This window comes from Quercus lobata, chromosome 5 (genome assembly GCF_001633185.2).
Source record: "Quercus lobata isolate SW786 chromosome 5, ValleyOak3.0 Primary Assembly, whole genome shotgun sequence".
Lineage (NCBI taxonomy): Eukaryota > Viridiplantae > Streptophyta > Magnoliopsida > Fagales > Fagaceae > Quercus > Quercus lobata.
Genome location: NC_044908.1, coordinates 67,307,989 through 67,380,077, shown reverse-complemented (window position 1 = coordinate 67,380,077; position 72,089 = coordinate 67,307,989). Strand labels below are relative to the sequence as shown.

At 35.1% G+C, this 72,089-nt stretch overlaps 3 protein-coding genes, 1 long non-coding RNA gene and 1 pseudogene across 6 annotated transcripts; 1 reads left to right on the top strand and 4 right to left on the bottom strand.

Annotated features, from left to right (window-relative positions):
* Positions 1 to 6,368: 6,368 nt before the first annotated feature.
* LOC115990986 lies at positions 6,369 to 28,937 on the bottom strand (annotated as a pseudogene).
* A 10,273-nt stretch (positions 28,938 to 39,210) lies between these two features.
* On the bottom strand, positions 39,211 to 40,879 carry LOC115990985. The gene is made up of 3 exons (XM_031114745.1): positions 40,412 to 40,879; positions 40,195 to 40,284; positions 39,211 to 39,801 (listed from the first exon to the last, which is right to left on the bottom strand). The coding sequence occupies exons 1-3, from the start codon at positions 40,877 to 40,879 to the stop codon at positions 39,211 to 39,213; spliced, it is 1,149 nt and encodes a 382-aa protein (XP_030970605.1).
* A 2,142-nt stretch (positions 40,880 to 43,021) lies between these two features.
* On the top strand, positions 43,022 to 46,128 carry LOC115992403 (WEB family protein At1g12150-like). Its single transcript, XM_031116594.1, has 3 exons — positions 43,022 to 43,103; positions 43,833 to 44,031; positions 44,331 to 46,128. The coding sequence occupies exons 2-3, from the start codon at positions 43,852 to 43,854 to the stop codon at positions 45,885 to 45,887; spliced, it is 1,737 nt and encodes a 578-aa protein (XP_030972454.1). The 5' UTR covers positions 43,022 to 43,103; positions 43,833 to 43,851; the 3' UTR covers positions 45,888 to 46,128.
* Positions 46,129 to 46,554: 426 nt separating this feature from the next.
* On the bottom strand, positions 46,555 to 54,751 carry LOC115991727 (phosphatidylinositol/phosphatidylcholine transfer protein SFH2-like). Of its 2 annotated transcripts, XM_031115598.1 has the most exons (11): positions 54,565 to 54,751; positions 54,401 to 54,429; positions 51,627 to 51,710; positions 51,454 to 51,507; positions 50,227 to 50,304; positions 49,996 to 50,049; positions 49,813 to 49,872; positions 49,552 to 49,647; positions 48,519 to 48,620; positions 48,232 to 48,312; positions 46,555 to 47,275 (listed from the first exon to the last, which is right to left on the bottom strand). In XM_031115598.1, exons 1-11 carry the CDS (start codon positions 54,617 to 54,619, stop codon positions 46,958 to 46,960), a joined length of 1,011 nt encoding a protein of 336 aa, XP_030971458.1. In that variant the 5' UTR covers positions 54,620 to 54,751; the 3' UTR covers positions 46,555 to 46,957. The 2 variants fall into 2 exon arrangements, with proteins under 2 accessions (XP_030971458.1, XP_030971459.1); XM_031115599.1 differs by lacking the exons at positions 54,401 to 54,429; positions 54,565 to 54,751 and adding an exon at positions 52,809 to 53,091 and having other exon boundaries at positions 46,583 to 47,275.
* Positions 54,752 to 56,094: 1,343 nt separating this feature from the next.
* On the bottom strand, positions 56,095 to 59,965 carry LOC115992810. Of its 2 annotated transcripts, XR_004092675.1 has the most exons (4): positions 59,695 to 59,965; positions 58,509 to 58,584; positions 57,749 to 57,770; positions 56,095 to 56,344 (listed from the first exon to the last, which is right to left on the bottom strand). It is a non-coding gene; the product is annotated as an uncharacterized LOC115992810 (long non-coding RNA). The 2 variants fall into 2 exon arrangements; XR_004092674.1 differs by having other exon boundaries at positions 57,749 to 58,584.
* Positions 59,966 to 72,089: the final 12,124 nt, after the last annotated feature.

Genomic DNA, 72,089 nt, shown 5'->3' with positions numbered 1-72,089 from the left:
CACATTGAATTAAGAAATATAGGTTGGGTTCAATTTACACTTGACGTAACTTTAAAAAATGTTACACCATTCAATAACTTATTATTGAATGCATATTTTATAAATCCAACCGTTGGATTACATGTTCCATATGTTCTTAACAAGCATACCAATTTTCATGCCAATTGGATGTAATTTATCATTTGATCTATAAATTCATATTTTATGCATTATTTTAAACTACTAAAACTTAAATCTAGACAATTGATTGATGACATGGCAATTAATCTTTGATCACCTCGAAATTTTATAAGCATGAAAAATATATGAAGATAATGTAATCTAATGATAGATTTGTTAAAATTTACATTGAATTAAGAAATATAGGGTTGCGTTCAATTTACACTTGATGTAACTTTAAAAAATGTTACACCACTCAATAACTTATTATTGAATGCATATTTTGAAAATCCAACCGTTAGATTACTTGTTGTTAATATGCATGCTAATCGGATGTGATTTACCATTTAATCTTTAAACTTATCTTTTATGTGTTATTTTAAACTACAAAAACTTGAATTTAGACAATTGATAGATGACATGTCTGTTAATCTTTAATCACCTTAAAATTTTGTAAGCATAAAAATATATGAAGATAATGTAAGCATGAAAAATACTAATATTTTAGTTCCCTCCAAAATATTAGTATTTGTGACAGTTATAACACATAATTGCAACAGCTTTTCTTGTTGGTTACAAATATTTTACATTTTACTAAGTATTTGCGAGGACTTTATTTTGCCATCACAAATAAGCTTTTTTTAGAGGGCTTTTTGGGTCCATAGAAAATTCTCACCCATTTACCCATTATTAGGTGCAAACAGTTTGGATATTACCCATTTACCCATTATTACTCATTTAACTAATTAAATCTAACCCAAACCTAACTCAACTAAATTATTATGGGTAAACCCCAACCCACCCAATTATCCAATAATAAAAAGTATCAAATTGCCCCTAAAACTTGCAAATAACCAAAGTACTCCTAAAATCTTCTAAAATTGCTGAAATGCACCCTAAATCTAAAAAATGACCGAAATACCTCTAAAATCATAAAATTACCAAAATACCTCTAAAACTTAAAACGTTACCAAAATATTCCGGGAAACGAAAAAAAAAATACCAAAATAGCCCCTAAACCTAAAAAATAATTGAAATACCCCTGAAACCTTTAAAATGACCAAAATACCCCCTGAAACTTAAAAATGACAAAAATACATCCTAGACCTAAGATATTACCGAAATACTCCCCAAAACCTAAAAATTACCAAAATACGCATGAAACCTAAAAATTACCAAAATACCCTCGAAATATGAAAATTACCAAAAAACCCCCTAAACCTAAAAAATAACCGAAAATACCCTCGAAATTATAAAAATGAATTTGGAATTTCATCACCTCCGGTTAGTCTTTGGTTAAATAATAGGTGACAAAAATTTATTTCGTCACCAAAAACACCTACATCCTAATATTGGGTGACGAATTTAGAATTTCGTCACCTCTGGTAAGTCTTTGGTGACACGAATATTTTGTCACCCTAGGTTTGCCTTTTTTTCATGACCTATAGTGACGAAATAAATATTTCGTCACCAATTGGTACATCTTTGGTGACGAAATATTGATTGTCACCAATTGGAAAATTTTTATAATATTTTGTGACAAATTCTTCTTTTCCTCACTAAATGTTATCATTTGGTGACGAAATTGTTTATCCTTACTAGATTTCGTCACCATAGCCCACTTTTGTTGTAATATTTAACCGGCCCCTCAGTGCCTACACAACAAGATTCAATGAGATATCAAGGTAAAAGAATATTTCCAATAGTTCTTAGGCAATCACAACTCAAAATAAAAGATGTTCTTGAAAAGATTGTTTGAAAAAGTTTTTTTAATTAGGATTTGAAAATAGTTTTTGCCCTAATGAGTAATAGAGAGAGGATTTGAAAAGTCAAAAACGTGCTTAGTGCTTGATGTGCAAAAAAAAAATAGAGTTAGAAAAGAGTTTTGGAGAAGGTTAGGTGAAAAATCAACTCTCTCTTGCTAGGGTTTTAATTTCGAGGCATAAGGATGTATTGATATGTTAAAACTAGGTTTTTAGGCTTATTTTTAGGGTTTTGGATGTTTCAAAGGGTTTAGGGGCTGGGCTCCATCAAAGAAGGAGGATTCAAGCCCTAAAACATGAAGTTTTGAGGTTCTGGAATAGGCCCCGCGTATGTAGGTTTGTGTATGTGTATGCAAGTTTGTGCATGTGTACGCACAGCTCCGATATCCCGATTTCAAATAGTCATAACTCACTTAATTTAAGTCCAAATTAGGCAAAATTTGTATTCAAATTGAAGACCAAGATGTCTACTTTCCAATAAAACAAACCTCACTCAAAACTTCTTTGTGGATCAAACGTTATGGTCAAAAAAATAAGCAAAAGTAATTTTTCAGCTATGTTTTCAAAGCGATTTGAGCACTTTTAAGTTGATTACTTCCAAACTATCAAAATAACTTCAATTACCTTTTGCAGACATGTCAAGCTCATCATTAGGATTAGGGACTAAAGTTTATTAACCGGGTACAAAATGAGGTGTCAACACTCGGCTTGTTTATTAAACAAGCCTAAAACTAAGGCTCAAACTTGGCTTATTTATAAACAAACAAACATGATCAAGATTTTCATCGAGCTAAACTTGATTTGTTCATGAACGGCTTGGTTCATTTACAGCCCTATGATCCAAAGAGAAAATAGAAACAAAAGTAACGTACCCAATAACCGAAGTCAACGAAAGAATAAGAAAAAAAATAATTGCTGGTGAAAGAAACAAAAAACTTACCAACAACTTTGTTGAGTTTGGAGATAGACTTGGATCGATGAGGAGAGAGAGAGAGAGAGAGAGAGAGAGAGAGAGAGAGAGTGTTTGTTTTAATTTTTTTTAATATTTTTTTTGAAAATTTAATTTATAAGTGGATAAAAGAAGTTTGAAAACTAACTAAAAAATGGTTATATTTTGTAGGTAATGTTTTAGTGGGAGTAAAGATGTATTTTTACCAAGCTTTTCTCCTACTTTAACCAACGCTGTAGGGGTATTTTGGAACCAAAAAATGTCCAATCCAAACAAGGGGAAGTCCCTTAATATATATATATATATATATATATATATATATATTAGACTCACCACACGCACTTTACATGTGCAATAATTTTCTTTTTTATTTATTTGTTTTTTTGGTTTTGTGTTATAATGTTTAAAATTGATATATAAATAAATGTGCATATTTTGTTTAATAAAGAAAGAGATAAGTTAAAATGGAATAATGTTTAAAAATGAGATAGAGATAGTGTCCTAAGTTTTAGGCTGAGAAGATAAAGGAAAAAACTTAAAACTTAGGAAAGGGAAATTACTCTTTTAACCAGTTTGTGTTTTTTAATTTAAAATTATTTAACTAAATGATAGAGGTATTTTAGAGGGTTTAAAAATTTGTGTGAGGGTATTTTAGTACGTAAAAAGTTGAAAACCAAACCAGGAATGCTGTTATTAATAGAACTAGACTCATCACGCATGCTTTGCGCGTGCAATAATGCTCTTTTTATTTTTTATTTTTTTTATTTAGTATTATAATGCTTAATAGTAATATATAAATAACCGTGTGTATCTTTTTTTTTTTAAGAAGGAGGTAAGATAACGTGAAATAATGTTTAAAAATGAGATAAAGAACCATAAGAAGTTAAAACCTAATGAGACATTTGATTTTATTAATTGGGATAAGAATTGTGATAAGTAAAAAAAAATTGAGATTTAAAAAAAGAAAAAAAAAGGATGATATACGTTAATGTGGATGGATGGGAATTTGTGATAACTATATAGAATTTGGATAGTAAAATTTTTGGAATGTTTTAAAGAATTAAAAAAAAAAAAAAAGCTTAGAAATTTCAGGATAAGAATGAGTAGTTTTTACGTGTAGTGGGTTTTTTTTTTTTTTTCTTCTTCTTCTTTTTAAGAAGAAGTAATATTGTATTTAAAAAAATATATAATTGAAGTATTTGAATTCAAATGGATAACAAATACAAATAGGAATCAAAAATTTGAATACAAATGGGTGGTGAGAATAACATTTTTTTCCCCTTTTGTACGTGAGATAGTATTACTAGTTTAACCTCTTTTTTTTTTTTTTTTTTTTTTTTTTTTGTAGGAAAAAAAATTAAACTAAAGGATATGTTATTTCAGAATTTGTATGAGAATATTTTAGTACGCCAAATATTGAAGTCAAATAGGAGAATCCTCTTATTAATAGTATGCGTGTGTGTGTGTGTATATATATATATATATATTATACGTTTATACCTAATTAGTAATGGACCACATATATTCATAGTATACATAAATGACTTACAAATTTAAATTATTTTTAGTAACACAAAAAAAAGGCTCATAAAAGTAATATAATTCAAAATCTCTTATTCTAATTTATATATAGGGTTAGATATATAATTAGTTTTTTTTATTGTTAGGACATATATAATTCACTTGTTAGGAACATATGTCACTATTTTATATAATTGGCTAATCCTTTGACAATACGCACTTTACTTGTATTTGGGTAGATCTAGGATGTATTTAATACTTCAAGAAACTATGTTTTAAGATCAAGTGTTGAAGCCATGCAAGTTTGTACAAAATTCAAGTTTGAAAAGTGTCTATCATTAAAGCTCGACAACTAGCCATCTATCGAGCTTGAAGAGCTGTTCCAGCCCCGTGGCTCGACAGCAGCTCGACAGATAGGCATCTGTCGAGGTTTATGAAAAACAGAATTTTAGTTCTGTTTTGACTCTAATTCGTGATTATGTATTTGGGCTTTCTTTTCTCATAACCCTAAACATATAAAAGGATTATTTTAAGGGCCGTCAAAGTGAACACAAGTTGCACAAGTGTTGAGCAAAGTTTGTTCAAGCAAATTGTGACCAGAGACAGAATTTTCCCTAGTTCATCATTTTTGTGAAGAAGTTTTTGTGTTTATGCACTGTAGGGTTTTGTGATCAAGCATCTTCTAGATCTTCATCATGTGATGAACTGAAGAACTTTGCAGCTAACAACCTTCTCTAATTGGTGATTGAAGTCGTGTACTGGGATCCGCACGATTGATTAGTCACGTACTGGGAGTCATGCATTACAAGGAATGATTATCACTACAGAATAAGTCCAATTGGGTATTGGGGTAAGGGTTCAACTGTAGGTTGGTATAAGGTACTGGGATTCCTTTACTTGTAATCACTTGTTTTGATAATAGTGCATTCTCGAGAGTGGTGACCTTAAATTCACCCAGTGGGGTTTTGCCTCGTTGGTTTTCCCCATTCATAAATAAATCACCTGTGTTAAATTTATTTTCAGCTGCATTTAACTTAATTGGAGATTTGTTTGTGCTACCACGCTTATTGCATGTAATTGAATCTAATTAATTCACTTGGCTAATTAATTGGTTAATTCATCATAAGAGGTCAATACATTCTTGGCCTATCATTTATGATTTATTTATATTGGATTTCTTGTTCTCTACACTAAATTAACTCATATGACACAAAATTTAAAAACTTTAGGACACATGGCACAAAATTGATATTGTGATTGAGTTGAAATATGACAGGGAATGTTAATAGGACTGTTATGTCTGAAGAAGAGTGTGAAATCACAAAGAGCCATGTGTTGAATAAGAAGAATGGAGAGTATAGGAAGATGTTGGTGTAGCAATTTATTCTTGCACCATTAAAAGGTGTTGAGCACGGTGGTGCATATATTGATGGATTTCTTGGGTGATAGAATACCAATGTGGGCTTTGACTATTGATGTGGTCGTTTTCATGCGCGTGATTATTGAGATGATAGGGATTTTGATCATAATGAAATTTGCAAATACTTTTTACTAGATTCATGTTGCAATGATTTAGTTCTTTGAATTCTTTTAATCAATTCAAATTTAGCTGCTCTAATCAGCAATTGAAATTGATTTAGGAGACTTTATATGCCTCTTAGTTTGGGAATGCATATGCTTGTGTTAATGACAACTTTTTTGCATTTAGAGGAATTGTTTTATAATTCTAACAATTTGTAAAAAATATTTTATATATCAGAATATGAGAAAAACTACTACTTGCCAGACAGTTATGCACACGAAATCTTAATATCTAAGATAGTTTTTCAAATCTTTGTATTTCCTTTTTATGATCAGGAGTTTAATTGAATTTCAATTTGTACAGGCAAGGAGGACTCAAGCTCAAGGTGCTCTGGAGTGTCAAAAGTGCTACTGAATTCCTATCTCGAAGAGAACTCATTTACATCCGTTGTGTCTTAAGTTGTATCTGATGTGTCTGCCAGAGTTGTGGCTCTTCCTGGATTTCTAATATAAAAGTCTCTAACCAATTTAACTGCCTCCTTCCAAGCAATTTCTTTATCAAGAGTTGCATTTCCTACGGTAGCATCTTGATGTTGCTGACGACTTATGGTTAAGCAAATTAGGGATAGAAATAGACAAATGGTAGAAATGGCAAAAGATATTAGATAGAGAACCCCAAAGCACTGGAGACCAAGCTTTCCGGTTCACTAGAAGTAATGTTGGTTGATCACTCATGTGAGGGAGTCAACCATTCATCCTCAAGTACCTTTGTCTCTCCATTCTATGATAGCTTTAAAACTGCTCCACAAAAATCCCTTGCAATTGTTGAGCCTTTTGGGAAGATCTGGATAGGAAGCAGGATAAGATATCTATTAGACTCTTTAGTAGTAGAAACAAGTTAATTTCTAAGAACATTTTAAAAAACAGGAAAAAGTAGAAAGGGTTTAGTTTTAAACCTTAAGGGCTATCTTATTGGCTATACTGGAAACTTAAATAATAGTATATGCATGAACTATGAAACACACACTAAACCACATAAAAAGTTATTAGGTGATGTCGCGGAAGCCTGAAGAAAAGCACACATGATGCTCTCTTGATGGAACAGAAACTAAACTGTTAGTTTCTAGTAGTAAACCTCGATTTCACAAGGGTTTCCCTGAGTCCACAAAGAGATAAAACTGAAATCCACCAGAAGAAAATTTGACAAAACTTCTGTGTTTATTGATAATAGTCTAATTTGTCATTGACGGCTACAAAACATATAAATACTGAGGAAAAAAAAAAGTCCAAAACCCTAATTCACACTAATTACGCGACTAGGTAACAAAAATACCAAATTTTACCAAAAATGGCAAAATTGAGTTAAATGAAGAATCATAAACTACTGACCATGAAGGGTTGTCCCAAAATAGACGGGACCTCATTCTGACTTTTAAATTAAAAGTTATTAAGGAAAAACAAATATTACTATAAACAGCAAAAACACTGTTTTTGGGGGGCCTTAATGAAGGAATTCGCCTAAATTTTGGCGACATTCATGGCCTGTCATGAATCTGGATCAGAACACCGTTTCCCTTCAACCTGCCAAATTTCACGCAATTCCGACACTATTACCTTGATGGCCCCTACTGGCACCCCCCTTTGATCTTGCGTTGTGACTTCCTGCACCCCTGCTGCTCCAAGAAGGTATGTGCTGTCTGTTCTACATCAGTCCCCCCCACTTGAAAAGAACTCGACCCCCAGTTCCCACTATCTGGTTCATCAGGAGGATGATAATCATACAAGTCAGCAACATTGAAGGTAGAAGAAATGTTCATGTCTGGAGGAAGAGCAACCACATAAGCATTGTTGTTGATCTTCTTAGTAATCTAAAATGGCCCATACTTCTTGTCCCTCAATTTGTTGTAGGTACCAACAGGAAATCTCTCCTTTCTAAGATAGACCAACACTAAATCCCCAACATTAAAGATCTTCTCACGCCTCTTCTTATCAACAACTGCCTTGTACTTGGCATTTATAGCTTCAAGTTTCTGCCTCACCTCCTCTTCCATGGCCTGAATACAGTCTGCTACTTGACTCATTCCTAGAAGCTTAGGTAAAGGTACCAAGTCCAAAGCGTATTTTGGGGGCACGCAGTAGACGATGGCAAATGGAGACTTACCGGTGCTTCTACTGACTGAGCTATTGTACGCAAACTTTGCTTGGGACAATGTAAGATCCCACTACTTGGGCTTCTTGCCTGAGATACACCGAATCAAATTCCCAAAAGTACGATTAACCACTTCTGTCTGGCCATCAGTTTGTGGATGACTAGTGCTATTGTAATTCAAGGAAGTGTCAAAATGCTTCCACAAAGTCCGCCAAAAGTGACTAATGAACTTGGTATCCTGGTCAAAGGTGATGGACTTTGGCACTCCATGCTAACACACAACTTCTTTAAAGAATAGATTGGCCACTCGAGTAGCATCTAAAGTCTTCTTGCATGTTATGAAATGGGACATCTTCGAGTACCTGTCAACCACAACAAGGTACTTGAGGATGGATAATTGGTACTTGGTACTTGAGGATGCATCCCTAAAGACCACAGACAGATCCTCCCATGGTGCCATTGGAACTAGCAAAGGCATGTATAAACCAGTATTCTGAGATTAACCCTTAGTAGTTTGGCAGATTGGACACTTCCTCACATGATTGCCAACATCCCTCTTGAGTTATGGCCAATAATACCTCTCTTCCACCAGTGCTATAGTTTTATCTATGCCCATATGTCCACCCAAACCTCCACCATGCAACTCCCTAATAATCTTCTCCCTCAATGAACTTTTAGGGATGCATAATTGGTTACCTCGAAAGAAGAAACCATCCTGGATGTACATACTATTGATAGCAGTATGAGTTTGTTGACACTTACCCCAAATATCACCAAAATCCTTATCATGCTCATACAACTCCTTGAGGCAATCAAACTCTACAACTTCAGTACGTAGGGTGGTCAACAAAGATACTTGCCTACTAAGTGCGTCAGCCACCTTATTAGTGACACCAGACTTGTGCTTTAATGAGAAATGGAAGCGCTGTATATAAGCTACCCATCGAGCATGCATCCTGTTAATGCTAACTTGACTGTTGATGTGCTTCAATGCCTAATGATCTGTATATAACACAAACTCCCTCTGAATTAGGTAGTGCTCCCAATGCTTAAGAGTCCGTACTACAACAAAGAACTCCAGCTCATAGGCCAACCATTTACTTCAAGCTTCACAAACTTTCTCACTGAAGAATGCTACTGGTCTGTTGTCTTATGAAAGAACAGCGTCTATCCCGACCACAAATGCATCACAGTCCACCTAAAACACCTTATTGAAGTTGGGTAATGCCAAAACTAGGGCTATGCTCAACTTTTCCTTGATCAAGGCAAAGCTTTGTTCTGCCTCATTTCCCCATGAGAACCTCCCCTTCCTCAAAAACTCAGTGATAGGGGCTATTATGCTACTGAAATCTCGAACAAACCTTCGATAGAAGGTTGCTAGCCCATGGAAGCTTCGCACATCACTCACTGTCTTTAGGGTTGGCTATTCTCTGACTGCACAGACCTTGTCCTCATCAACATGAATCCCATTCACACTAACCACATACCCTAAGAACAGCAACTTATCAATCAAGAAGCTACATTTCTTCAAGTTGATATACAACTCATTGGCCTGCAACACCGCCAATACTTCTCCCACATGATTAAAGTAGGTTGCTTCTGTCTTACTGTAAATCAGGATATCGTCAAAATAAACTACCACAAACTTTCCAATAAGTGGTTTCAACACCTGATTCATAAGTTTCATGAAAGTGCTGGGAGCATTGGACAATCCGAAAGGCATTACCGTCCACTCACACAACCCCTCCTTTGTCTTAAAAGTTGTCTTCCACTCATCTCCAAGTCGGATCCAAATCTGGTGATACCTACTCTTGAGATCCAGCTTGGTTTAACACTTGGACCCACTCAACATATCAAACATGTCATCTAGTCAGGGAATAGGAAATCAATATCTGACTGTGATCTTGTTGATGGCTCGACTATCCACACACATACGCCAGCTCCCATCCTTCTTCGGTGTTAATAATGCAGTACTGCACATGGACTCATACTCTCCCTAATCTGTCCCTTGCTCAAAAGCTAATCCACCTGCCCCTGTAGAATCTAACCCTCTTAATGATTCATCTTGTAATGTGGCAAATTTGGTAGACTAGCTTCAGGAGCTAAATCAATGCAATGCTGGATGTCACACATTGGTGGTAAACCTGCAGGCAGCTCTTCTAGAAAAAGCTCTTCAAACTCCTTGATCAATGGTTGAATTGCCTCAGGTATCTCAATAACCTTCTTTGGCTTACCATCCATCACTACTACAACATATACCTGTTTCAACTCCTTACAATCCCTGTCAAACTCATCTTCATTGTTCACTATGAGGAGTGCTGGCTTCCCCTCCACTTTAGAAGCTTTGGGTAGACTACCTTCCTTAATAAGACCAAGGACAATTTTTCTGCTATTCTTAAAAAACACATACACATTATCCTTACACCTATGAGTAACATCTACATCATATTGCCAAGGTCTACCTAGTATTAAATGATATGCATCCATTTCAACAATATCACAAACTACTTCATCTACATAACATTTACCCATAGAAAAAGTAACACAACATTGTTGAGTAACTAGAGTTTCCGTACCTTTCTTGATCCAACCTATCTTGTACAGAGAGGGATGCTTTTCTATTTTCAGTCCCAGCTTGGTAACCAAACTCTTCAACTCAATGTTCTCTACACTGCCATTGTTAATGATCAAATCACATACCCTCTTACTGATGGTGCATCGTGCTCGGAATATCTCATTCCGCTGATCACCGTATTCCACCCTTGATGTGAGCAACAACCTCTGAATCACCAAAAACCGCCTTAATGGCACGCCTTCCTCGTCCTCTTGGACCTTATTGGGATCATAGGCATACGGATCAGCATCATTATACACCTCTTCACCCTCATGTTCACCTTCTACCTCGCTCTCTTCTGCCACCACTAGATTCACTGCAGCTCGCTTAGGGCAAGTACTAGATCGATGTCCTGTTTCTCCGCACCTGTAGCACTTATTCCCAATTGGCCTAGCACAAGGGTTGGTGTTCGCTATTGGTTGGGCTGCGGAACCTGCTATTGCCATTATGGATTGGTTGACACCACTATTCTCCCTAATCACGGGTTATGATCGTGGTGTAAACATAGGCTGTTTACCTTTGTTGGCAGTGGAACTAGAGGACTCCGAACTGCAGTTGGAAAACTTCGAACCTGCCCTGGGATGCTAATATTCTATTTTCTTGGATAGGTTACAGCCTCATTCAAAGTATATAGGGTTTGTAAGGATACCTAATTTCGGATGAAAACTCACAACCCGTGTACAAATTTGGATATCCGTTGATCTTCAATTTCCTCCAAATCATTACGATACGCCAACCTGTCAAACTCCTCCATGTACTCCAACTATCCGAGTACCCAGCCTGCAATCTTGGTACTGTCTGAACAACTCTTGCTAGTAATCTGGTGGTAAGAACCAATCTACCATTAATCTTTTCATTCTTCTCCATGATTGTATTGGAAGCTTTCATTCACGAGTACGATTTAATTGAACACAATCCCACCAGGCAAATGCTCCTCCCTTCAATTTTAGGCCACCCAACACACCTGTTTGTCATCTACTATACCCATATAATCGAAAAACTTTTCCACCTCACTGACCCAATCCAGATACTCTTCAATGGAGACATTACCATTAAAGGATGGTAACTCTACTTTCATCCGATAGTCCCTCTGCTCCTGATAATCTAGGCCATTATCCCTTGCGGGACCACGTAATTTCCAAGGACTCTCTCTGCATACTCCTCGTCTTCACTGTTTTGTAGTCTTGCTGCCTATTCCCGTTTGGACCACGATGGGAAGGGCCACGCGCTTGGTTATCACGTCGCTCTTCGTCATCACGATTAGGGTTTCGGTTAAGCAAGGTAGCAAGTGCTTCTTGAATCTAGTCCAAATTTTGCTAGGTTGAATCACGGAATTTTTTATTTTCATCACGAAAATCAAGGAACTCAGCCTAGTGAGGACTGGGTTGTTGACGTCGTCACTGCCGTCATTGTTGTGGTGGTCACTGTCTCGCCGATTAGCCATCAAACCAGGGTAAGTCAAGGCTTTGATACCAACTGATGTCGCGGAAGCCTGAAGAAAAGCACACACAATGCTCTCTTGATGGAATAGAAACTAAATTGTTAGTTTCTAGTAGTAAATCTCGAATCTACAAAGGGTTTCCTTGAATCCACAAGGAGATAAAACTGGAATCCACCAGAAGAAAATTTGACAAAACGTCTGTGTTTATTGATAATAGTTTAATTTGCTACTAACGGCTACAAAACATATAAATGCTAAGAAAAAAAAACATCTAAAACCCTACTTCGCACTAATTATGCGACTAGGTGACATAAATACCAAATTTTACCAAAAATGGAAAAATTGAGTTAAATACAGAATCATAAACTACTGACCTTAAGGGTTGTCCCAAAACAAACGGGACCTCATTCTGACTTTTAAATTAAAAGTTATTAAGGAAAAACAAATATTACTATAAATAGCAAAAACACTGTTTTCGGGGCCTTAATGAAGGAATTCAATTAAATTTTGGCGACATTCATGACATGTCATAAATCTGGATCAAAACGCCATTTCCCTTCAACTTGCCAAATTTCATGCAATTCCAACACTATTACCCCGATGGCCCCTACTGGCACCCCCCTTTAATCTTGCGTTGTGACTTCCTGCGCCCATGTTGCTCCAGGAAGGCATGTGCTGTCTATTCTACATCATTAGGGGTATAAATTTAAGGGTATATATCTATACATGTGTCTGTGCTTTGTAGAAAATTTACGGTACGTTTGTTTTAAGATGGTCAAAGCAGAAGTATATTTAAATTTATGAGGTTTGGCATAATGTATGAGTTAGTACTCACAAAGCCCAATCCTCCAAATCTGTTGGTGCATATGGTAGCAGTGTAACCCTTGCAATACTTATTAAGGAAAACTTTCTTATAGGGGAGTTCAAGAAAGGCAGTAGCCATGTTGTTGCTTTTGAATTCACTAAAGTATTGGCCTTTATTATTGACGTTCACAATATTTTTTGGCTTGAACTTAAGCACATTCTCCAAATAATTCCTTACAAATGAGTCACCATCGCAACCAATTTTCAAGTTGTTCATCTTTAACCACTTGATAACTGTGACATTTGGTCGTAGTTTTCGCACTGTGAGCATAGAAGACAGACTAGCAGTATAGCTTGAGGTTAGGATCAACACGATAAACAGCCACGCTACAATCACCAAACGTGTTAAGTTGTTATGATGGGGTACCATGTAAATGTCTTATGAGAGTCCTACTGCCGCCCAACCTTTGAGAGTCCTTATTGTTTATTCTTATCTTTTCTACTAGTTATCATATCTCTATTTTAGTAGTCCTAGTTATCTAGGTATCTTATCTCTATTTGAATAATTATCTAGTAATATTATCTAGTTATCATAGGAGATTATTACTCTTTAAATAAACGTTTATGGCATTTGCAATTGTATTGTGGTTTGTCTTCCACCCAAGGACGAAGCCAGGACTTTGAGTTAAGGGGGGCGACTTTGACCTCTAGCTCTGCAGCTTCTTGGCCACTGAGTTTTTTATTTTATTTATTTTATTTTATGAGTTTTTGATGTGTGCACCTGCTGGGTAAAGACAAAATTATTTTATTTGAAACTTTTTAAAGGGCCAGTTGTTTGTTTGAGTAAAATTGGTTAATTAGACTTAATTTTTTTTGGCTTTGCTATTGGTGATTTTTGGTGTTGCACAAATGTTTTTGGGCTAGTATATGTTCTTTTAAATTTTAGATCTATAAATTTTTTAATAGCCATTAAAATGAGAAAAGTGCTAGAGGTATATTGTTAATATAGTGAGTGATTATTGGTAAGTTAAAAAGTGATGTAAGTGATAGGCTCAAATGTGAACTAATAAGAATTTGTACCTCAACAATATATAAAAATGTTATAGATAAGTTTGTAACTATAACATTACTCTATAAATAATCAAAGATATTGTTAAAGGGGCAAAATGTAATTTTATAAAACAAAATTGTTAAATTTAATGCATATTAAAAAAAAAAAAAAAAAAAAAAAAAAAAAAATTGGGGGGCCATTGCCCCCTGGGTCAATTAATGCCTCCGTCCCTGCTTCCACCCAAAGGAAGTCTTTTTTATCAATTTCCATCTCTATTCTTATCAAGTTATTGATTTTTTCTCTTGCAACACAAAACAATGTGATATGAGTTCATTCTATTAGTAAGCATAATTTCATTCAGAAGCACTCTAATTTAATTTGACCATATCTCTGTGGTGATTAACATGTTGAATCTTTTAATGATAAATAAAGAGCACCCGATAGAATATTATACATTCAGCAAATTTAACGCACATTTCAATACAAATTTTCCAATGGTGGACTAACTATTGCACATAGTTAGGCTTCTACAAGTGTAATTGCATGCCATGGGCTCTATAGATCAAATTGATACTTACTATGTGCAAAGAACAAAGAGGAGAAGGAAAACCAAAGTGCAGTGCTAAGCTGATTCTACCATGGGCCACTGAATTCTGGATTGGATTGGCATTCCAGGAACCAAACAATAAGCATTGTGTATATAATGATGGCAGCAGTCACCAACCACATGTCCCTAGTAAAAGGCTTCGTAAACATCAATGGTGACCCTTTAGGTTGTGTTGGAACTATCATGGACAAACCTGACTCAACATATGGAAGGGTTAAATCCAAATATTGCAACCGGTCGACTAGTATTGTCATGTCACCAATGACAGCACCATAAGTCTCTTGTTGTATTTGGTCCAACATGACGAGGATAAAATCTTAATTAGAAACTTATAATTGTAATAACCAAATAAAAGATATATAAGCAAAAAAAAAATAAATCTATAATACTAGTTGTGGGGGGTAAAAGACCGGGAAGCTCATGTCAATGTCTACGTTGGGTCAAGGGCCCAATTCAAGGAAAAACCTCTCCTCGGCCATGGGAAGAACCCTCCTCGGCCATGGATGTAGCCGAGGACAAAGGGAGCAACCTGCTACTGGTAGTGACACTCTAGGTCATTTCATGGAACAGGAAAAGTACTAAAACAGAAAATGACAACAGAGAAAATAGAAATGTCTGAGGGAAAGGTTACCATTATGGCATTCAGTACCTTGTACCTGACATAGCCATACTTTTCTGCCTTTACAACCACTCCCAACAACTGGAGGGGAGGCCTGATGGGACAAGTATCAACACTAGGAACCTAATTGAGGAGGGAGGAAATCATTATAAAAGAGGGGGGAAGGAGACAGAGAGGGGGGGACCCTATCACACAAGAGGCACCAGAAAAAGCTCATCGGGCCATGCCAAGGACCAATCCTCTTTGATAAACCCAGTTCATTTCAACTTGATCGTGAAAAACACCATGTTAACTGTTGTCCATACACTAAAACCTAGCTCTTTGACCCACTCTCTAAAAATTCATTGTATCAGGCTCACTGATATAAGGTCCCATACATCTTAGGCCTGAGCTGAAAAATGTGACCCTACAATTGGCGCCGTCTTTGGGGAGAGCTTATGCGTTGGCGAATACAACGATTAATCACAGTGGGATCAAGCTCCTATCAGTAAGAGTGGCTCGTGAAGACCATCTTGGCGGTGGTGCAAGCTACACGAAAGCTTCCACATTATTTCCGAGAACACACCGCCATTGTCATAACTCAGCTTCCGCTTAGGTCTACACTTCGAAGTGTTGATTACGCAGGAAGGATTGCTAAACGGAGTGCGGTTCTAGGGGCTTCTGACGTCAAAGTGTGCCCCATGCACTTGGCAAGGGGCTAATTCTCGCGGGCCTAGTAGTCTGATTCGTTGAATTCCATTCGAAGAAAGAAGCCGAGAGCCAAACCAGAATCTTTTGCAGTGGTTAAACAGAACCTTAGTTATGTCGGGTCCTCAGACCTTCGGCTTTGGGGAAATTAACGCGCAATGACAACTTTCTAAATGACCAAGTACTAGACAGAACCAAGGTCTTGCATGGTCTCCGGACTCAAACCTACGGGGAAACTAGTTACTTCAAGAAGGCCCAAGTATTAGACAGAACCAAGGTCTTACATGGTCCTCGGACTCAAACCTATAGGGAAACTAGCTACTTCAAGAAGGCCCAAGTACTAGACAGAACCAAGGTCTTGCATGGTCCTCGGACTCAAACCTATTTGGAAACTAGCTACTTTAAGAAGGCCCAAGTACTAGACAGAACCAAGGTCTTGCATGGTCCTCGGACTCAAACCTATGGGGAAACTAGCTACTTCAAGAAGGCCCAAGTACTAGACAGAACCAAGGTCTTGCATGGTCCTCGGACTCAAACCTATGGGGAAACTAGCTACTTCAAAAAGGCCCAAGTACTAGACAGAACCAAGGTCTTGCATGGACCTCGAACTCAAACCTATGGGGAAACTAGCTACTTCAAGAAGACCCAAGTACTAGACAGAACCAAGGTCTTGCATGGTCCTCAGACTCAAACCTATAGGGAAACTAGCTACTTCAAAAAGGCCCAAGTACTAGACAGAACCAAGGTCTTGCCTAGTCCTTAGATTCAAACCTATGGGGAAACTGCTACTTCAAGAAGGTCCAAGTACTAGACAGAACCAAGGTCTTGCATGGTCCTCAGACTCAAACCTATAAGGAAACTAGTTACTTCAAGAAGGTCCAAGTACTAGACAAAACCAAGGTCTTGCATAATTCTCGGACTCAAACCTATGGGGAAACTAGCTACTTCAAGAAGGCCCAAGTACTAGACAGAACTAAGGTCTTGCATGGTTTTCGGACTCAAACCTATAGGGAAACTAGCTACTTCAAGAAGGCCCAAGTACTAGACAGAACCAAGGACTTGCATGGTCCTCGGACTCAAACGTATGGGGAAACTAGCTACTTCAAGAAGGTCCAAGTACTAAACAGAACCAAGGTCTTGCATGGTCCTCGAACTCAAACGTATGGGGAAACTAGATACTTCAAGAAGGCCCAAGTACTAGACAAAACCAAGGTCTTGCATGGTCCTCGGACTCAAACCTATAGGGAAACTATCTACTTTAAGAAGGCCCAAGTACTAGATAGAACCAAGGTCTTGCATGGTCCTCGGGCCTCCTGCTTTGTGGAAACTAACACGCGCTGGCACCTTTCCAAGCGTTTAAGCTATATTCAATCATGCCTCGGTCCTCAGACCAAACGCCTAAAGCAAGTTAAAGCTATAAACATCATCATAAACGTGGAAAAGAACCTTAGTACCTGGTGATCTCCTCAAACTATTTACTTTAAGTTACACGTCCTTGGGCGGTTACACTATTCGCAATGTAGAACATGTGGTTGCTTTCCTGGGTAGTCCTCTATAGTTAACTTACTTAGAGTTGGCAGTGGTGTGCCCGTCAGTTTTGATAAGTTCAGGGTGACAACTCTTTACCATCAACGGCGTCAATTCTAAGTACTATTCAAAAGAAAAGATACCAGCACACCCATTCATAAAATAATTATTGCAGAAAAGAAAAGGTACGCAAAATGAAATAAAGTTGTCTTTTTATTAGATAAAGAAGAAGTACAGTGTACATAAAAGGGCTTAGACAAGGCTATATCAAAAGCTAACTATAAAAAAGCAGTCCACGGGAACGATAAATCCTCAATCTTGCTCCAGCAGTAACCAAGCAAGTATGGATGGCATCAGCGGTGGAAGAGAAGAAGAAGCAAAGATGCCCGGTCCACAATCTTGCTCCAGCAGCGATCGAGCAAGTATGGATGGCACCGGCGATGGGAGAGAAGAAGCAAAAACGCCAAATCCACATACCTACTCTAGCAGCAATCGAGCAAGTATTACTCTAGTAGCAATTGAGCAAGTATGGATGGTACCGGCAATGAGAAACCCAAATCCGCACATGCGTGACACACGATGCCGGATGAAATCCAAATTTTGTCGCACCAAAAATCTGATGCGACCTACACCTGCTTCGGATTTTAGCAAAAGGAATAGAGACTTCTTTCTTGTCAAGTCGAAAGGGAGAAATATCTTCGGCCTCTGCCTCTCTTGCCTTAACTGTGTCATTCTAAACCTCGGAGACACCCGTGACTTCTAAAGAGGGTTTGGTTCCTCCTCCCTCACTCTTATCCTTGACCATTTCACTCCCTAAATCTCAATCACTACCTTGGTGGGTTCCTTGGGAACATTTAGAGAGTTAAAAGCCTGAAACTCCCGCAGAACTCAAGGGTCTGCGAATAAAGAAGAACGAGTTCCCCCCATGTGTCTTATATGGGAGGCAAACCTAGTGGCAATCAATTCGCCCAAATCTCCAAGAAAGAATTACAAGCGAGATAAATCTTACTTAATTTCCAAAGCAGTCTTCAGTCATTGGATTTGCGTCACCTTGTAAAAAGACCTTAATGAAAGCGTGCCTCGTGTACCGAAATCGTAGGAACGCGGCTTGGATAAACTAAAAGAACGTCTCACAACCAGGAATAATGCAAAATGTGAGCAAAAGGGCAATCATCACATCGAGATCCTCCTTTCCTCCCATGGGGAAGAAACAAAGAATCTCGAGGGGCTATTGTGGGGGGTGAAAGACTGGGAAGCCCATGTCAATGTCTACATTAGGCCAAGGGCCCAATCCAAGGAAAAACCCCTCCTCGGCTATGGATGTAGCCGAGGACAAAGGGAGTAACCTGCTACTGGTAGTGACACTCTGGGTCATTCCACGGAACAGGAAAAGTACTAAAACAGAAAAGGACAACAGAGAAAATAGAAATGTCTGAGGGAAAGGCTACCATTATGGCATTCAGTGCCTTGTACCTAACATAGCCATACTTTTCTACCTTTACAATCACTCCCAATAACTGGAGGGGAGGGCTGATGGGACAAGTATCAGCACTAGGAACCCAATTGAGGAGGAAGGAAATCACTATAAAAGAGGGGGGAGGGAGACAGAAAGGGGGGGACCCTATCACACAAGAGTCACCAAAAAAAGCTCCTCGGACCGTGCCGAGGACCAATCCTCTTTGATAAACCCAGTTCATTTCAGCTTGATCGTGAAAAACACTGTGTTAACTGTTGTCCATACACTAAAGCCTAGCTCTTTGACCCACTCTCTACAAATTCATTGTATCGGGCTCACTGGTCTAAGGTCCTATACATCTTGGGTCTGAGCTGAAAAACATGACCCTACACTAGTCAATTTAGTCAATTATTCATTTCCTTCTCCTAGGGGTATATCTATTTTTATTTTAAGATTTCTTGCTCTTCCAAGGGGCGTCTCTCTCTTATAGAAGGACCAAGTTAATTTCTGGTAAGCTATCAAAATGGTATTGCAAAATAAATGATTTTGAAGCACAAGTGACAATGAGAAGTTTCGGGATTTGGGGAAACCAACAGCAGAACAAGTTCCAAATGAATTTCATTTACTTGATCCATCTACTTGCTATAGTTTATGACACTAATTTGATCTACAGACTCTCTTAGGGTATGATTGATTGGGGGATAGGAAGTGGGAGGATAAAAAATTGGAAAGAATGGAAGTGTGGAAGGATAAAAAAGATTTTAGTTTTCCATTGATTAGGGATGAAAAAAATGGTGGGATGGAAAAGTCTTTTGTTTGATTGAAAATAAAAATAAGTGGATAGAAAATATAGTTACATAAATTTACTCTTACGCCAATATTAGAAAAGAAAATATAATAAGAAAATAAAATAATAATAATAATAATAATTACCTGATGAGAAGTGAACCTGGTTGGGGGAATTAAGAAAACCAAAGAAAAAAAAAAAAAAAAAAAAAGTGGGGGGGGGGGAGGGGGGGGGAACGGATGAGCAGTAAACACAATAAAACAAAAGAAGAAATAGACAAAAATGTGCTCATAGAAAATTCAACGGGCAGAATTGTTATGTTTGTAGTGTATACACCAGATATAATGACTTATCAATGAATAAAAGGCAGAGAAGAATTTAGGATTGCCTACTTGTGTTAATAATAATAAATTTAAATAAACGGGAGAGAAGAAGTGTTGCTTGCTTATGTTAATGTTAATAACAATACATAAAATGTGTATCTACAATACTTAATGGGCAGAATAATTAAGTGGTATGTTTGTAGTGTATGAACCAGATGTTTATTAACTATAAATTATCAATGAATAAAAGGAGAGAAGAAGTCTAACCTTATTAAAAACATGATAAACCAGATCATTGTAGGGGCCATTATAGGCCTTAAATTCATAAGGTAAAATCATACCCCAAGAGGTCTAATGCCTTGTGAAACATTTGAATGCAGAAACCATCATAATAATTCTCATTGGTATCAACCTTCACAAACTTATCAAATGTTGTTCTGCCTGGAACTTCAATTTTCAATGGCTTTGCAGTAGTCGGCATTTCCCAACCTTTTGGTGTTCCCTTTAGGTTCCTTGGCCAAATTACTGGACCAACCAAAGCATTTGGGGTATCATTAAAATATTCACTTCATTTTTTTCTTTGGAAGGGCTCCTAGTCATGGAGAGCTCCAGAAGTCTATTTCTTTGTATTTCTTCCCAACCACGTTTACAATCCTCAAAACAAGACTTTCTGAGAGCTGGTTTTCTTCGAGATGTATTTTGCCACTTAAACCAGAGAAATTTATGGACAACATATTGTGTAACAATATACTAGACTACTAGTGTTACTAGTCATTCTTTATATTGATTGTATAACAATTCGAATGCTATCGTATGCTCTCAGAGCAAAAGTCCCAGGTTCGGAATTATCTTCCTCAGGATATTCAGCTTTGAAAATTCTGCAAAATTGGGCATGAAAATCTTGGTACTTTGAGCTGCCTTCAGGATAATAGGTTTTGATTCCTAAAGAGCCTTTCATAGAGGAAATAACAGGGTTGTTAATAGAGTCCAACAAACTTGTAATGCTATCTGGAATTATCCAAGCTGTTTCTCCTCCTACAAGTCCCATCTTCTTAGCTTGTCTGAACAAGTGAATTACCATTGCTAATGATGAATCAAGAACAATAAAAACTCGAGATTGTGTTTTCAGAAGCTTGACCAGCTCTTCATTAACAAGCCCTTCTGGATCAGACAAAGAAGAAAATGGTGGAAGGATCAAACGGTACTCAATCTCTGAACCAACATTTTGAAGAGCCTCCGATAAGAATGATAACTTCACAGAATCACCACCATATACTTCCTCTTCATAAATTGCTACGACCCTTTGCCAATTATATGCATGAACAATATCTGCAATGCATTTTATATCTGTTTGGAACCATTTGTAGACATTTGTATCAAGAAAGGCTAGCGAAGTGGTATTAGTGGTGGAGTGATGGCTGGAGCTGCGAAGGAAATAACTGGAACATTAGCTTGACCTCCAATATCGGCTACCAGAGCTGCTTCATGCCAATAATAACTTTCACCTTTTTTTCTCTAATCATCTCCTCAGCTGCAACCAAAATATAGATATTCTATCAACTACATCATTAAAAATCTATCTTGTAGATTGTGATATGGAATGGAGTGGGCTTGTGTTTTAAAGCTTGTCCCACATTAAAAGTTTATTTTTAAATTAAAGAGTTAAGGGAGAGAGAGAGAGAGAGACTTATACAATTGGGCCTACATCCAATAAGGAAGCCTTTAGTTACATTTTTATTATACTACAAGTGTTTACAATGAACTCTGAGTAGGGTTATTCTAGGACTTAGAGGTAGAAGCTTGATGATACCAAATATAAGCTTGTGAAGATCCCTCGTTGTTTTAGATGTCTTAAAAGTGACCATGAATGACTAAATTGTATGATCTACGAACTAGACATAATGCTGCATAAGGGAAATGAATTCAAAATTGAAATTCTTAGCAAAAAATTAAAAAAATTAAAATTAAAAATTGAAATCTATGTAAATAAGGGAATTGGAAAGACCTCATTGGAACAAGTCAACCTTGGTCAACTTTTCAAAATCTACAAAAAGTTAAAGGTTAAGACCAAGTCAACGTAGTAAAAAATTATGGATCAATGTAGTGGGCTGGGTTCAGTTCTGATTGGTAGCCCAATAAGGACTCGTTTTGAGTTTCAAACTGGCCAAGTCATAATTGAGTTAGCCCGAAAAAATTGATGTTGTTGACATGGCAATTGATGTATCAATTCTAATAAGGCACTAGTGCAGTAGAGGCTATTGAAGCCACGTACATGCTAACATATTGGTGCTAACGTAGTTAAGGCTGATAATAATGACTTAGAATGTGAAACTTGGCAAGATAACGTCACGAATGACATCACAGATTGGAAACCGATGTGTATATGGCATGTGACAAGCATGGAGGTGCATGCAAGCGTGGAGAATTTGGGGTGGCGCATCGGGGCACATGAAGAGCATGGATTGATGTGCCGATCCTTGTGGTGGCGCATAAGCATGCATAGAGCCTTCTTTTTGGTTGATTTTTGCATTGTCGATGTGTTGATTGGCTTGAGGTCTTTCACATAGTGGTGGTTGTAAGGTGATTTTAAGATGGAGAGAAGCGGCTTGCAAGAAATCCAGATATATGACGACAAATTTGGGTTGGAGAAGTTGGCGATTCCGCGAAGAACAGATTTAATCATGGTAGTAGCTAGGATTATATTGATTTCATGGAAATTAAAAATAATAAAAAAAAAAAGCTAGAATTTTTTTATGAGCCAAGATCGATTTGTTTTGATACAATGTTAAAATGAATGAAAATTTTGGAGTATTGAATCTATTGATGTGAGAAGAATAAAGAGAGAGAATAAGAGAATATATACGAGGGCTACATCATTCGGAATACAAATCCTCTGTACCACATCTTATTATGTTTTTTTTTTTTTTTTCATATTCGACTTGACGACCAATGTCCGCAAAATAAATCCATAGAAACTACATCTTTACTAAGCTCTAGTGTGTGTACAACAAATCACAACAAAAAACTGGGCCTATAGGTATTAAAAATGTCACTATAGGCCCATTTGGGCTATAACAATGTTTGTTATAGTGACATTTACAAAAGCCACTATTGTACCGCCACTATAGCATTTTTAAAATTAAAAAAATAAATTGGTCTATAGTGACAATACAATAGTGGCGTTTTACTAACCCTATATTTGTGTTCTACAAACGCCATTATAGTCGAAAACCCCCCCAACCAAAAAAAAAAATTTGATTTCCAAAAATTAATTTTTGGTAATCAAATGTTTTTTTAAATTGAAATAAAATCGTAATTAAATTAAAAGACAAAAAACATAAATAAAACAAAATACAAACACTATAGTCCAACAAATTTAAAATGAAACACAAACCCACCTAAAAAAATTCAAAATCAAACACAACATGCTCACATCCAAAAAAAAAAATAGCAACTCCACCCCAACACATTCAGCTGCCATAGACCAACCTGCAAAAAGAAATCATCAAATAGATTTCGAATTTTTCACTACATTTTTGGTTCTATTAACAAAGATATTATCACACTTGAGATCTCTATACCTATCAACAATAAAAAGCCAAAGAATTCACAAAAATCAATCAAGGAAAAGATCAAAACAATCATTAAATTTTTTTTTTTTTTTAAATACTTACTTGCAACTATACAACCAATGGCATCAAACGCAATAGCACTCTTTCTTCCCATAACAGTAGCACCATTTACAAATTTAAACAAAATTAACAAGTTGCAACACCATCTTCAAATCCAAAACCCACTATCATTAACACCACCACAAATAAAATTGGGAAAATAAAATCAAAATGAAGAGGAAGAGAAAAGAAAAAATCCTTGTGTGTAGTGAAGAAAAAAAAAAGTTTAAAGAAATTGGCTACGTGGAGAAAATGGATTGATAAGGTGAGTGGGGGTAGGTGGGTTTTGAATTTTCAATTTTGAATTTTGAAATTTTGAAATTTTTTTAACGTTTTTTTTTTTTACATATATATATATAATTTAAATAAAGAAATGATATGTTCACAATATTTTTACAATATTTTTACAACAAATTTTAAGTGGTAAGTTGTTACTAATTGTTATTGTTAGGGAAAAAAAGTAATCTTAGTATTAAGTTCAAATTTGAACCAAAAACAACTAACCACTTACGATTTTTTGTAAAAATATTGTGGACGTAGCATCTCTCATTTAAATATAAATATATAATAATATATACATTTAAATATATATATATATATATATATATATATATTATATACAAATATTCTAGAATATGCCATAGAATATTCTTGGCATATTCCATAATTTTTTTTACGCTGAAACTGAATGGCTATTCAGTTTTTTTTTTTTTTTTTTTTTTTTTGGGGGGGAAATATTTTTGAGTATGCACTTTTTGCCCTATAGTGGCGTTTAACAAACGCCACTATAGGTCCCCATTTTGATTTTGATTTTTTTTTTTTTTTTTAGTGCTATGCTATGGTGGCATTGGCGTAACGCCACTATAGGCCCTTGTAAGACTAGGACCCCACTATAGGCGCTTGACAAATGCCACTATAGGTTCTACTCTTGCAATGGCCTATAGTGGCGTTTGACAAATGCCACTATAGACCCTACCTAATAGAAAAAAAGGGTGCCTATAGTGGTGTTTGTCAAACGCCACTATAGGTCTTGGTCTTACAAAGACCTATAGTGGCGTTTAACAGATGCCACTATAGGTCTTTTTTCCCTCTAGCTCCTATTAAAATAAAATTGGAAAAAAAAAATCAACCAAAAAATAAAATAAAATAAAATAACTGTAATAAAAAGTGCCTATAGTGGCATTTGAAAAACACCACTATAAGTCTTTTTTCCTCTAGCTCCTATTAAAAAAAAAAAAAAAAAAAAAAAAAAAAAAAAAAAAAAAACCTATAATGGCATTTGTCAAACGCCACTATAAGTCATTGGAAAAGTTGCTATAGACCCATTTTTTAGAACACAACTACAGATCTGCCTATAGTAGCATTTATCGAAAACACCACTACAGGTCCAGTTTTTTGTAATGGTGTTTGACAAACACCACTATAAGTCCTACTCTTACAAGGGCCAGGCCATTGGAAATGATGCTATAGACCCATTTTTGTGAAACGCCACTATAAGACTCTACAAACGCAACTATAGATTTGCCTATAGCAACGTTTATCGAAAACGCCACTATAGGTCCAGTTTTTTGTTGTGAATGCTAATTATGTAGGGTATTAATAACTAATAAGAGTTAGAGTTAACCTGATTCTATCTAGAATTTGTTTAGACCTCTTAAGCCATATATTACGCCTAAACCAATAAACTCATGTCTCTTATCATTCATAACGTTTTTTCCAATATATAAAGCAACATAGATATTAACCAAAAAAAAAAATTTGAGATAATCTATGGATATGCATACACACACAAGAATTATCTAGTGCACTTGGTACGTACATGCACGTATTATCTAGATTAAATGGATTATCCTTTAATAATTTAAAAGCTATAAATAAGATGAGATGTTGTATATCATAACTGGACGAAATTACTTTGTGGTACAAAAATAATTGAATTTTAATCTTAAAAGAGAATTTTAATCTTAAAAAAAATTTTAATGCTATTATCATAGTTGTAACTTTGTTGTATCATAGAGCTGAAATCAAGGATAGGACTATATTGAAACTAAGGGGGTGGGGGATGGCTCCAGCCCCTGTAATGTCTAATAATTTATATGCATTGTTAAGTCAAAATTTAAATAGCATTTTTATGAATTTAAAAAAATATATATCTCATAAAGAATATAAACTACAACTAAATTGTACAAATTTTATGAAAATTGCCTCTCAAATTCATTAGTGTTATGAAAGTAATACATGACAATTCTTTAATGATTCTGATACAATTTTATTGAAGCTATGTGGTTATAGAATATTCATTATCAAATCCAAAATTAAAAAACTTATTCAATATGAGTAATATTACAATATTGGCTAAAGAATCTTAGGTCTTATCAATGCAAGCAATGCACTTTCTGATTATGTGTATAATAAGTCAATGAGTTAATTAAACAATTTAATGAATTATGTGTTTAATACACAAGGAATTTTTTATGAATTAATATATACTATATTCAGTTTGGAGGAAAATTTTGTTCAATATTTTTCTTCAATTTATTATTATTATTTTTTGTTACTTTATGGTATTTAATTTTTTGAACTTTGAAATAGGAAAGAGTTTAAACTTTAAAGTTATAGGAGATGTCAAATAAAAAGTTCGAGTTTTTTGACAGATTGATTAATGGAATGATAGTTTCCTAAATTAATTCTTGAATGTTGTATTTTTTTTTTTCTTTTTTTTTAGGGGAAGCATAAAGCATTTCACTAAGAAAAAATAGCAATATTAGCTAGGACAACAAAAAAAAATGTGGTAGAACATCCTTCATCCACACAACAAAATTCGAAATACATAAAGCATGTTGAGCTTGATAGGACAAAAATGAATTAACCCCTTTGCAAATTAATTAATTACCCAAGTTAATTAATTAATTTGCAAAGGGGTCAGTTCATTTTTGCCTTATCAAGTGGTATCAGAGGAAAGAAATTTGGTTCGATGGATCGAAAAAGCTGTCGAAATTCTATTGAGAAGAAACCTAGAAATCTCGATGGATCGAGAATCTGTCAAGGTGCTATCGAGAAGGAAGAGAGCATAGGAATTTGGCTCGATGGATCGAGGATCTGTCAAGGTTTCTATTGAGGCTGAAGAAAGGAAGCTTGATAGAAATGAATCTATTAAGGATCTGTCAAGAAGCTGTCGAGAAACTATCGAGCTTGAAGAAAGAAGGTTTTTCAAGAAGGGGAAAAACCCATAGAGATGAATGCAACAAGCAAGCTACTCAACCAAAGATCTAAGCAACATATTAAAAACATCTCTCAACATGGATGCAAAGCATTTATAGATCCAAAACACACACACACTAAACAAGTCTAACCAATTTTATATTTCAAAAATAAGTTATGACAGTTTAGTGAGCATATACTAACACATGTATTCCTTGTGATGGCCAAATCACATTGTACCTGTACATGTATCAACAGTAGCAAAGAATTTGCGTGTTGTGTGTGAAACATAGCAAGAGTGCATAAGTGTCTCATATTATGAAGATTTGAGATATGAGAAAATCAAATACACTCACACACAATCATAACTAATTGATGGAGACTATCACTTTCGAGGTACATCCTATAACTCTCACATCTCCTAAAAACACGCTTGCAATCATATTAAAAGCATTTGATTCTTTTTGCTTTTATTTTGTTTGCATATTTTTCTTTTTGGGCATAGCATGCATGGGCAAATAAGAGAGAGAAGAAATACCCATTTATTTAAGCCTAAACATCCCAATTTTGCTGTGTCTAAGCACACAGATGTTATTCATGATTGGTGGGCTTTAGTGGTGAGATGGTTACTTATACCTTTCTCTTATGATTTTCTAATCCTTCTCGTCAAAAAGAGTGATACAAGTATGAGATATAAGAGAAAATCTTAATCATACTCATCACAAACACGAGCCACAAAGCTCACTTACTTAGTTGTGCATTGAAATGCTCATCTAAGCTACAAGAGTTACAAAGATTAGAAAATTTTATTTCAATGGCCATCTAGGATACACAAGTACCAATATACACAAAACACACAATATTTTTCAATTTTTCAAAAAAAAATTTTTATGAAAAGAAAAATAAAACAAAAATTGAAAAACAACCAAACAAAAACATAAAGAAACACACAAAGCATAAAACTAGATTGACTTAAAAACAAGAAAGCAAAACAAACAAGTAATGCAAAAACATAAAGGGAGAGAGAGAGAGAGAGAGAGAGAGAGAGAGAGAGAGAGAGAGAGAGAGAGTGACTGAATCACTTTGAGCCTTTTTCCTTCCACACCTTAGTTTTGGAGGAAGATCCTTTCCTTTGTGCGAACCTTTGATCCAGAGGTAAGGGGGAAGAATTGAAACCATTCAAGTTCGAAAGTAATATGAGGGCTTTGAGAAGATCTCCAAAAGAACCCAAAGATGATGGAATCTGATCTTACAATGTTGCTTTGTTGAGTGGCTAACCACTTATAGCAATTTGGATGAGTGTGTCCTGAAGCTCCACAGTGATAACAAAAATGCGACTTCTTTTGTTGAGACTTTTTGTTGTTTTCCTTCTTAGTCCTAGGGTTTCTAGTCTCTTTCTTTTCAATCTTAGGGGATGCTTCTAGAATAGATCTACCTTTATCTATGTTCTCACTAGCTGTTTCAGTTTTAGATTCATTGTTCTCAGAATTAACATTATCAACAGGTGAGACAAACACAGATGTATTAGAGGAGGCAATATTAGGAGAAGAGAAATCATACCCCAAACCAATTTTGTCAAAAGCAGCTTTCTAAATTCTTAGCATCTCATTAAGTTTTGCACTTAAAGTCCTCTCCATTTGAGCTCTGACTTGAAACAGCTTCGCTTCAAGCTTCTTGGTCCTTTCAGCCAAGAAATTGTTCTCAAATCGCAATGCTCCTATGGTCTGATTGGCTTTATCAACCTTGGTAGAGAGCTTATCTCGATCTACTTCCACATCACTCAGTTTCTTGGTGGCCAGCCTATACAGTTTCTCATGCTTTTCAGAAACCTTGTACAATTTTGCATAGGCTGTATAGATGTCATTTTGTTTATCCATTTTCTCAAAATTAGATTCCACCAAGTCTTCTTCTTCATACACTGCTTCTCCAATCCCCTCAGTAGCATCCACTGTGGCAGTGAAAGCACTCAAGATTCCCTCGCCATCACTGTCTTCTGACTTAGTCTCAGGCTTGGTATCACTCAAGGTAGCAGCAAAAGTCTTACTTTTCCCAATTGACTTGAGATATGTTGGACATTCTTGTTTCATATGTCCAAACTCGTGACATCCAAAGCACTTTGGTCCAAAGGGAACAGTATACTGACTGCCATCCTTAGCGTTCTTCTTCCCTATGTCTTGATTTTTGAATTGTGAAGAACTAGATTACTTACGGTCCTTATCAAAACCTTTCACATTGGCATTCTTCATGAACTTCTTGAACTACCTAGTGATGTAGGACTTCATCTTGGAATCTTCATCATCTGAAGACTTATTAGTCTCATTACTTTTGGCCTTCAGTGCCATGCTCTTACTTTTTCTTCCTTTCCCGAGTCTAGTCAAACCTAGTTCATAGGTCTATAAGTTGCCTATCAATTCCGTCAAAGGAATAGTGTCAATATCCTTTGATTCTTCAATAGCAGTAATCTTAGCATGGAATCTGTCAGGCAAAGATCTGAACACCTTTCTCACAATCTTGGGTTCAGGAATCTGTTCTCCAAGATTGAAGGCTGAGTTGACTATGTCCTTCAGCTTGGCATAGAACTCATCAAACGACTCATCCTCCTCTGTCTTTATCTCCTCAAAGCTAGTAGTGAGCCTTTGGAGCTTTGAATCCTTAATAGCCTTATTCCCTTCATAGGTTGTTTGGAGAATAGTCTACGCTTCCTTGGTAGTTTCAGTTAAGGATATCTTCTTGAACTCCTCATTGGTCACCACACTGAATAGGGGCATTCAATTCTCTGCTGTTGAAGTTTGCCACTCTGAATTTGGCCTTATCCCAATCAATCGATGCTTCCTTTGGCTTCACCCAGCCAATTTCCACAACTCGCCAGACCTTCTCATCTAAAGACTGCAAGAAAGCTCTCACGTGGCCAACAAGGGCTTGGCTCAGCTGGTAAGGTTCGTTCGCTCCGCCTAACCAGCCCAGGTTCGATTACCGCTGCCAGGGAGCTCTTATTGGTGGGCTGCTGTGTGAAGGATTTAAGGGGAACACAGGTTTGAGCCATGGCGGGTACCTCGGTGGTCCTTGTGGGTCATGTCCCTCATATGGTCTATACTAACCTGGGTGGCATAATACAACCATAAAGGCCTCCATTTTCGTTTAGCCAAAAAAAAAAAAAAAAAAGCTCTCATGCATACTTTCCAGTATGCATAATTAGTGCCATCAAATAAAGGAGGTATAATAAGAGATTGTCCTTTATCCATGACAAACAGAGGTTAATGGATCACACAGCAATGATTAAACCTAATCGAAGTATGCCTGCTCTGATACCACTTGATAAGGCAAAAATGAATTGACCCCTTTGTAAGTTAATTAATTACCCAAGTTAATCAATTAGTTAAATTACATGCAATAGCGTAGTAGGAAAATAAATCACCAAATAGCTAAATGCAGCAGAAATTAAATTTGATACAAGTGATTTATTTACGAATGGGGAAAACCACCGAGGCAAAACCCCACTAGATGATTTTAAGGTCACCACTCCCAAGAATCCACTATTATCATTCACAAGTAGTTACAAGTATAAGGAATCTTACCAAACCCTTTGGCCTATCCCAAAATACCAATCTATAATTGAACCCTTACCCCAATACCCTATTGGATTTGTATTGTAGCGGCAATCTTTTCGTTCAATGCATGAATCCCAGTATGTGACTAACCAATGATGCAGGGATCCCAGTACGTGACTAACTCACCAACTTGAAGAGTATTGTTGGCTGCAAAGTTCTTCAATTCATCAACAATAAAGATCAGGAAGCTCCTTGGTCACAAAACCCTTGACGTAAAGACGCAATAACTTCTACAAAGAAAATAATGAACTAGGCCACTTTTTGCATCTGGTCACACAATGCACGTGCAACGGCCTTTAAAATAATCCTTATATATGTCTAGAGTTGTGAGAAAAGAAACTCTACACAAATACATAGAAATATGCGTATAATCAGATCTAAAAAATCTGATTTTGTAATTTTCGACAAATACAACTTGTGTCAAGCTTCTGTCAAGTTTCAACATTAAATCTCAGTAGAAATGATTCTGTCGAGACTGTTGTCGAGCTTTAATGAACAACACTTTCTTCACTTGTTTCTTGATCAAATTTACATGGTTTCAATACTTAACTTGAACACTTGTTTCTTGAAGTACTAAACTCATTCTAGATCTACCCAATTACAAATAAAGTGCATTTTGTCAAAGGATTAGCCAATTACATCAAATATGTCCCTAAAAGAACTAAATTATGAGCAACTTTATTACCTTCTCTTTTGACATGAGAATATCGTAATTGAATAAAAACCCTAGCACAAATCTTACATCATCAATAAGCAAACCATCTAAGGACATGAAAGGCACTCTCATTGATTAGTGCAATCATGAGTACCTGTGAATCGCCCTTTAGAACCACCTATGTGTTTGTCAAAGAATTAGCCAATTACGTCAAAGGTCCCTAAAAGAACTAAATTATGAGCAACCTTATTACCTTCTCTTTTGACATGAGAATATCGTAATTGAATAAAAACCCTAGCACAAATCTTACATCATCAATAAGCAAACCATCTAAGGACATGAAAGGCACTCTTATTGATCAGTGCAATCATGAGTACCTGTGATTCGCCCTTTAGAACCACCTATGTGAACCCCAAATATGAAGCAAACTGAAGAGCCGATGACGTTGCCACTGCTTCAATCTCCAAAGGAATATAAACCTGGGACAGCTACTTTGAAAGCGAGGCCAGCAATGAATTTTGGTTGTCTCAGATCACCACTCCAATACTGGACTTGTGCTCCTTGGTGAAAATGGCCCCATCAAAATTAATGTTAACCATACCCAAAAATGGAGGTCGCCATTGAGTACGTGTCACAAGAGGGTGAGGCTAAGGAGGAGGTTGTACAAACATGAATTCTACAAGTCGGTTGTTCGCCACTGAAGTAATCAAATGAGGACTGCAACTAGGTTGATGCAGGCGAACCTGGTTCCATTGTGTCCATATTGACCATGCCGTGATGGAGAAGAGTTCCAAGTGTTGCTGTTTTTTAATGAGCCACAACAACAACTCTTTGAAGTCCAGGAAAGTGTTAGTTCATTGGCAAGCCCACAAGTATCCATCTTCCTACACTACATCAAGTTCTTTACACGTCTAAAGAGTATGCAAAGCTGTTTCTAGTACCTGTTTGCAACGGTCACAGATTGGGCTTTCAATGATGGTTCGACGCACTAAGTTCTCCTTCATTGGTAATGAATTTCGGTAATGAATGTTGTATTGTCTATTGATTTGTTATTTGTCCTTCAAATAATTGTTATGTATGCTATGCACCTAGTGTATTCTACATGGATATTTTGGTACCGTGAGTAGTAAATGAAATTATTCTTTCAATCAAATAAAAATATCATAATACATGAATAAGATAAAATTTACTTCATATTTTATATAAATGTGTTAAAAGTACACTTCCACCTTAGCATCAATTCAGTGATAAGCGCATGGCATGCACTAGTCATCATGACAGGCTGCCATCAGGTGCAGCACAGAGTGCAACTCATCATCAGGGCAGGGTACAATTAGGTGCAACAGAGAGTGCACCTCAGCATCGAGGACAGCTGTAATCCAGTGCAGCACAGCCTGCGTTGCATCATCAGGAGAAAACTCAAAGGGAAGTTACAACAAGATGGAATCATGAAGTAGTAGAAGACTTGATAGAATCTATTCCACACTATGATCAGTTGATTAGTTCTATGATTTGATTAATGTATACGTGTAAGCATTAGGTAGGATCTTGATTGTAACAACCTTCCTTAGAAAATAGGGAAGCAGTTATTTTTTCTGTTTTGCATTAGCTTGTATATAAAGGTAGGACTAAAAGGAAATGTACATTCATTCATTCATATCAATAAAGCTCTGTTTTATTTAGAGAGAGACAGGGACGGACCCAGGATTTCAAGCCAGGGGGGGCCGGAGATTAGCAAAAAAAAAAATTTCAAATATGCATCCATATAGTATCAATAAACTATCAACCAAGACAAATACTCAAAAATCACTGTTTCTTAATATATTAATATACGATCATCTACCAACAAAAACAAAAGACACGAAAAACTATTGTTTCTTAATACAATCTTCTATGAAAAGGGAACTCGACGCTCTTTCAAATCTTCAAAATCATCTATAATTGAATCCAAACTAAATGTTGAAGCTATATAATTGAATCCAAAATCATTTTCAATGTATCTCTTGCTTATCTTTTATTAATAATATTCTCTTCTTACTTGTAAAAAAAAAATGTATAACATCAAAGTATCCGCCAAAAAATCATTTTCCATTTTGTTTCGAAGGACACTATGGTCACTATGATTTTATTATGCACTACCAACGAACACTTTACCCTTTTAATTCCTTGAAAGTTGAATCACTTTTCCTATTGCTGTGACTTATCCCTATTTTATTGCACAAGTACCACACAACAAACAGTCAAACTCTGATATTTTCTCAAGTCTCTAAAGACTCTACACTCTCTTTTCTATATAATATAAGAGAGATAGTCACAAACAAACACAGTCACAATTCACAAAGACACAAAGACAGTCACAAGGCCAAAAAGCCAAAAAAAAATAACACAAGCATTCAAGCACAAATTCACTAAAACACAAACACCATAAGCACAGATTCTGAGATTTTGAACTTTGAAGAATAGATTAAATACTTGAGTCAGTTAAGTGTGAAGTGTGAAGGCTAGAGCAAATCAAAGCCAGCAACGGCGTCACGGCGAGATCGGTGTCGCATGGGTCTGCAAGATAGGTCTCGCGTGGTGGCGCGTCACGGCTTGGGCAGCAGTAACAAGCTCTCACCTCGCGTTTTGGCGGCTTCACTCACGGCCTGGACAGCGGCAGAGTCTCTCTCAGTTTCTCGCCTCTCACTCTCTCTATCTTGCCAGTTGCCTTTTAGCACTTAGGTTTTTTTTTTCCGTTTGGAGACTATACTCTTCGAACTGCTGGCTCTGGGTAGGGTGCCGGTGAGTTTTGGACTGCTGAGTTTTACATGTGTGTAGTGGGCTGGCCGGCTGGGTTTTACAAATTTGGAGGGGGCCAAGTCTTTTTATTTTTATTTTTTGGGATGGTGGGGGGGGGCCTGAGCTAAAATCCAAGGGGGGCCCAAGCCCTTTTCTTTCTATTTTTTGGAAAATTTTACATACTAACAATTTTTTTTTTGGGCCCAGGGGGGGCCTAGGCCCCCTTTGGCATACACCTAGGTCCGTCCCTCGAGAGAGAGTTCTAATTTTTTTACATGATATCAGAGCTGTGATTGCCTTTTTCTTCAAGAATCTTCTACTTAGTTCTTTCTCTCACCTTCGAGGTCTTTCAATGGCTTCCTTAGAAACTGATGCAAAAAAAGAAATATTAGAAAATTTTAGATGAAAAAAGGGACATACTAAGATTAGGGTTTGCTAGTTGTAGATTTAGACTTGTAAAAACGCCACCTTTAGAACCACGATACTTGTCCTAGGCCTCCATTCAAGCCTGATGGGCAATCAAGAAGCATTGATTTGGGAGTGTTGGTTGGAATGCAAGGACTATCATAGAGCAAGGAAGAGAAGGGAAGAGTCATACATTTAGGTTTAAGGAGATGATTATTCTAACCCCTAACGTTTAGGTTTGAGGAGAGACAATACTTAAAAACCAATTAATTATTAATTAATAAACTAAAAACCAAATAAGTTTCCTTACACTTACCGCTTCAATATTCTTCTGCCTCCAAAGGTTAAAATTTGGCTCTTTCTCGTTGAGCACAAAAGTGAAAGCTACTTATCTAGGCAGTGAGAATCAAATTTGTATGAGTTGAATTATAGGGTTTGGTTGAGATGAGCAGAGAAAAGGAAGAGAGAGGAGCCAAAAAAAAAAAAAAGTTTAAAAGCGGGAAGGTATTAGTAGGCTTGCGTTTGAGAAAACCTAGAATGCTTGGCTTTTAAAACTATAATAAAAAAAAATATTAGTGAAAAGAATTTTAAATGAATAATGATGTGGAAAATTGTTTCAAACAAATATTGGGGTTCAAATTTCTTTTATAGTGTTCATGATTAAACTCGCAAATTTGGAGATAAATTATCAACATTTAAGTTTGAGTTTAAGTTGGACTTGTTAGAGAAATAGAGAATCACTCCTTGTTAAGTTTGGATTAAACAAAAGTAATTTTGTTTTTAAAAAAATGATGAGTTTGAGTTTAAGTTGAACTTGTTAGAGAAATAGAGTTTCACTCCTTGTTAAGTTTGGACTAAACAAAAATATTTTATTTTATTTAAATATTTTATTTAAATAAAATGATAATTTTATTTAAATATTATGCTAACGTAGAAAATTGTAAGAGATTCAAAAGCTTCAGTTATATATATAATATCTAATTGACACAAAATTTAATATGTGTATTAATAGAATAAAAAACATGAAATTCAACGGTTAGATTTTCAACATATGTAATAATGTTTATTTTATTGAGTAAGGTTATAACCCAATGCTACAATTAATTTTGTAGCTAAAATTTATCCTTTTGTCAATTGAAATCCCCGAGCAAGTTTCCATTGTACAATAGAAAGAAAACGAATAACACAGCTTTAAATGTTGAAAGGAATTTTATACTCTTGTTTAAGGAATTATTTTAAAATATTTCTTTCATTTCCTTGTTTAAGAGTTTTGATGAAAGGAATGGTATGATCATTCCTTTATTTGAAAGTTTAATAAGTGGGTAGGAATGAAATTGGTGGGAGGAAAAACTCATTTTTCTTTATTTCGTCAAAACCTAAAATTTTTATTCCCCCAAAATTGGGACAGATTGGAGGAAATAGAATTGAGCTTAATGAAATTTTCACCGAAACTCCCAAAATACTCCTATATATTCAATAATTTATTTTAAAATAGGGGTCTAATAGTAATATTATCATAAAATGATTTCTTTCATTTCCCTTTATGCTACTTTCAAAAAAATTTACTTTCCTTCCATTCTTTTTAACTCTTTTGTTTTAAAATATCTAAACAGGATTATTTAATTTCATTCCATTACTTAAATACAATAGTTTTCAAACCTTGACCATTCAAAGAACCAAAAAATGGAAAAGTTAAAGGTTTTTAAGGTTGAAACAAGGTTCAACTGAGGTTCAACTGAGGTCGAATTGTGTAGATGTCAAAATTTATTTATTAGTAATAAATTACAAATGAATGTATTAAAATAGTAAATATTTACAAAAGTTTACTAAAAATATGTCTAAAATAAATCATTTTTAACATAATTAATAAAGGGTTCTATTAATGAGTGCCCTTATGACATTTGTTAATGGATTATTTTAGAAAAGTTTTAATACCATGTTTATGAGAAATTTTTTTTTTTTTTTAGAGAGTTTCAACTTATGGCGTCCTCTTTTAATGATGGCTCTTTATCATCAAACCAAGACACCAATCAGTTTTTGGTATAGACGGGGATTAAACCTCGAATCTCTTATTCAACCAGTAGAGACTTTACTAATTAAGCTAATTGGAACTCACATGTTTATGAGAAATTTAAAAATTGCTAGTTAGTTACTTTTTTCTCTTCCCATGAAATGTTTCTAATAATTGTAACGGTTCATTTTACCTAAAAAATCCAAGAGCTACTTAAAAAATCATGATATGGAAAGGAACATCTGAGCAAAAACCTCATTGGGCAATATTCCTAATTCTATACATGCATGCAATAGTTTGTTGCAAGTCATTCAGTAGCTTGTTAAATAAAATGGCATGTTTTCGCTACAAACCAAATATAATATAATTTGTTGGGTTCTAAGACTTTAGGTTTAAATGTATTAGAACTTCATTTTGTAATGTTGGCAAACCATGATCAAAACATTTTAGTCTTGTTTAAATTTGCTCAAAGTATATGTTTTTATGTAAAGTTAGAATCGAGTTGCTGCAGGATTTACTATGTAAATTTGCCTGGCTCGATCGATCGAGAATTAGACTCGATCGATCAAAAGTCGTGCAGATTGTTTTTTCTACAGAATTTCCAACTCAACCCAAGCCTGTCTGACATGTAGGGTTTTATGTTTTCCCTTAAGTATAAAAGGGAAAACCCTAGCCACGTTTTGGAGTTACTCTTTATGCTGTGTGTGTAAATCTTCTATGGAATCTAAAGGTGGTTGCCTTCACACATACTTAGGGTTTCCAAGATTCAAGATTATGTCAAGAACTTGGTGATCAATTCAGTTACAGATTCAAGAGCTTAAAGATACACAAGCAGGAGTGCTTGTACTTGCTGGAAATCTAAGAAAAAAGTAGTCCGTGGACTCGAAACTGTCACGTGGTCGTGGTAGTAAGTTTCCTACTCGAGATAGCAATAAGATGTTAGTGGTCTAAGTCACTATTGTGTAAACTTCAATTCTTTCATGTTGGATTCAGTTTTACCTTAAGGATAGTTAGGTTAAATCCTCCCCAAGTTTTTTACAGGTTTGATTTCCTGGGTTATCATATTGTTGTGTTCTTTATTTTCCACACTTGCCAATGATATGATTCATATGTGTTAACCTAGATCTGCATAATTTACCTAAGTTAATCACTTGGATAAATAACTAGATTAATCTGGTTGTGTTTAAAGGGTCTAAAAACATACATAATTTATTTTGACAAAATATAGAAAAGATGATATAATTAGAAAGCAAAGATTATGGATAAAATTCATATCACACCTTCCATATATTTGGACTCTTGCTTCAGCAGACTTGAATCAAGAAGAGAAAAAAAAATCACACCAATCAGGCCTCAGTTGATCCAACTCACAATTATACGTGTTCTACGCTAAGAATGTCTTCGACATCTCAATAGGTCAAGTTACATCAGGCATAACAAAATACCACATACTAGTATAACATGATTACCAACACTTGCTCCTAGTCGCAAAAGCAAAAAATAAATGTTTATTACCAAAAATATCAATATGATAGGAATGACGAAGGAAAATTTGGATCAAAACTATATTTAAAAACTTGAAAATAGAAGATAAGGTAATTAAAAAAAATACCCTGCAACCAATAAGAATATAGAGCAACTGTTTCAAATCTAGTATTTGCTCAAAAAAATGGAATAGAGAACAAGAATATAGACGCAATTATTAAGTCTTAAATGTTCTCTTTAAGTTGATGATGATAAGGCAAGGCAAGAAATTTTAAAGAGCACCTAAGTTGGTTCAAGTGTGAAGCAAAGGAACTATTAAATTTTGTTAAATGAGCCATGTAGTCAGAATAACTTAGTGTGGATAAAAAGATCAAAACAGTTAGAAGTAACACTTCAAAAAGGCTTTATCCAATATTGCTCGCAGCAGGTATAGAACCTAGTTAAATTGTGCCTTTTGTATATGGGGTTTGATTATATATTTTTTTCAGTTTTTTAAGTTAAGTTTGTGTTTGGTTGCTGGGAATTTATAGGAAGAGAAGGGAAATCTATAATTTGATCGTTAATTTTTACTTTTTAGCTTTTTGGTTTGTTCTAAGTAGTGATATGAATTATGAAGTATTCATTGAAACTAGGAAAAAAGGGGCCACCTTCTTATGATAAAAAGGTTTTTGTTGTCAGAATTCGAAATTGAGTAATAGTGGTAACTTAGATCTGCTCTTTTTGCACTGATGATTTTCACTGTCATCTGGTGCAATTGCTGTAGTGTATAGTAAAATTTGAAAAATAGACTGTTTATTTTACCCTTGATTGGGATTAGTTTAACTCTCTCTCTCTCATAGTTCATTTGTTATGGTTTTACTATATTTTTTTGCAGTGTAAGGCAGTGATTCAACTTGGTGGTGACCTAGGTTGTATGATCAATAAAAGCCATTGGGTCTTTGTTGGAATCCCAAATGCTGTTAAGGTAGGTAGGCAACCTCAAGGTTTTGTTTTTTAATATATAGTGCAATGTAACGATTCCTTTCTTTCTTTCTTTTTTGGTGGGTGAAGGTTATATTAAGGTGTTACACTGTCACAACTATTTAAGAAAACAAGAGTAGCAACAAAGACTAATCAAATAAGTAATAACTACTTTCTCAAAAAAATAACTAAAAAATTTATTATAAGGGTAAAACTTAAATACAATTTTTTAGAAGTTGTACGTTAATTTCTTCAATTAAATTCAAATATTATAATATGATATTCAATAAAACATAAACATTGTCATCTTTCTGAGGAAAATTAAACAGAGTCTTATGAGACTCACTCACAATTCACAAATAAACATAATATATAGTAAACACTCATAATACAAAGACACCTCCTCGTTCTTTCGTAAAATTGACAGTTGTCAGATCCTTTTCGTTCTAAGCGAGAAGTCAGGTTGTTTTTGTCTCAAAGACGAAAAAATGGGTTAGAACGAGCCCCACCAGACTAAGCACGGCATAGGCATAGATAGAACCCTGAAATCCCATATCAATGGTCAGCATATCGAGACCAATGAATATTACTACTTGCAATATCTCTGTTAGTAGACAAACGATAGCGAAGCCAACCCCCCGATATTCTTTCGGAAATGCTTCAAACGTGTAAACTGAAGGCAATCCAGACATGACCGAACATAGCGTAAAAATGTAAGAGCATACCATCACCTTTGTCAGAGTAGGTCCACTGTTAGGAACCAAAAACCCCATTAAGGCCAATTCGACAGTCATGAGTAAGAGTGAAGTTACCAACAGTACCTTGCGCTTTAACTTGACAACCAAAAATACACTGACTATTGAGCCCAAGAGTGATGAAGCAGTAACGTAGTCAGATAGATCTGCGTTGGCCAAGATAGAGGTGAGTTTGGTGAAGTCCTTCACACCAAGTACAGAGGCGGACAACTGCACAATTACTGATGCAACGAGTCCTTTACAATTTTGAAAAACACCATCAACCCGAGACTCAGACTGCGATTGGCCAACTCCCTGAGTCACACAAAAAAATAAAATTAAAAAAAAAACTCAGTTTTACCAATTTCTTTTAATTTTCCTTCATTTTTAAGAGTTTATTAGAGCATTCTCATCAAACATATTAGAATGTACGAGCGCTTTTTTTGACACTTTTGAAGTAAATGGTTCAAATACAAACTATTTTTGGTCAAAATAAAGAGTATGATTTATTTTTAAAAATTTTTTCCACTAATTTTTTTGGAAAATAATTCTATTTCTTTGTAGACTAAACAAGAAAAATTAAAATATTATTTTTTAACTCATTTAAGATTGTTACTAAATATAGAAAAATGAGATAGTTTTATAAAAAATGCTTTCTAAAAAATTAATCATATTCTAGAAACAATTTCCATGTAAGAAGAGGCTTACCTTATGCATAAAGCACAAAACAAAGACAAGCAACAGCAAATGTGGAAGTAAAAGCCAGATGTAGGAGTTCACTAATGATCTCCAACCATCCTGAACAAATTATGAATTTTAAAATTAGTCAGATTAAAAAAATAAAAAAATAAAAAAGAAAGAAAGAAAGAAAGAAAGAAAAAAAAAAAAAAAAAAAAGAGAAGGAATAGATATGAGATAAAATTACCCCAGCAACTAGTAATTGCGATGCCACTAAGCCTATCTGATAAGCAAGGCCAGTGGTAGCTACAATCTTACATTTTGTAGGCCATATCTGAATTATTATAATGGGCATGGATATGCTCATCAAAGAAATCCCAACTCCGAAAATGCCTCTTCCAATGTAAATTTGTGTTGAACTGGCAGAGTAGGACATTCCCAAGCAACCAATAATAGCTGATACGTCAGCAATAAGAAGAAGAAGTAGCACAATTAGTTTCCTGAGTCTTGCTGTACAGAAAATGGCTCCCCCCACAATCGATCCAACGGAGAAGGAAAGTATCAATTCTTTTAAGAACTTTTCTTTGTTTTTGAAATAAGCTGCAAAATCAAGATAAATCAAACACATATTTCCTGAATCATAACCAAGAAGTACCCCGAAAATGCTGAACATAGCAACAAAAATACATTTTTCTATAAATGTCATATTTTCCATTGTTTCAATGAACGAGTTAAAGTAATTAGCATACTATAAACTATGTTATATACATTAAGGCGTTTTAATTTTTTAACAAATAAAACTGTAAAAATAAAATTTAGCCACTTATAGATTGAATTTATAGAACCGTATCCAACGGTTTAAACAATCAACAATGTTTGGTTGCGAGTGTCCTAAGATCACGAACAAACATAAATTATTCCTGGGTTCTTAAAAACCGCGTGTTTAAAAATTTTCCTTTTTTAGTTATTTTTTGTTAAATTGGTTGAAGGACAAAGTAGCTACACAAATTGGTTATAGCTTTACACCATCTATTATGAAAAAGAGATGCTACGTCCATAATATTTTTACAACATTTTCACAACAAATCATAGATAGTTAATTGTTATTGGTTCAAATTTTAACTTAACACTAAGATTACTTTTTTACCCCAACAATAATAACTAGTAATAACCTGCCACTTAAGATTTGTTGTAAAAATCCTGTGAAAATATTGTAAACATATCATTTCTCATTATGAAATTATCATATCAGTTTTTTACTTAAAACTCAATACACCCTACTATACTTAATAACATTTCAATAAATTTCCTATTGGATTGGATTTTTATATAGGTATTAAAATTGATTGTGTGTGATTATGCCTATTCTTTAATACATGATATGATAATGTAACATGTCGGAATTGAAGTGTGTAAAACTTAAGTTTTACAACACATCCTTAAAAAATTTAATCTCTTTTCTTATATATATTATATTTGTTGGTTTAAAGTTAACAAACCTACCTTACAATATAAAGTTATTTTAAATTTAGAAAAAAAAAAATCAAATCTCAACCATTATTGAAAAACCATCATATCTAAGTATTAAAAACTCGATCAAAATAGTGGGTTTCAGTTAGCTCAACTGGTAAAATCTCTTATAGTTGTATAAGAAATCTAGGATTCAATTCCCGTCTACACCAAAAATTGATTGGTGTCTTGGTCTAATGAGAAAGAGCTATCATCAGAAGTGGACGCCATAAGTTAAAACTCTCTCTCTCAAAAAAAAAAAAATCAATCAAAATATGACACAACACTTTCTTGTTGACCCAAATGTCCCAACAAAGTCTACCAAGCACATCTAGTTCAATTTCACTAATTTTGAAGAATTTTCAATTATAATTTCCGTACTTACACATGCAAAGCTTTTTCAACTTTTGAGTTCCTAAAAAGTCTAACAATTTATAGTTTAGCAACTAAACGGGTGTTAAAAACTTACCAAATTTCTAGTTTTGCTTACGAGAGGATTTGAACCATGGACTTTCTTATTGGAAACATCAGACAATTATATGTAATTATTAATTTATTATTCTAATTTATTATTCTGTACAAGTTAAACTACAATACTCTTTAGCTAAGGTGCATCAAGATGGTTTTTGCCTTTTTGATCTTCTTAACAAAAAGTAGGCATCTTCATTTGTGTGTGTGAAATTTCCACGTGGAGACTTGAACCTTAGTTCTTGTGCCTCTTATCTTATGAGTACTTATATTTATAGAAAGACCACTATGTCAAGAGTGTGCGCGGCAGTGGGAAAGGCCAATCTTGTCTTTTCAAAACAACAATATGGTTGGAATGTACCGTAAAAATCCACCTCAAAGCGATCTGTCTTCCCCGCTATATCAGGACAATTAATTGTACTAGGTAAAAAAGGCTTTTAAGTTTTAACTAATAAAAACTATATCCTTAATCTTGGGATGTTCTTGTTTTCAAATACCATCCAGCCTGTATTATCATTTTTGTTCTTTTAAGATCCATCAAAGTTTGGATTTAGATTCTCTAGATTTCCTAGGTTACTCTACCAAATAGATTTCCTTAAATCTTAATCATTCTTTAATAATTTAATGGTTTAGATTTTGCCATGACAGCATTCCACTAACAATAATCTTAATTGTTTTGTTTGCAAAATTATTTTATTAGTTTAAGAGTATTGTTAGTGAATGCTGACATAGCAAAATCTAGACTCTTAAATCATAAAAGAGTTATTAGGATTTAAAGAAATCTATTGGTAGAGTACCCTAGAAAATCTAAAAGATCTGAATCCTCAAAATTTGTACATATCTTTATCAAAAAAAAAAAAAAAATTGCATATATCTTAAATTCAATCTCAGGCTTGGCAATTTATTTCAAAGTCTTTTTGGGTGCGTGGCCTTCTTCTAATGATTATGCAATTTCAATTCATGTAAGGCTTTCGCAATTTTCAGTTCATATCTAATAATGTTCATGTATTCAAAGTTTTCAATTTTTTGAATGCCTTTTTTGTTTGTAATATTAACCATGTTGTTCTTCCTTAGTTTGATTAATGTTAATGTTGCACTTTATGTTTCGCAAAATTGGATGATACATGCTACAATCTTATTATTCTAGCCAAATTCAACCAATAATATCAATTGTGTTTTGGCTGTAGAAATAGGCATATGATATTGCATTCTCTGATATAGATTGTATATGTTTCTCTCTATCTTGGGCAATTGAAGGAAGAATTTGTGCTACATCAACTTATGCCTGGGGATATCATAAGGCATTTGACAGTTTCATTTATCCATTTTTTGATATGTAGTTTGAATTATTCGACTCTATTGAAGACGTGTATTTGTTCTTTTGTAAAATTGTCCAATTGTCTCTGATCTTAGTCTTGAATTCTATATAAACATTCTCTATCATTTACAAATTTTTAGTTTTATATGTTCAAAATGACTTTTTCTTTTTTAAAAATAAAGTGGAAATTTTATAATTATGATCCTTTCCAAGGGGTGCCAGGAGGTTTCAATATAATTATCTTCATAATTTGGATAAAAATTCTTAATCAAATTATAATATTGGACTTGAAAAACTCAAAAGTAATTGACTTTTCTGCTGCTATTATATATGTCTCAATTCTGCATGATGTTAATTTCAAATGATTTTGCAGCTAAGTTCCAAAGGAAGAGATGGTCAATATCCGCATGAAAGATCGCCAAAAGGTTCCTCTAGATTCTTCGAGGACGGAGGTGGGAGAGATCGACACCAGGGCACCTTTCCAATCTGTCAAAGCTGCTGTTAGTCTATTTGGTGAAGTAGCTGTCTCTAGGGACAAATCTGCCGTCAGGAAGTCAAAACTTTCTTCAGAGGTACATATGGTTATTCCATTGCCAAGCCACATTGTTAGAGATTGAACACCAGGACTATTTGTTATTATTAGTGAATTAGAGGCTAGGGTCCATTGCCTGTGATGCAAAGATGGTGCAATAGCCACCGATGATTTTCTGGAATATGTCTTAATGAATACCCAAATAACCTTAATCTAAACTATAAAGTTGCAATGCTTGAGTGACAATGATGGTGAACATAAGATATGATGATGTCTCTTTTATGTAGCATCTTTGTCTAATGTCATAAAGATGTGACCTTTTTCTTCCTTATTTGCCAGAATGTACTGGACAAGGAGACACAACTTCTATTGGCCCAGAATGAACTAAACGAGATTAAGCAACATCTGGTGAAGACACAATGTACAAAAACTCGGGCACTTACAGAGCTTGAAAAGGCTAAGAGAACAGGGCAAGATTTGACCACCAAGCTCAAATCTGTAAATGAGTCCAAGCAATCAGCAATTGAAGCTGCAGAAGCTGTGAAGAATAAATCCAAGAACCTTGAAGTGGAAAAATCAAGAAATGCCATTGGATGTGAAGCTTGGAAACAAGAACTGGATTATGCAAGAAAGGAGTACACAACCATTGTTACTGAACTTGATTCTGCAAAGCAAGAGCTCAACAAAATTCGGCAGGATTTTGATGCTGCCTTAGAAGCAAAATTGGCTGCATTCCAACAAGGAGCAGAAGCTAAGCGTTCTGTAAACATTAACACAAAAAAGGCTAGGGAGCTTTCAAAGGAAATTGCAGCAATGCAATCATCAATTCAACATCTAAAGCATGCCACCCCACACGCCCAACAAGAACACTCAAAGATTGTGGCAGAAAAGGATGCCTGCATAGAATCATTCAAATCTGCCAAGAGAGAAGTAGAGAAAAAAGTGTTGTCCTTGAAAAAAGAGGTTAATCCTGAATCAGATAGAAATTTAGAGGCTAAGTTTGCAGAAACAAGTGCAGAGATTGAAGTCCTGCAAGAGGAGATGAAGAAGGCACATGCTTCTGAAATGGATAGTGTGAGAGTTGTAACCTCAGAGCTCAACGAATCCACAAAGACACTGCAGAAACTTGCTGAAGAAGAAAGCTCTCTTCGAAAATCAGTGAGTTCCCTTCGGCTGGAACTGGAGGATGTGAAGAAAGAGCAGGCTGAATTGAAGGAGAAGGAAGTGGCAGAAGAATCCTTAGCTGCTAAACTGAATACTGAAGTACAGAATAGCAAGGCAGTGGCAGAACTGAAACTCCAGCAGCTATTATCAGAAGCTGAAAATGCTGAACGGGAAGCAGAAGAGATGAAGAGAAATGCTAATAAGCTGAGGCAAGAAGCTGAAGCCGCCACAATTGCATCAGAGGAAGCAGAGAAAATACTAGAACTCGCCTTGAGAGAGGCTGAGGAAGCAAAGGCAGCTGAAAAGAGAGCCCTTGATGAGATGAGGATTTTATCTGAGAAAAAGAATACTCTTCACTCTTTGAACTCAGATTCTGCTCCCACGATCAAGTTGTCATTGAAGCGGTTTGACTCCTTGAGTAGGAAAGCCCAGGAGTCAATAAATTTGGCTGAAAAGCAAGAGCTAGCTGCCATGGCTCAGTTAGAAGCAATCAATGCAAGTAAAAATGAAGCAGATAGAAAGTTGGAGGCCAATTTGAAAGAAATTGATGAAATGAAGACAGCAACCAAGATAGCTCTGACAAAAGCAGAGATGGCAGAATCAGCAAAAACAATGGTCGAGGGTGAACTACGGAGGTGGCGACAACAAGAAAAAATTGGGAGTTCTGAAGCTTCTTCTTCTTTTAAAGAGGATTCAGGGAGGTTGTCAGGGTCAACCCCCCTACTGCTTTAGGATTGTAAAAGCAACACCTGCTAGAGAGATCAGGATGAACCAAGAGAAAATATGTGCTTTGCAAGATCACGTTTGCTCAGTCTCAATGACACTTTTGCATTTGAAGATAAACTAGAATTACTGGAGCTCCTCATTTCCCAGATGAGGCAACCATGTTAGTTATGTGTCTTCCCCAAAAAAATTGTGCAAATTTGAGAGATTCAAAAACAGGGAAAAAAATATTGAACCCTGACATTGTGTAGCCAAAAATCCTTCGTAGTAATTTCTTGGATTCTCAGTAGCAATAGCTAAATGTTTAACAAATTATGTAGGTGTTCCCTAATGGATCATCAGGTTTGTCAATACAGAACTAAAGAGATGAATATAACAGGGAAAAAGAGACGTATATAGTTTACACATATTTCACATTTTGAGATATGTTCTTCAATGGCCGTTTATGAAGTCAGTAAATCAATAGCAACCATGGATTCATGGCTGTTGAAAGCATTCGGTAATCCAAAGGACAGAATGGAACCGGACCGGACAAGGGGCCAAACCATTTGATAATCTCCCATTCTCAGAACCGGTCAACGCAAAGCACTCCATGGTCATTTGCATTGGTAAAAGAAATTGCTTTCAACAAAAACTTGACTTTTTAAATATAAAAAACGAATTTTCAAACAATTAATTATTAGCCAGCAGCCAAAACAATGAAGTAAATCAAACCAATAGTTAACAGTCAAAGCTACAAACTGCTAATTTCTGAAACAGATTCTTCTGCCCTAGTAATATTAGACTTAAATCTGTGCAAACTACAAATGCAATTCTCTAGAGAATTGTCAGGCTGAGGGTATCTTATAAACTGATTATCCAGCCAATATGTCAAGTTACATACACCATATAGATTTTCCCATTGGAATTCATTTTCGGATAACATAAGCCACTATTATTACATTTATATGGTATAACTAGAATGGTGGATCAGGAAGACCATATGCCTTCTACCACAGCTCCAAAAACGTGAATGGGCATTCATCAAGGCTTTTCACGTGTATCACTGCAAATGATGAAAGAAATTGAGCTACATAATTTCAATCATTGTTAATCTTGAGCCCATTTAGCGAGCCAGATATCCCGTTCCCATTCCCAAACTTGTGTAACTCAGATTCTATGGTTTTAGCAATCTCCGTTCCTTCTGCAACAGGTTCAGGCAGATCCACGTGAAAGGAACCATGTTTTATGGGCGCAACAGGTTCACGTTTTGAAGCTTGCTGCTTTATGTAGTTGTAGAGCTGTTGATGGAAGTGATGGTCCAAGGAATAGCAATTTTCATATCCATTCTCTGAATGCCGAGATGATCCAGAGCCTTCATTTCTACAGAAATGTGGGAGAGAAGCATAATCCATTATCTACATCAAACACAAAAACCAACAAGATTAGTCATCTGAAACAAGAGAACAGCAGACTGAAAACCATTCAACAGTTATTCTGCATATTCAGTATTCACTTGAGTTCAAGTGGTAAGGAAACATAGAACTTTTGCCATTGCATCCTTAATCCGTAGCCAGTATTTTTAACACATCTTTCAACAAGTACTTGACATCAGAAGAGGAATACAGGAGGCTTGGTTATTGACTGAAACAGAGCAAAAGGCTGAAACTCCAGCATCCATGAATAGGAGAATATTCCACCCCATCCCATGGCCTAAAACGATAATGCTACTTAAACATTGATATGCAAGCTATCCAATATCTGAACAAAGCTTTGCTAACATCAGCAAAGATACTGGGTCAAAACTACTAGTTATTATAAGAGTATTCCAATAATGATCTCTGGGACACCATGACCATGAAATCCATATCTGCGTATTCTATATACAACAACCATGCCTTTGCAAATTTTTTGGAGTTGGCTAGATTTTTTTGGTTGACTCTTTGTTATATTGCCACGTAAGTTTTGGAATCCTACATTTTTTCACATCATCATTATAATATATATTTTTTTCAATTGATTTTTTGAATATGTGAGTTTAAAGAAATAAAATTCAGTGTTTTAGTAGAATAAAAAGCAACCTAACACTAAACATTCTGATTAAATTACATTTGGCCTTTGCTAAACAAATATTTCTGATTCAATTATATTGCATCTTTTCTTAAAATTCTGTAATTTGACTTTTAATTCATTAATATATTTAAATAAATACCATTTTATCAACTTTCCTGTGTATCACATGGGTTAGCAACTAAATGTATTAAAGACGGAGGAACACTGACAATTACAGTCAGTGGTGAAAGAAGCTATACATAAGCATCCAAATGATATCTAAGTCAAGTATTACAAAAGATTTTGGATAATGGGGGCAGACCTTCAAGAGCTCATCTCGTCCACAACCTGGCAAGACCTGAACTTTTTTCCTTGTCCTTTCTTGCAAAAGTGGCTTGACAACCTGCTAATAGTTAAAGTTACATTGTTACCATACCAAAAAGGTTTGTCCAGGAAAAAGAAGATGAAGAAGAAAATGGAAGGCATTTACTCCTAAATGAGCTTAACATATAAACAAGCGCTCAAATTGAACCAATGCATCAAGGGGAAACACTGGTTTATAGCAAACCAGAATATTAAATTGTATCTATCAACAACATCGAGGCTTACCTTCCAACATGCTGTAAATATATACGGAACATTTACAATGTAATATGTATTTGTCTTCTCTGGGTAGTTCAAGTCATCAATAGTCGATATAATTGTCAATAACTGCAAGAGCAGAAAACACAAGACCAAGTAAATGTTACATGGCTTTAAAAGTTTATACACTACAAAGCTCAACAGAAAAAGTGCAGTGGTTCTTCTCTTAGGGATAGTTAGTTACTTAAAATTTGTTGTTTCAGTATGCCCGAAGCCAAAAAGCATTTGCTTAATGCTGAGCTTTTTGAAGGTACATATGAGTATCAGAACATACATTCATATTACCAATAGGGCAAAACTTAGGTAGAATTCTATAGGTGTTACTTATCAAAATAAAAATAAAAAAGAATTCTTTAGGTGTTGTACCTTAGGTTCTCAATTAAATTCAAACAAATCGCTAATCGAATTTAATTGTCCTTGAGAAAAATAGCAATTTCACGTTGCCTTGATCAATGCTGCCATGTGTTTGAATTTAATTGGCAACCTAAAGTACAGTATTTAAGGAATTATACCTAATATTTTCCCTTACCAATAAATGATGTGCTGATTGTGCTCTTTGAGTAGCCACATCATCCTTTGAATTATTTTTTTCCCCATTTGATGTTACACAGAAACTTATTATGGAGTGCTAATCATATGTTGCTTGTCTTAGAGTTCAACAATCATACTTTCCACTCATAAATTCTCTAAGTGTTTAATTTCCTTCTTGTGTACTCTGATTAATGTATCTTGAGAATGTCCAAAAATCATTGAATGTAGGTCAAAAATTCAAAGTAGATTAATAATGTGTAAGGCTTGGTTACAAATCCGTCCCATCCAAGTACAGGAGTAATGTAGTAACTATTTTTGTTTTTGATACTAATAGAAAAACATTATAAGTATCTAAATAAAACAAATATATATCATAATTTATGGGTGTAATAAGAAGATTGTTCAAAAAGTTAAATGGGTCAGCAGGGAAGAAAATACATAAAACTTCAACAGTGGCAAGTTATTATACCTTAATCTGACTCAGTGCTGAAAGCTTTAGGCCAGTCATGTCCAAAACTTTTACACAAGTGGTAATAGGCCGCCCATATTTTTTAGATGCAGAAGGCTACAAAGGCAGTTTATGTATGAATCAACACAGTGACTTAATATTTTTATAATGCAAAATGCTATAACAGAATATAGAGGCTAAAATACTTATAAAAAAAAATAGCATAGAGGCTAAAACAGCAACAGAAGAAATTTCTAAGAGATTCCAAACTTTCATGCTCACCAAAATTACACGGTCCCGATATTCATTGATTTGAATGTGTGACTGCACATAGTAGTGTACCTGTAAAATAAAAAAGGAACATAAATAAAAATACATTATTAAGACCAGGCAGTAGAAATTGTAGTCTCATATTAGAACTGGTATCAATGAAACGTAAATAAGGAATTTTATCATAATACTTACAGATGCTTTGTCAAACGTGCTGAGCCCAACACCAATTGCAAAGACAGGCAGTCCCTGGAGAGTAATAAGACAAGAACATGTGAGAGTAATGCAATTATGATCATTACTTTGAATTAGGTGATCCCCATGGAGCAACATATTGCAGTATTTAATACATAAACACTATGCTAGCTAAAGAATAAAGAATGTAAATGCTGTAAACAATATAATTTTTTGGTTGAGAATGAGAACCTCTTTTGAGTAACCTGACAGTCCTATAAGCTGTGAATCACGCACTGCTCTGTACAGCTCAGTAGGGCCTATGGGTTTCTGTATAAAGAAACAGCATCCACATGAGAAACAAAAGAATTCATTGGCAATGGCCAATACTATGCTTATAGTTTTTTTTTTTTTTTTTTTTTGAACAAAACCACTAAGCTAACACAATCGTTGACACCAAAAAAAAAAAAGGCTGTGTATAATGTGTTTCTTGGGGGGTGTGTGCGTGTGTGTGCTCGTGAGTTGATGTCCAACTAATGATAAGAAACATTAGTGCTACGGGAAATTGGTTTGGCAAACAAGACTCAGATATTTGGAACATGGTGCCAGCTTGTTTGATGTGGCTTGTTTAGAAAGAGCGGAATAGGCATACTTTTGAAGACATGGAGAGCCACTTGGATCAATTGAAAACTTTGTTTGCTCAGACTCTTTGACTGGTCCCAGATTTGGGGTTCACACAATGTTCTTCTAATTTAGAGTTTCAAGTTTTACTTAGATTTCCCTTTTGAGACTTTTGTACTTTTTGGACACTTTATGTTCATCATTGTGAACATAAAGTATATTTGATTTTTAATACAATTGCAATACTTAAAAATAAAAATAAATAATAGTGCTTGGAGTCTAACAACTTGACAGTCCAGCTGCCCTAACATGATTTTCATCCATAACATGGGAAATTATAGATAGTGGTTTTCTATATACTGGCCAGATCAAGAAGCCACTGCTATGCCAATAGATTAAAGGATATAACATCCAAATGTGGCCTCTATAAGTCTAGAACTATGATGGCCCACCCATGGTAGCTTCAATAACCATATTGGTCATATAGGCACTCAGACTAGGTAGCCACAAAAGTTAATGATAAATTTAGTTTATGAATAAAAGCAAAAATTACCAGAAATTGGTTCACAAGGTAAATTGCAGACAAGGGATTAATACATTTTACATCACGCCAAAGATTTTTTACTTTTTATCAATCACACAATATGACATTGGGTACCACCTTGCCTTAAACAAAAAGAACAGAAAGGATTCTAAGAGCTGATGTCTAACTTGATAGCTCAAATCAATCAAAGATCTTACGAAAATGATCAGTTGATATAATATATTTGGAAAAATAATCAGCAATTAAACATCCCTGGATAAATTATGAGCTTCAAGAAAATGTGACACCTTAAGCAGAAAAAAATACAAACTTACTGCTAAGATGTTGTCAATCTCATTCTGTACCCTCCAGTTTAAACTGTCCAACAACTGGAACATCATACAAGCATAAAGTATGTCAACATTTAAAACAAGAATCATAGTTGAATGTTTCAATAACGTAATTGTAAAGATTTGCAAAAATTTTCAACCAAAGACTAATATCTAACCATTTTGTGGGCTTTGGGAACATTCCACTCCCTTGCTTTTAGGAAACGTGCTAGATTTTCAGTTGGATACCCTTGATGAACATTCTGCAGATAAAGAGATAATTGTTACATCCATTCAATAAACACAAATATCAATTAATTTAGATTAGGAGCATAGCATGAAGTGAGGCTCAAAGCAAGCATCTCTTACCTACAAACTACACTAAATTTTTCACCAACTGCATGAAAAGATAAGGAACAAAATGAAGAAAACTTCTTCCATCCCCACCAACCCTTAAAGACAAACTATCTCCATAAATAATGGAGGCCTAAATGCAAAAAATACCCCCGAGGGTTTGGGTCTATTTCAAAAACACCCCCTAGAGTATAATTCTTGCTTATAACTCCCTAGGGTTTTCATATCTGCCAAATTAACCCTTGGGACTAACTTTCATTAGCTCTTACGGAAAAATTACTAGAGCATCATATATCAGTGCTTGCAAATCAGTTGGTGAGGCTTCTTAATGTGGTCATGTGATATTTCCGTCCATGAGAGCTAACAAAAGTTAGTTCCAAAGGTCAATTTGGTGAATATGATAACCTCAGGGAGTTATAAAGAAAAATTGAAACCCTGGGGGGTGTTTTTGCAACTGACCCAAACCCTTGGGTGTGTTTTTGCATTTTGGACAATAATTTATTCCAAAATATTCGGTAGTGAAAAATCTGATGTAGACCATTATGTATTTTACACTGGGGATTTAACAAGTTATTTAGTGATTGATTGGACAAGTTTATTGTGAATTAATCCACACATATAGATAATTCAACCACAGTTATCAAGTACAAAATCTAAACGCAGTAAATATAATGAAAGGAGATGGTCTAGTGGTTCCCAAGCCTCATGAGATCCTATGTTCAAAATTCTTAGCCAGCATCTTGGGCCAAATCCTAAAGGAATTACTCTCTGTAATTACCTTCTGTGTGTGGGACTGGGGAACTATACATACCTGGAGGAATATTTAGGTGCTCGGTGAATTCTGGACACCACGTTAGCAAGAAAACAAAAAAGTAATAGGACACATATTTGGTAACAAAGCAGAAAACCAGTGAAGAACATCTTCAATGTAAAAAACACTCCAGGGATTCAATTCTGCAGAAAATTCACAATAGAAAAAGCAGTTACAAATAGTCTATTCACAAAACCTTTGCACTAGAATCTGCTGCAACCTCTGAAACGACTTGTTTGCCTGCCTACTGCAACAACCATAGAACCTCTAGAATCTTCCAAAGTCAAAATCCTCCACAAACAAACCTCATCTACATGAACCAGAACCCTTGAAACTCCAAGGACCTCCTTAAAGATTTGATGGAGTGGACTCACTGTAAAAGCTCTCGGATTTTCAAAACAACCTCTAAATCACTTTCTTTGGGATCACAAGATGAGTGTGTAGAATATAAAGGCTTTTCAGTCTTGCTGAAGGAAGAAAAAGGCAAAGGTTTTGTGTTTCTATGGGTGTAGCAGCACTTTTCTCTATTTAAGCCCATACAAGGCATGGTTTTTATAGGTGTACAAGCAGGTCATGAAAGCCCTTATGAAAGTAGAAACAGAATTATGATCAACGCAATCTCGCTCAAGCAAGCCTCAAGCGAGTGACGGGCTATGCTTTAATGTTCAAGTGAAATTCTCAGTTTTCAATTCTCTTGAGATCTTCAAGGCAGCTTAGGACTAACTTTTACAATAAATGAAATACATCCAAATATTTGAATACAACCTTTGTAATGGAATTAGCCAACACTTAAAAACCTAACAAGTAGAAATCAGCAATCACTCTTAACGGAAAGTACAGTGTTTGTTTTCCCTCAATTGAGAAGATATAATGACCTTGTCCAGTGGGTGGAGTCTAGATACTTTGATGCAGGCAACATGCTATCATTTCTAACTTCACCCTCCAAACTTGCCCAACATTGGATACGAGAATCAAGAATTCTTGACACCGTTAAGAAAAGCTTGTGAACTGTTGCACTTTTTTAGAGAAATACCATTTAAAATGAATGAGATTTACCAAATTGGCAGCCAAACACCACATTAAATGACAACCCATGGAATATTTCCAGGAACTACTTTTTTGATGACCAAATATTGTAGAATATGCCAAATCCTGTGGACAACCATCATAGCTGACAAAATCTTTGAGGCATTGTGGTAAGGGCATAGCATAACCACTTCCATTGAGTCTTACACAGTCCACAAAGCAGACCTTATGCCTTGTCAAGTACTCTTTGCTCATATCACATTCTGGGAATGGTCACACATTTCCTCCAGGTTTTATTCTCCTTGATCACCCCCATAAAACATGAAATGAATTGGTCAAATGGGAATGTGTGGTAATTGAATCTTATCTAACTCCACAAGAATAATTTATTGTAGTTATGACTCTGAAGAAAGAGAAGCAATGAACTTCAGCTTGTGAATTCAAATCACACTGTGGTGCCAGGAATTAATTGATATTAGACCCTTGTTCTGAATCACATCACATTCAGTTCACCGCACAAAAAAGAGCTGGTAGGCACCAAGAAGACCCAGTTGCCAGATCAAACCATTCAATCAGCCAACCAACTATTAAGATAATTCAGGATCAAACTCTATTGCTCACAAAATTCACCCAAAAAAAGAAAAAAATTTCTAGCTTTCATTTTTGCCCAATTGCAACTAGAAAGTTACTAAACAAAATACACAAAAATATCAAATTTAAAAATAAAAATAAAAAATACAGGAAAAGAGGGGAAATGCAAACCTGATATGATTTCTTCAATGGCTCCTCAACTGCCATTATTCAAAAAAAAAAAAAAATTAATGCAAAAGAATAGCATTAAAAAAAATTTAAAAATAAAAAATAAAAAAAGGAATCTTTAAATGAAAAAGAGAAAGTAAGAGCAGGAAGTTGGGTGAAGCAGAGACCTTGATCTATTAGTGCTTGCAACTGCCTGATCACTTCCTGAGAAGCAATACCCATTTCTTCTCTTCCACAAATTTGCACAAATGCCAAATGCACACCCCCAAAAAATCACTACTTTTCAAGCTCTCTTTCTCTCTCTATTTCTCTCTCTCTTCTTTGACTCTTTTTGGATTTTTTTTTTTTTTTACTTGAGCTTGGTGATATACAGAGGCAACTTACCAGCTAAAAAGTACACTACAACTAAAAAAAAAAAAAACTAGAGAGAGAGAGAGAGAGGTCAACAAAGGCGGGCCTACAAGACAGTCACCCCACTTTCACTCTCTACCTAGAAATTGAAGCTCGCTCTCTCTCTCTCTCTCTCTCTCTCTGTGAAATAAATTGATAACATTATTTTTTCTTTTTCTTTTTCTTTTTTTGCTTTTGCTTTTGCTTATATGTAGTTTAAAGTTAAACTAGTTATGTTGTTTTTCTGTTATCTTACAGATGAAAAAGCAGAACAAGTTTCTATGCTTCCTAGATAACTTTCATTTGCTGCGTGCGCTGGTTTTTTTTTTTTTTTTTTTTTTTTCAATTAAACCTTGTGATTGTAGTTGTGTTTGGTTCAATGACAATTTTATTTACAAACATTTTGTTTCATCGCATGTCTCTACAGATCAAATCGTTCTCCTCTCAACTATCAAATTATCAACAAATAAAAAAATACAAATATTTTATTGTTATATTTATCACCATAAAGTTTAGATTCAAATGGAACTCTTCTATGCATAATCCATATTATCTAATTTTATGTTATATATTATTTTCATTAACCAAAGTTTAGATTTAAATGAAACTAGATTACGTCCTTATTAATTGATTTTTATATTTTATTTTCAACAAAAAATAATTTTTGTGATTTGATCCAATCACAATTTAGTTCAACAAATTCTTTCAATTACTACATTTGGTTCCTAAGGTTTAGAACTTTGGATTAAAATAAAATCATTATAAGTACTTTATTTTAATCCAAACTTTTGGGTTGAAACATAACAATTGAAAGTTTATAAAATAAATTGTGACAGTATCAAATCACGTAGAGATAAATTATAACTCTCTCTTTTCTTATAAAATCTAACTAAATATAAAAAGATAAATATTTTAAACCTAGAACAGCCAAAATTTGTTTGCATTAACTTATTTTTATTGGTTTATTTTATTTAAAAATACAATTTTTCTTTTTCTTTTTTGGTTTTTCTTTTTAAAGAAGAGAATGGGAGTTGGTTAAAAAGGGTAGGTGCCAATAGGTAAGCCCATTGCCAATAAGATGTATAAATTAAATTTAACAAAATGGGATTTTAAAGAGGGTAAACAATTGACTGAAAATAAAAACTTGAGTTTTAGTTAAAACTAGTCGCTAACCCGTGCTATAACCCGTGCTATGCACGGGAAAGTTCAAGAAATTTATTTTAATATATTATATGTTTTTTTTTTTTGCCTTTATTAAGCACTAATAAATAAAATTTGTATATTTGAACAAATAAATCAAGGTTTATAATAACAATTTCCACATTAAAATTGCAATAATATAATATCAAAAACTTACATACAAATAAATACAAAAATAATTTGTTTATGCTTATATGCTCCCACTTCTCATGGCTGGAAATCTTCATTATTGTATACAATTGTATCTTTGTATGATGTAACATAAAGTTAGAGCAACATAAAGTTGTTTTCAGGCCCCCGGCAGTGTTCTTTCTTTTCCATGGTACCCTAGATCTCCCAAAAGTGCAACTTATATGCCTTGAAAAAGAAAATAACTTATTAACTTCCTTGACAATAACAAAGACCACCACATGAAAATGTCCACTTAACAGAATAAGAATCATATTATTTAATTTCACTAATCCACCATTGAATTTCGTAACTCACATTAAAGATAACACCAAAGACTTTAAATCACATACAGTCCATCGTTTCCATCATGAAAATCAAAAGATATGATCATGTGGTTTGAAAATCATCTTCTAAAGCATTGCATTGTCAAATAAGAAAAAGAATATATCAAGCATTGAACACACACTTAAAATGGAATGTAAAACACTGGTCCTTTTTTAACTTGATAAGTGCAGCTCTTTTATCTAACTTCAACATTAAAATTTGCAAGATAGGAATTTAATATTTTTTAAAAAAAATTATATCCCTGAAATTATTATTTAATGGGCAAAGAGAAAGCAAAGAGTTAAAAAAATGCTTTCACATCTATCTTCAACATGAGTCTTTTCTACCATCCACACAAAGTCAATCACAAAGCTATCATGCATGAAAATGTTTGTGGAGTGGTCTCACACCATTGGCATAAATGATATGCATTTCAAAGTGTTTTGATTATTCAACCTTCCATCAAACCCCATCTATTCTATAGATCATCATGTACAATTCAAATTCCCATTCTCACTACTTTAAAGTAGCATCACATCAACAATAACAATATTAAAAAGTTAAGTGATATGATTATGAATCTTTAGTACTCTTCTCAAATACTACCAATATGCATGAGTATTCATTCATCTGATAAATAATTTAATATGCATATGAGTAATCAAGTCAATTTGTGGAAACTTAATATGACATTTTTAATTTGGTATGTGCAAACATGTAAATATGACATTTCAAGTTTAATTTGCATTCAGCAGCATGTGATTGCAGAATCCTTAAAAGTGATGTGCACAACTTTTCTTTTTCATTTTTCTTTTCCAGCTAAATGTGCATTACCGTTCTAGAATTTTTGCAAAGTATATTAGAAGATACTATAAAACTGGAGGAAAAAAAAAACCAAAAAGAAATTGAAAGAAGTTGGAAACACACAACTAAAAAGAACCATCAATTTGATAAATCACTCATTATATATTTATAAATTCATGATCAACTGTCTATTAATTGTAGATATCAAGAAGCCAACTCTATCTCAAACTGACAAGTCTGTCTTTGTGTGTTTAAGATTAGAGATAGATTTTTTATTCTAAGATAACATATCTACTCGTTATAATTAGCACATAGCTAAAAGGAAAGTCCAATTGTACCCTTATGGCCTGCACAATCCTGATGAGTAATGCCTACTTAAGATCCAAAAAACTCAACTTCAATTTCTTTACAATTAAACCTAATAGTAATCAAGTAATTGAATAGCTTTGAGACAAAGTATACCTGTAACTGACAGTCTTAAGACCTGTAAAACATAAATCACATCAGAATATACCTAATTAATTATACAAAATGATCCACGATTAATGAATGCACATAATATCAAAAACAACAATGAGGATAGAACCTCTGTGTGGATGATCTGGAAATCCAATGGAAGGAGTCATTGCAATCCATATCAATAAAAGAAATTTGAAAATTTAATACCCAGAAGATGGAAAGTCAAGAACAAAATAACCATGAATCAAAGTTGAAACCAACCAACTGATAAAACAAATAAAATAGCTATATAAAGATTCTTGAATCCCAAACACACTAAATAAAAACCCAAAATTATCTATAATTTGAATCCTACAATTTCTCACTGACCAAACAAAAATCATTATTATTATTAAATACCAAAGCAATAACACAAAAAGAGAGGGATGGGATGGAACATAAATTTGAACATCTTCTTTGAGCTACATGTTCTATGTTAATTTAAAATTTCTAAGATTCCTTGAATTTCATATGAAAAGATGCTAGTCTCACATCAAGGAATTTAGGATTTTGAACATGAATAACACAAAAAGAGAGAGATGGGATGGAACATAAATTTGAACATCTTCTTTGAGCTACATGTTTTATGTTAATTTAAAATTTCTAAGATTCCTTGAATTTCATATGGAAAGTTGCTAGTCTCACATCAAGGAATTTAGTATTTTGAACATAATGTTGTAATAATGTACTGAAAATAGAAATCATGAAAATGAAGATAACTCACCTTGCACAATTAGCTAACATTACAGCAACCTTATTTAGCTTGGCTGGAATGAAATTGAATTTCCACTAATACAATCCTAGCAACAGAGTATAAAATATTAAAATATCAGCAACTAAAAAGTTCATAGCTTTAAAATTTGGAGTTAGAAGATTGCATAGCAAAGATCAGCTGCTAAAAATAAAAATGCCAACCAAGAAGAAACTTAAGAGGGAGATCATCACTAAGCCGCCCCTCTTTTAATGAGCTAAACTTTGAACATGACTTCTACCTTATGTGCAAAAGGGCTTTTACAAAGTATAAAATAATTAACTTGAGAAGGATCTTAAAAATAAAAAATAGGAATGAAAATACAAGCAAAAACACCTCAAACACCTCATATGCACTATGTAGAATCCCATATGCAGAATCCCACTGCAGACATAGCATCAAACACCTTACAGGCACTATTATAGACTCTTTTTATCATTTTGTCAAATAAAGCAAAAACTGATATTTAAATTGCCACAATTAAAAGCACAACCCCCATTCCAAATTTGAGAGATAAGTAGGATAATTAATCGATATTTAGAGTTACCCATGACTGAATTAGACTTCATTGTTTCAACAGGGTATATCAATAGTTAAAAAAGACGTTATGTCTCTATTGAGAATAATCTAAAATGTCACTGTTATACACGCACAAACTGCTATTCAGCAATCCCTTTGCTAAACTTTAAAGGATCAAATCTTGGCAAAGTAGAAAGCAAAATTTGAATATTTTGTTGGAGAGAAAAACAGAAAGGAGAAGATTCTAGGAAGGATGGTAACTTGGAAAATTAGTGCCAAACACTGATGCTACAGTCAAATATTATAAAGATCAGTCATAAAAGAACACAACTCTTGCGACATCAAAAGACAAATAGTTTCTATTTGGGGGAGCTATCCCTATGATGTTAATGATTGGGAAATTAAAACAACTATTCGATGACACCAAATCCATACTATATGTAATCCTTTTCTACTTGGGTTGTGAGGAAAATTCACTGTACCATTCAATTAAACATCTTCAGAAAACAACGGTGACAAAAAGGGGCAAGCTTTTTCATCATATATAGCAAATTTAATAAAACAATTCGTCAACGGCAACATAAATCTATAATATAAAGAGATAGAATTTCCCAATTCAATATAATTGAAGAAAGAAAACCTTGGATTTGAAGTGCAACCGCTGGTCAGCCTTGCAAGCCGTCAAGAATTCTGGCTTCTTCATCATTGTACCAGTTTCCTTTCCTTGGTTTCCGATCGGCTTTTCCTTCTTTCTCATCCTAAGTTTTGGATTTTGATTTTGGATTTTTGGGGGAAGGAGAAGGTTTTGATTTTTGGAGAGAGAGGGTTTCTGAGGAGAGAGAGGAATGGTCGTATATGTTGCCCATGGTTTTGCTTTTGCCGTGGTTTTGATTAGAATTTAGGTTTTTAGTTTTTTGTATTATCGGGCTTTAGGAAAAAAATAATCAGAACTTTTGTTTTTTTTTTTTTAAATAATGCTGACGTAGAAAATTGTGAAAGCTTAAAAAGCTTCGGTTTTATATATATATATATATAGACTAGGGGTGGCAAAATCAACCCAAATTCATTTACCCACCCAATTAAACCCAATTAACATTAATATTTATTAGGTTTTAATTGGGTACCCAATTAGATCCAGTTATTATCCAACTATCATTTCTACAAATCACCTAACTCTAAAATGCCCCAAAACCACTAAAATTACCAAAATACCCCCTCAAACTAAAAAATGACCAAAAATACACCTAAACCTAAAAATGACCAAAATACCCCTAAAATCTGAAAAAAGACCAAAATACCCCCTTAAACCTAAGAAAAAGACCAAAATACCCTTAAACCTAAAAAATGAGCAAAATAAAGTAATTGTTTAATGATATATTTGTTTTAACTTAAAACAAATATATCATTAAACAAGTACTTTATTTTTTTGAGAAAGATTAAACAAGTACTTTAGGTTAAAAGGTTGACTCCAACCAAACTACATCACATAAAAATAAGGTTTTGTCGCTTGATCCTTCATTTTATACATGCTTAGTTGGTTAATCTTTAAATTTATTTATTAATAATAACCCGTTAAGCTTGCCTTTTTTTTCTTTTTATATTTTTTTTAGATGGATACATTTAGTTACCGCTTAGCACTTGCTTGGGAGAACTTATTTTTAATTAGCCTGTTAAAGTTTAAAAAATAAATAAATAATTAGAAATTTATTTTTATAACTAAAAAAAAAAAATCAAAATTTTGTACCAAACTAAATAAAGTGAATAAATTGAAAATAAATTCTCACAAATCAATTTTTAATATTCTCTTTTCTTTTTTTTTTTTTTGGAAGAATATTTAATATTCTTTTTTTGATGAAAAAAAAAAAAAAAGAGGGTCACACGCGTGTGATCATTGACTCAACCCACTTAAACCCGCTATTGATGGTGTAGGACATCCCTGAGCATGTTAGGGCTATTGGCGTCATGGCACAACATTTTTGTGAAGCACACAACTCAAACCTGACAACTCTTGAACTTGTAGGTGTGATCAAGTCCGGAACTCCTATCAACACACACCACCAAAGTATTTGGACGGTGCATTTACCCTAGCAGTGGTCCTTCGTCGGTAGATCTCTTTCTGCACTTCATTTCAACGTTTCTTTCGCTTTGGAATATACTTTCTCCTTAGGCTGTGTTTGGTTGCTGGAAATCGTTTTCCGGAAAATACATATTTTCCGGAAATGCTAATTTCCGGAAAAGGAAAATGTATTTGGGTGTTTGGCTGTTTCGGAAATCGTTTTACGGAAAATCAATTCCGGTGTTTGATTCGTCCAAATATTTTACGGAAATCGTTTTATGGAAATTTAATTCCGGTGTTTGATTCGTCCAAATATTTTACGGAAAATACTTTACGGAAAACGTTTTCCCATGTTTGGTTCGGAAAATACTTTACGGAAAATAGTTTGGATCAACATAATCGAGCTAGAGTTAGAGCTTAAAAATAACTAGTTTGAAGCTATATTTTACTCTATAGATAAAATTCAAGAACCTGCATTCCCTATACATATCTGTAACAATACTTTACGGAAAATTATGGTCATTTGGGCTGCGTTTGGTTCGTGTAAAAGTATTTTCGGAAAATAGATATTTTCTGGAAATGATATTTTCCGGAAAAGAAAATGTTTTCATGTGTTTGGTTGCATTTCAAAAAAATTTTCGGAAAATATTTTCTGATGTTTGGTTGTGTTCTTAAAAATACCATAGAAAACACATTTTCTACTTGTTGCTCACATTTTCTCAGTTACCAAACAAACACATAATGTCATTCATTCCTAAAAACACAAATAAAACCCAGAAAATATCACATTTTCTCGGTGAGATCACGATCGCGATCGCGATCGGCGCAATCTCAATCAGCGAGATCGCGATTGCGATCGCAATCGGCACAATCTCGATCGGCGAGATCGCGATCGCAATCTCGTCGATCTCGATCGTGAGATCGCGATCGCAATCTCGCCGATCTCGATCGTGATCGACGCTTCGCGCGAGATCGGTGAGATCGCAATCGACGCCGATCGACGCAATCGCGATCATGATCGTGGTGCGTTGGTGTGGATCATTCCGTTTGGCTCGGTGTGTGGGTCGGAGCAGTCAAGCTTTGAGAGAGGCAGTGCGTGTGTGAGAGAGGAGTGCGTGTGAGAGAGAGGAGGAAAACGTTTGAAGTGAAAATATGGGCTGAAAATGATTTCCGTCGTTTTTGGCTTAATTTTCGGTCAAACTGAAAATATTTTCAGTTTGACCGAATTTACCATAACAACCAAACACGTTATTTTCCGAAAAATGATTTCCGAATTTCATTTTCAGCCAAAACAAACGGAGCCTTAGAGACAAAGAAAATCGAGTGGCCTTAGAGTATTCAGCTAGAACCCTCTTAAGAGCCTAAGAACATAGCCACGAATGACCGACTCTTTATTCTTCTTATGTTGTTCTTTTCCTATATGGGTCCGCCATTCTGAGTCTTTGTTTTTTATTCTTTTGTACATAGTGAACTTTTTTGAGAAACTTGTACATAGTGAACTAATTGTAAATTATTTTAAGTTTGAATCTCAGATCCATGATCAGTATTAAATTGCAAAACAAGCCTTTCAATTTATGTTAGACTAATGCATCCGTACATTATTTGGGTTCCCTTTTCCATTCTGTTATTGCTAAATTCAATTATCTCGCTAGTATTTCTGTACCAACAACTAAATATAGGTAAGACTTGAATTTTACATAAGGAAAGTGTCATTGCACAACATTTTTATAATAAATTCTAAGTAGTAAGTTCACTACAAAAATTGGAGCTATCCTGGCATTTTTAAAACAAATTCTAATTAGTAACAGCATTGTTACTAATTTTAATTTGAACTTAGCCCCAAAATTACTTTTTTACCAATCAAACTACTAGTAAAAATCTTAATGTTATAAAAATATTGTGGACATCACATTTCTCTTTATAAAATGGGTAGGTGGATGTCATTAGCACCCTAATTTATTGTTGATAGCCTACTTTATCTCCTTTTCGACCTTGCCTTACTTTGAAGGTTAAGGGTTTGTTTGGTATGTGAGTTCAGGTACCAGTTTTTAAAATGATGTGCAAACTATCATTTAAAAAGTGTTGTGAAAATACACCAAAAATTTATTGGTATTTTGATTTGATGATAAAAAGTTATCATCAAAAACGAACATCATAGGTTAAAACTCTCTAAAAAAAAAAAAGTAATCATAATGCAAAAAAAAAAAAAAAAAATCTATTTTGTATCATATTTTAATTTTAATAACATTTTTTTTTCATAAGTGAACAAAATACAATTGTGTGTTTGGTATGCGTGTATTTTTTTTATATTAAAAAATGGTAACTATCTAGCATGTTCAATACATTCATTAATATTTATTAGAAAAGAGAAAAATTCTCACACTATTTCTGTTTACTCTGTTCTTCCTCTTCAAACACCCCCCCCCCCCTCCCCATGTTGGAATACTAAACTCATACAATACCACTAAATTATTATCATTGGAACTTTTTTTTTTTTAGAAATAATTAGAACATGCTGCTAATTAATCTCACAACTCGAACCATTTTCCCTAAACTCCCAAACATTTTGTGCGTGAAGAGGTGTCAATTTAGCTATAAGGTTTTGACTCGCTGGAACCTTATTTTAAAGAATCTTGACGTAAAAATGGAGAAAATATCTTTTATGACAGACATACCAAGTAAGTCATTTAACAAGATCATAAATAAATGTTATATAATTTAATTTTATATTAATTGTTTGTTCTACCAACCATTCACATGGTTTTCACAATTCACTCATTGTCATTGGCTTAATTGTTACCAGAGATATTTTACAAAAATATGATATGTATAATGTTGATATATGATTTACTATCACTATATATGGTATATGTACAATTATTTTTATCGGTAAATCAATCTTTGAACTTAAGATCATGATCACCATTCATCTCAAGACTCGAGGTGTTTTGAGTTTTTTTTTTTTTAAATAAACAAGAGGTGTCAGTTAAATGTCATCGCCATTTGCTTTTTTTTCCTCCATGAATAGGTCATATTGGCATGTACAGGTATACATCTAGTTGAATAGGTTATATTGACAGAAGAAAAAGTCAAAGAAACCAAAACTCACAATAACTTCTTAACAAAGTGTGAAATATCAGACAGAAGGCATTACAAATTTGGCTTTGTTTTGCTTTTGCAAGAATACTTTTCCCAAAAGTATGAGAACCCCATTACTTTAGGCATTAGACCATAATGCATCTTTTTTCTACGGAGAAACTTCGTCGAACACTCAGCTCTCAGCATTGTCATTCAATGGTCTTTGTAATGTAACACATGGAAAGGAGAATGAAAAAGTGTCATCACAGTTTGGTGTCCAGCGTAGTACCCAATTAGTGACATTATGGTCCTGTATTCCAAATTTCCCACGCTTTGTGGACCACGTAGATATTTCTGGAATGCAATAAATTCCAATGTGCTTTACAAGTTACAACGCGTTATACAGTTGCATTAAAGTTGTATCTCCAATATGAAGACTATGGATCGATATGGAATTCCAATGTTACTTCAACTTATGGGTGTGAACTGCATGTGAATTGAGTTTTAGTCAAGCTGAGCCTTGCTTTGTTCAAAGCCCAACTTTGTCTTTAAGTGGGAAAAGATTGAAAAGAATGCGAGCTAGGCATGCTATTTATGACTTGCAAGCCTAGCTAGCTAACTGTGCTTGAATTATTCGGCTTCTTAATATATCTTAGTTAATGGCCCAAGCGAGCGGAACAATTAATTTGACCAAATTTAGTCATAGTTTGATGGGTTTGCTCGTGAAGAGTTGGGCTGATCATTTACACCAATACAGTTGAACCTTCCCCAGTCCCCAGTATATATAAATGAGTCCCTTACATTACATACTTTGAAAATTGAAAGTCAAGTTGTGGAAGCTCACAATATTCAAGTTAAATACGCCATCTTGGAGTGTGACTCGTCGAACTCTAGAATCAGGTCAGAGTCAAATTTTGACACACAATTTTTATGCACCTGGTCTTATTAGAAACACATCATTCCTTGTGTGTGTTTGTTTTTTTCATATAGACTTTAGTTGGACCTTAAAAAATCATCGGTGTTTTAATTAATCAGTCCGAGTACAAACGAGAAGCATCTAGTTCAATAACAAAATAACTTCAGGAAATGAATCAGAATAAACGAAAAGTTCTACAATCTAGTTGCATCCTTATTCGGATGAAGTATCAGCACAATGATTAGTTTCATAAGAAAATATACTTCAAACTAAAATTGATCAAACTTGTTGAGAAAAAAGATGGCTCACGAGAACTCTAGGTGGCGCATGCATGGTGGTTCGTGAGGCATGTGGAAACACTAGTTGGGACGTGTGTGAGCTTGGAATTGACTTTGGTTTGAGTCGTTTGGCTGATATCTTTGGATAAGAGAAAAGTGAAGATCTGTGTTGTCGAGCAAGTTGGTCTGGGAATTGGGGTGGCATTGTTGAACAGGAATGTGTACTAGTTTGAGGGTAACGCTGTTGAACAGCAATGTGCAAGGTTGTATAGTGATGATAAACATTGACTATTAAAGGCTACAAGAACGTGGCTGATACCATGTTGAGAATAAATAGAGAAAGAGAGAAATATCGTGAGTAAAGCCCTTGTGAATTATATATTTTCTACACAATGAGCTATATATAGGTTAATGAGTGAATGTAATGACAAATGGATATTGGATAATCAGTGGGTGATAGTCCTAGTGGGGGAGATCGGAGATTGACCAATTGATAATTGCTAAGCAAGAATGCGAGATCGGTCTAGCAAAAATGAGCTGTGGTGTTAGCATAGAGACATTGCCCTCACCAAACTTAATAAAATAAAATGAATAAGAAGAGTAAAAAGAAAAACTAAAACAGTGGGAATTAGAGAAGAAAATTTGAAAGTTTGAAGTTGTGGAGGGCGAACAAAGCCAAACCTAAAAAAAAAAAAAAATATATATATATATATATATATAAATATATATATTTTTTTCCTAAAAGGGGGTCAATCGGCTTGACCACGGGTTAACCCGACTCAACCTATTTTATTTTTTTACCGGATCAAGTTCAAGTTGATCCATATCTTTATGAGTTAAAAAAAATTTAAAAAAAAAACCCTTATTTGTATCCATTTTGATCATCTGGATCAGGATGGATTAATAGGCCCGGTCCAATATTATCATATCTATGCCCACCTTACCTTGGTTTAGAGTTTAGATAAACATTTAAGAATTTTTTTTTTTTTTTTTTTTTTTTTTTTTTTCTGAGAAAGAATAAACATCTAAGAACTTGATTGAAGGGCGTGAACTACCATGGCTTTTGTGTGTTTGTTTCTCAAAAAAAAATGGTAAATTGTAAATTATACCCCTAAAGTTTAGGAGTGATTGAATTTTACATCCTGAAATTTCAGAATTTAAATTTTACCTCCTAAAATTTGGTGTGTTTGGATTTTACACTCTAATGTTTCATAACTTAGATTTTACCTCCTAAAGTTTATGGTTGTTTGGATTTTACACTCTCAAATTCTGAAACTTTAAAGTGTAATACCCCAAAACTTTAGAAAATAAAATCCAAACACTTCAAAATATAAGAAGTAAAATCCAAAATCTGAAATGTCAAGATATAAAATCCAAACATCATCAAATTTTAGAGGGTAAAATCCAAATTCTAAAATTTTAAGGTGTAAAATTCAATTACCCCAAACTTTAGGGGTATAATTTACAATTAAAAAAAAAGCTGTGAACTCAATTTTCTTTTTCCTCCGATTTGTTTATTCACGTACAATATAGTCTTAATAAAAGACCAAAAGTCTTAATTCTTTATGGAGTGCAGAAAACAAATAATAATAATAAAATCTCCTGAACGAGTGACATTGAAGCTGCCAAGAATAAAACAAAAATATCCATCGAATATCAAAAAAATACTTCATGTTTCTTTTTTTCTTTTTTTGTGAGAACTACATTTGACTTTGAATATATATTTTTCCCAATAGCCGCGTTTCCTTCACATCTATTGGATATTCCATTCGTGGTTCATGTACAAAAATATATAATAACGATAATGTATTATTATTTCCTCTCACTCCAATAATTATGTTAGACGACAATAGAAAATTCTCTCAAAAGTGTGATCATTGTTCACACCTCAGATAGTAAGATCAGAATTCAATAAATTGTACCTTCCCATACCAAGAATATAATAATAATAATGAGATTATTAATATTAATTAGATTTCTTGATAGCTTCATCACCATAAAATTCTTAAAATTCTATTAATTTATATTGTCAAATAAATGAAATATATTTCACAGATGGGTGAACATTTAATTACCATTTCTATTCAAATTATTTCCAAAATATATCAAAAAAATTAAAATTATTTCTCATATAAGAGAAATCATTGTAGCTCATTAATCATTTTCCCTTTTACCTCATTTCTCCAATCTTACTGTTCTGGTTCTTCGGAGAACATCTTTTTGAGGATATCAGCGAACTTGTTCTCACTCTTCTAGGCGTACTCCACACTAAAGGTCTGGAATTTCGACTCCACCTTTTGCGCCCAAGTTCTGTAAGTTGCCAGGCTTTGCTCTCTTAGTGCAAAGCACCCCTTACCTAAGAGACCACAAGGTTGGAGTCTCCTAAAACCCTCATATGTTTTACTCTCATGCTAAGTGCTATGACCAATCCAGTCAAGTATGCCTCGTACTCACTAGTATTGTTTGAACAAGAAAACCTAAGCTTGAAAGATAATGATATGGTATCCCCATCTTTGCAGCTTAGCACAATTCCCAGTCCGTTTGAAGTCGTCGTTGCTGACCCATCAAACTTCATTGTCCTCTTCTTTCTTAGGAACTCTGCCACTGCCACTTCCCCGAAGATCTCCTTACTTAGTAAACATTCTTCTTTCCCTGTGAACTAGGCTAGCATATCTGCTATGACTTGGTTTTTGACAGCCTTGGGGGTCCTAAGGCCAATGTCACATTGAGAGAGCAAGACCGGCCACGGTGCTATCCTTCCCGTTAGGAGAGGCTGATGAAGGAGTGCTTTTATGGGATGTCACTTGGTTACCAAGAGGATCTGGTGGGCTAAGAAGTATTGGTTTAGCCTTTGAGATGTGTAGATAACCACTAGACATGCTCTTTCCATCCTAGGGTACCTGGTTTTTGTATCTTTCAACATCCTACTTACGTAAAACATGGGTTGCTCATTCCTATCATCATCTTCCTGTGCTAGCTAGGCTCCTATAGCCTTGAAATTTGATGTTAGATATAGCAACAGGGGTCGCCCATGTACCGGTGCTTGTAGGGTAGGAAGATGATTCATGATCTGCTGGATCCTTTGAAAGACTTCCTACTGTTCAGTTCCCCAAATGAACTCAACCCTCTTTTTCAACAGTTTGGATAAACTACTTGTGATCGAAGCTAATCCTGGCACAAACCTCCTGATGTAGGAGACCTTCCCCAAGAAACTCTGGAACTCTTTATCTGTAGTAGGCCTTCTCATTGTTGCGATGGCTATAGTTTTGACTGGATCTACACTTAAGCCTCTGCAGTGTACTAGGAACCCAATAAATTTTCTAGTAGATACTCCAAATGCATACTTCATGGGGTTCATGCGTAGTTTGTACTTCCTGCAGCTTTCAAAAACTTGTTCAAGTATCTGGAAGTGTCCTGCTCTAGTCTTTGACTTTACCACAATATCATCCACATAATCTTCCATTCCCCTATGCATTATATCATGGAAGATAGCTGTCATAGTTCGCTAGTATGTGACCCTTGCATTTTTAAGGCCAAAGAGCATCACGGTATAATAAAAATTTCTGATTTGTGTCCTAAATGCTGTCTTCTCTGCATCTTTAGCAGCCATGTGGATTTGGTTGTACCCACTATATCCAACCATAAATGAAAACATAGAGTTTCCTGCAGCTGAATCTACGTGGAGGTCAACGTTAGACAAAGGGAATTCATCTTTTGGACATGCTTTGTTTAGATTGCAAAAATCTCCACAACACCGAATTTGGCCATTCTTTTTCTTCATTGGTACTATGTTGGAGAGCCATTTAGGATGCTAGATAGGCTTGATAAAACCAGCTGCTAACAGCTTCTTGACCTCTTGAGTTATCTGAGCCTCTATATCAATGTGAAAGACTCTGGCTGGTTGGACGACTGGTGTGACTCCCGGGTCTACATTGAGAGAATGGACCACCAGCCCTGGATCTAGACCAAGCATCTCATCATATGTCCAAGCGAACACATCCACATATTTTTGAGTAATGCCACTAACTACTCCTTCTCCTGTGCTGTCAACTAACCACTAATAAAAACAGGCTTCTGGGATCCCAGCTTAGCCCCCAAGTTTACCTTTTCCAATTCTTCCTCAGGCTGAATTTGTGCTTCCTTGACTAGGTCCTCTAGGATTTCTTCTTGAGCCATCATACAATCTAGTGGCCTGGGACCCTCCTGCACGAAGCATTTAGGCCTCGCGCACCTTTATAAACGATAAACTAGCCTTTCTCCAGGCTCCCATACTACCACGCATTCTCTGGATCCTGAGGAGTTGGTTTCCGTCCTTTGCCTTTTTCTGTCCAGGAGGTTCCTCAGGTCATGGGTACCTCCTTCTTCTTCTTTTTCCAAGATAGGTGCTCCTGGGGTCCCCGGCATAAGGCTGTCATCATCTGGTTCCAACTCGTCATAAAACATTGTCTCCATAAAGTTTACTTTTCCTTGATTGAAAGGATTAGGGTTAGCAGGGATTTTTATGGGCCTCCCATTCAATCTCCCTTTAATACATTAATAGTACGTGAAAGGAATAAGACGATGCTTATGGAACCATGGGTGTTCCAACAAAACATGGTAAGAAACTTTCAAGTTAATCACATGAAATCTGGTCAGGGCTACTATTGGGCCTACCCTTAAGGCTAACTGCACATATCCCTCAGTTGATTCTGCTGATCCTCCAAATCCTATTATCTCTATGGGAGCTCTCAAGATCCTCCTGCCAGTCAGGCCCACAGTTTTAAGGGTATTCAGGGCTATGAAGTTGAGTGGTGCCCCTGTATCTACCGATGCTCTTCTAATTTGGACACCGTTTATGGTGGCCATTAGATAAAGGGGTCTGCAATGATATGGATGTTCAACCTCTATGTTCTCATCAGTGAAGGTTATTACATTGGTTGTCTCCAAGTAAGCTCGGCTAGCATGGGATTCTACTGTGAACATTTCATTCCCAAATCTGCTGCTATACTTATGAGGGACTTTGTGACCATCCTTCTTGCCTCTGGCCTAAATCCCAATTGGTTGAATAGTGATCTGAACTTAGGATTCTTATAAAGGGTCCTGACTGTGCTTGGATGGAAAGATCCTTCAGATTCTTCTGCTTCTACCGGGTTCCCATGGATCACTACAGCCACCACTCCCTTTCCCTTATGATTGGGTAAAGGGTTCCTTTACACTTCGGGTTCCTTTTGAGTGAGCTCCAAGGTACCCTCCCTAAACTTCTTGTAAAAAAGCCTATAGAGGGTCCAACAGTCCTTGATAGAGTGCTTGACATAGTTATGAATCCTACAAAACAAAATATTCTTTCTTTCTTCTTCAGTTGGTGGCCTGGATACAGTAAATGGCCTAACAATTCCATCTCCAATCCATTTATCCAAAACATGATTCATTTCTTCTGCAGTACATGGGATCACAAGTGGATCCTTGGCAATTTTTCCTTCAGGTTTCTTCCTTTTTTCTCCTATTGAAGCTATCATGGCCCGGGGTACTGGCACTTTATTTGTCCTCACAGTCAGCGCGATCCTCCTAGTTCTTTGCAGCAAGTCAATAAACTGGGTTATGCATAGATTTTCAAGCTTAAGCCTGTAATCAAAGATTATGTTGGATATGTAGGTCTCCACGAGCTCCTTTTCTTCATAATCCCCATAACAGTCTAGAGAAACCTCTTCAAACCTTTTGATGAATTGGACAGGATCCTCTCTAGGCCTTTGCTTTACCATCTGAAGGCTTTGGAAGGTGACCATGTCTTCGCCTGGATAGCATTTTGCACAGAACATTTCCATCATCTCTTCTCAGGTTTTAATGGACCTAGGCCTCAAGTTGGTATACCATGTATATGTTCTGTCTATTAGGGACTTAGCGAACTCTCTTAGGCACAGCTCCTTATCTCCTGCGTAAGGGCCCATAGTGTGAACGAATCTACTCACGTGTTCCAGAACACTTCCATTTCTTCTATCAAAAGGATGGAACTTTGGGGGTTCGTATCCCTTAGGGTAAGACTTGCCAAGAAGTTCTGGTGGGAATGGGGGATCTCGAGAAAATTGCTTGGGGATCCTCGAGAACTTTTCCCTTTCTTGTTCCAGAAAGGCATTGACATCTGCTAGCGTGAGGTACTAGGGGTTAGCTCCCCCTCCTACCATTGACCCTCCCTTTAGTTGGGCTCTATCCTAGTTGACCACAGGGGGGCGTTATCCTTGATTTCTTGGGTCCTACCCTTTTTGAGGAGGTGGATCTCTTTCCGCAAATCTTTCAGCATCTCTGCCATTCTAGCCACAGGGTCTAACTCCTGCCTTGTGCGCCTCTGCCCTGAAACGACCTCCTGCTCTACTAGAGGTACCTCATTCCTTTGTCTAGAGGCCACTTCATTTTCTCCTATGGGCTTAAAGGCTACAGGTGGCACATTGGTACCTTTGTTATTCCTTGGTCTTGGAGTTATACTCTACGAAATGACTGCTTCTTCCCTCTCCTTTACCCAGTCCCCAGCAGAGTCACCAAAATGTGTGGGTCCTTTTTGGATAGCACCCAGGTCCAAGTAGAACCAAGAACTCTAGGCCCTTTTACTTGTTGTTTTAAGGGATTGGGCTTGGTTCACCGCAGCTAAATGGGCTGATTACGAACCAGATAGTGCACAGAGCAAGAATCCTACAACACATACATACTAGCAAATAAGAAATATATGCATTGAACAG

Bases quoted from the DNA above. Each gene is read 5' to 3' on its own strand.
- LOC115991727 (XM_031115598.1), bottom strand. From the start codon at position 54,619: ATGGGTATTGCTTCTCAGGAAGTGATCAGGCAGTTGCAAGCACTAATA. The intron at 51,711-54,400 runs GTTTGCATTTCC...CTTTATCTGCAG, and splicing joins CATTGAAGAAATCATATCAG to AATGTTCATCAAGGGTATCC. The intron at 47,276-48,231 runs GTCTGCCCCCAT...TGTTTGATGTAG, and splicing joins GACGAGATGAGCTCTTGAAG to ATAATGGATTATGCTTCTCT.
- LOC115992403 (XM_031116594.1), top strand. From the start codon at position 43,852: ATGGTCAATATCCGCATGAAAGATCGCCAAAAGGTTCCTCTAGATTCT. The intron at 44,032-44,330 runs GTACATATGGTT...CTTATTTGCCAG, and splicing joins AGTCAAAACTTTCTTCAGAG to AATGTACTGGACAAGGAGAC.
- LOC115990985 (XM_031114745.1), bottom strand. From the start codon at position 40,879: ATGGAAAATATGACATTTATAGAAAAATGTATTTTTGTTGCTATGTTC. The intron at 40,285-40,411 runs GTAATTTTATCT...TAATTTGTTCAG, and splicing joins CGCAATTACTAGTTGCTGGG to GATGGTTGGAGATCATTAGT. The intron at 39,802-40,194 runs GTAAGCCTCTTC...TGTGTGACTCAG, and splicing joins TTTTGTGCTTTATGCATAAG to GGAGTTGGCCAATCGCAGTC.